General features: G+C 46.3%; 1 protein-coding gene across 1 annotated transcript; it reads left to right on the forward strand.

The window, feature by feature from the left end:
* Nucleotides 1-1880: 1880 nt before the first annotated feature.
* On the forward strand, nucleotides 1881-35684 carry LOC149325443 (calcium-activated chloride channel regulator 1-like). Its single transcript, XM_089563427.1, has 6 exons — nucleotides 1881-1894; nucleotides 6085-6238; nucleotides 8690-9038; nucleotides 18604-18710; nucleotides 29470-29591; nucleotides 35552-35684. The coding sequence occupies exons 1-6, from the start codon at nucleotides 1881-1883 to the stop codon at nucleotides 35682-35684; spliced, it is 879 nt and encodes a 292-aa protein (XP_089419553.1).
* Nucleotides 35685-72089: the final 36405 nt, after the last annotated feature.

The raw sequence follows: 72089 nt of genomic DNA on the forward strand, positions 1-72089 counted from the left end.
CTCAGCAGGCCTTATTTTAGAGCGCAGCTCTTTGGCGTCCGTTCCTGGGTTTCTCGTCGTCGTCGGCGTCGGCCTCGTAACCAGCTCCGCCCCCCTTTCATCCCCAAAGCGCTATCGGCGTCAGCGGCATCAGTCAGTCGCTGCTATCTCTGCCCTCCTCCCTTTATCGTGTTGTCCGCTTGCTGCGCGCGCTTCTGCCCCCATCGTTTGCCGCTGGGTGTACACGCCGCCCCCCTCCCCCCTGTTCCTGCGAGTCTCCGGTTGTCAAAGCGCCGGCTCGAACTTAATTCCTTTCTTCGCTCCTCCTCCAATGCAACCCCTGTGCGGTGGCAATCAGAGAGCCAGATCGGTGGCGGCGGATCTGTATATGTGCACCGCCCGAGCCGAAATTGCGAATACGTTTGAAAAATAAAAAAAAAATTCTGTGATAGCGCATACATGTGTTGCTCGATTTCTTTGCCTCAATCTATCGAAAAGGTGAAACAGCTTATTTGCTGCGCGCAAATTTCGCATTAGGAAGTAACGTAATCGTCGGTAATTTTTTTTATCATCATTGGCCACGATATCAAATGCCACAAATTTCCTTAACGCAGAAACTTTTAACACCGATTGGTGTTGATCTCAGTTCTTTGTAGTGGGTTGAGGACACGCCGGCAGCAGTGGAATTCCATTTTGACCACATCTTCCCATCTCATGCGAAACACATGCCCACAAACATTTTAAACGGCATTCTTTCTGGTCATATAGCGGAATTCCCCCATCATGTGGTGCTTTCTACTGACGCCTCTGTCAGCTGCCAAAAAGCTGCAGTTTTCATCTTTTCGCAGGATTTGGCATGGAGCTATTCTGTCCGCATCCCAGATTATATCCCCATATTCTTTGCGGAATTTTTGGCTCTTGGAATGGCCCTGCACAAAATTCCGTATCATGTATCTCACGTTATCATCCTGGCTGATTGTTTGTCAGTTTTAGTCTCCCTTGAAACTTCCCAAAAAAATTTCTTGTGCCGCTTTCTGCGAATGTTTGTCCCGTGCACTTTAAAGGAGGTCCGTTTTGTCTGGGTTCCTGGTCATGCAGGCATTCATTCCAACGAGGTGGCTGATTATTTAGCAAGGTCAGCTCTTGACGGGCCAGTAACGCATCCCGTCCCGAATTTCAGTCTGCTGGCGATCTCCAGGTTTCAGCGGTTCCAACACATATCAGCCAGGTTACGCGATCGCTTACTAAATACTACTGATTATCAGCACTTAGCGTATAAATGGAACGTCCGTTCGTGTAAAACCAGGCAGTGTGAGGTAGCAATGACGCGACTGCGGTGCAGGATTCCCAGTTTAAATTTATACCTATGCAGATGTGGGTGGTCTCCGACAAACCTATGTGACTCATGCGGGGACGTTGAATCTGTGGACCATTTCCTGCTCTACTGTCGAAAGTTCGCACTTAAGAGAAAAAATTACCTGGAGGTCCCTCTCTCCAGGTTAGGGCTCCCGTTATCTCTGCCATAGTTGTTATCGTTCGGAGCGAGCGCCAAAGGTTTTGCATTGAGTTCAATTTGTGGCAATCTCCATGATTACATAATTGCAACTAGTAGGTTGATTTGCTAACTCCTTTAAAAGTCTCGGAGATTTTTTATTTTTTTTTTAATTATTATTCTCGCCAAAATGTTCTTTGTTATTTCACTTCAAATATTCTTCTGTCGTTTTTCATGAATACATTTTTCAAAATTCACGTTTGGCTCCGATATTTTCTCGTAATCTTATGAAAATTTCCTTATGTATACCACTATATCTTGGCCAATCCTCCGACGTGGGTATGTGCCATTATAAAGAGGTGAAGAAGAAGAAGAAGAAGACTGCCGCACACGAAGGCCCACTGCTGGAATGACGACGCTAAGGTATGTGCGCTGAAATTGTTCCCTACAATCTCATTCTTCCCACTGCTACAGAGGAGGTTTTTGTTCGTCTTTTGGTCGAAAGCAATGTCTAAGTTCAAGCAGATTTTCCGACCAGCTCTAAAGTGACCAAACACATGCACTCGCGAGTTAGAGAGAAAAAATTGGCGGGGGCTTCGGTTTGGTTAAGCCTGGTAGGTTGCAAAAGCGAGCGTAGCGCCTCTAACGGAAGGAACGCGGCGCGCCGCGTCTAAAGAAGGAACGCAGTGCGCCTCGTCTACAGGTCACGCGTGGCAACCAGCCCCTGCTGCTCGGCGACTCGACTTGGTAGCCCATCTCTCACCCTGGTATGACGTCACGCTATGACGTCGCTAAGCATGGAATGACGTCAGAGATCATTCTAAATGTCACGCGTGGCTACCGGCCGCCTCTGCGCTACGATTCGACTTGGTAGCCCATCTCTCACCCTGGTGTGACTTAAGAGGTCATTCTAAAGGTCAAACGTGGCTACCGGCCGTCGCTACGCGAAAGGCCGTTCATGAGCTTAGTATTGCTTTCGCAATAAAAAAACTTATATATTATGAAACGTAAGGAGGGAGGCCTTCCGAGTGCGTACTCTTAGTCCAGGCCCCATATGCAGTAGCTATTTGGGTGGACCGGGCGATCGGACCACGGTGGTCGTCCCGGGCTGTGTTAGGTTGGATTCTTACTGGGACGGGAAGGCGTTTAGTACGGGAGGTACTGACGGAAAATTTTGGGCTGCCTATGTTGAATGTGTAGGGGGTTTCATGTCCGCCACACAAAATGGAATTTGCAGGGTAGTGTGTGGGCTAAAATATGCGCGCCTAAGTCAAGATGGGGTACAGCGCACGTGAAAGATCCCCAGGTGTACGAAATTATTCCGGAGACCTCCACTGGGGCACCTCTTTCTCTTCCTTCTTTCACTCCCACCTGCCTCCCTTACGGCGCAGTTTTGAAGTGTCGACCAAGATACGTGAGACAGACACTCCGCCATTTCCTTTCCTCAAAAACCAATTTGCCAATTTTTAAAGTCTACATTAGTCTTGATTTGGCGCCAAGAGGCCGCCTACTCTCGACAGAGTGATCAAGCATGAAAATGTTTCCTCAGATGAATACTGCGCTATTGCCAACAACATCGTTCCCGGTACAGTTTAGAGAAGGTTTGATTTGTAATCACTGCTGCGCAGTAATTTCTCATGACGAAGATCCACATGCAACATGGGTCCAATAACGCAGTATTCAACAGCGTCCTCTGGCGTTCCTGTGTCCTCAAACGCTGCCTTACTAAAGCAGTTCCTGATCGTCTTCGCAGTCTGTCAGTCTGTTCCATCTACGGGGCATTTTCATTCCACGGTGGGGAGTAGAGAAATTCGCCTTGGAAGTCTTCGCGATAAAAAATGGTGCCCACCTGTCGCTGCCGGTCATGCTTGCGAACACAGAACCGCTAACGCAAAGCTTACTGCACTTTCCACCGCATTTAGTATTTGCATTTTATTTTTATTCTTTTTGCTCTTCTGAGTCGCCCTGTTATTTCTGTAGGAAGGTAAGGGGGGGGGGGGACGGAGGCCGGAAGACGGCCTTCGCTCTCCGCTCAGTTAGCAGCGCCTCCTGGTTCGCTATAACCGAGTTGTGCAGCCACAGGTGTTTACTGTATGCCTGTATCTGAGGCGTAGTGACAATTCTCTATTACATATACGCCGCCGCGGCGGCTCAGTGGCTATGGTGCTCGGCTGCTGGCCCGAAAGACGCGGGTTCGATCCCGGCCGCGGCGGCTGAATTCCTTTGGAGGAGAAATTCGAGGCCCGTGTACTGTGCAATGTCAGTGCACGTTAAAGAACCCCAGGTGGTCGAAATTTCCGGAGCCCTCCACTACGGCGTCTCTCATAGCCTTAGTCGCTTTGGGACGTTAAACCCCATAAACCAAACCAACCATTTCTATTACATATCATGACGGTAGCACCACCCTGCTGACTGTTCAGTTTACAGTTCAGTACCTATAAGGCATTTACTAAGGTAATCGCTGATAGTCAGGACAAGCTTAGAACCTTAGAAAGTCTTTCGTAAAGAAAGGACTCTTAACAGTTGACAATATTCAAATCACTCAGGTGATAGAGAAATGTGCAGAAATGTAACCAACTCCTACACACACCCTTCATTGATTACGAGAAAGCATCGTACATTGTCGAAGATTCAGCACTGATGGGGGTATTGAGGAATAAGGGTGTAGAACAGCTTTATTTAAAAATGCGGGAAGGTATGTATAACCACTGCACAGCTACCACAGTCCTCCATGAAGTCACCATTAAAATCCTAATCAGGAAGGACATGAGGCAGGGTGACGCTATCTCGCCAATGCTATTCACCGCCTGTTTACATGAGCTAATCAGGAGCCTGTATTTGGAACAGTTGGGGATACGAGTCAATGGAGGATGCCTTAGTAATGCGCGAATAACTTATGGCATTGCCTGGCTAAGTCACTCAGGACATGAACTGCAAAGCATGATCAATGAGTTAGACAGGCAGAGCAGTACGGTGGGTCTAAATATTAGTATTGAGAAAACCAAAGTAATTCTCAACAGTCTCGAAAGGGAACAGCTATTTACGATCGGTAGCGAAGTGCTGGAAGTGATGAGAAGATTCGTCTATTTAAAGCAGGTAGTGACCGCAGATCCAGGTCACGAGCGTGAAATAACTAGAAGAATAAGAATTGAATAAAACGCATTTAGCAGGTTCTTTCAGGTAATGAATAGCAATTTGCCAGTGTCCTTCAAGAGAACAGTCTATAACAGCTGTATCTTACCGTTATTCACCAATGGGCAGAAACGCGGAGGATAACGAAAGGGTTGAACTTAAGTCATCGACGACGCAGTGACCTATGGAACGCAGAATGATAGGTGTAACATTGCGAGATAGGAAAGCACGAGAGTGGGTGCGTGAATGAACGCTGGTTAGTGTCATCCTAGTCGAAATCAGGAGAAATAAATGTGCTTGGGGCGCGGCATGTAATGCAAAACCAAGATAACTGATGATCATTAAGGGTAACGGAGTGTATTCCAAGAGAACGAAAGCGTAGCTTGGGGTGGCAGAAAGTTGCGTGGGAGGACGAGATGGAGACGTCTACGGGGACAGGGTGGCCGCAATTGGCGCACGATAGGGTCAATCGGAGCCTTGTCGGAAATGCTTTGCTCTGCAATGGGCGCAGTCAGGCTGATGATGATGACCACTCTCGCTCGTAACAACTAGTGTTCGTTTTAGCGGCGGCCGTTATAATTTGGGTCGACTGTCTGCGTGGAGATCACATGCTTGTGACAGTTGCAATCGGAGAGAAAAGAGGGCAGCTATCGACACTTTTCTTTTTGTCAGCAGTCTCTCAGTGCTGATGGAACGTTCCCAATGTTGACCGGTAAAGGTTCCTAATGTTGACCGGTTGGGCCCGTTAATCCTAACTTCCTTAGGGTTACATGGGAGAATGCCAGTGCAAGATAAAGAGAAAAAGAAACAAAAGAGAAGATAGTGTTCCAAGCTGAACAAATCTATTTAAAGAAATGAACGAATTGGTCATGCACACTAGGAACATTACCAAACTCTAAACACTCATTTGCCCTCCGGCAGTGACAGCGGAGCACTTAAGATTTTTGTCACCAATTGGAAGACAAATACAAGCATGGCAAGCTCGATCACCGTCCTGAGCGAAGCGCGCTTGCTCGGCAGGCATGAGCTTCCATATGTCGTTTGAACTTTCAGACAACACCGTATAGTTGTTCGCTCGGTGGTAAACCGGCGCGTCCGCACTTGTCGAGTCACGAAGCAAGATCATTGGCTGAGCACATCGCACTAAGCTCAAGTTTTCTATGTTGCACTCGTGACTGTACCCATAACTAAGAGAGCGCCCGTAATTAACGACATCCAATCTTTCTGTTCTGTCTGTTTTAAACATGGTAAGCACTTAACCTCACAAGCTATGATCGACTTTATTACGTAAGAATTTCAGTATCCCTGTTAGCTGTGCTCACGTACACAAACATACGCACTGAACAGTTGCTTCATGTGGATTAGAGCCGAATAGAGAACAAACGACGTGTGTATTGTGTACCTTGTTTGTCTTAAGCTGACTTGCTGCAAGCATTGCTCCATATCTGCGCTGACACGACTTGGCTGTCTGCGTCTTCCAGGTTTCTACTGCCACTGTATGCTCTGCAGACAGCTGTGACACCTGCAGCCGTTCTCTCACTGACAATCGACAAACCAGATGGCGGGTACAGGGAAGTGGTAGTCGACATAGACGACTCTGTCGATCCTGACAATGCTGTTGTCGAGGCCATCAAGGTAAATTGTTTTAAGCGGGTGCGAAGCCTTCGGGAAGGCGATCGCTTTAGTTCATTTTATTCTTTTTTTCTTTTAGCTAAGTGAGTCCAGAACGGCAAAAAGAAAAGCTGAAGTCCAGCAACTATACTCACATTCTTCAACTGCGGAAACTCTGCCCCTCCTGTCAGTGCTCAGCAAATTTAGATTTCTTGCTTTTTTAAGCCCAACGTTATTGCTTGTCTAGTGAGCAATTGATAAATATTAGGTTTGGTTTAGGGTGTTTAATGTTCCAAAGCGACTCAGGCTGTGAGAGAGGCCGTAGGTTAGGGATCCAGGTAATTTGTACCACCTGGGGCGCTAAAGTTTTGAGCTGCCCTGCTTCACGGTGCAACACAGCACCAAGACAACAAAACAGATGGAGAAGAAAGCAATACGTATACGATAAACGGAGCTTGGCAGCCGCATCGGCGTTCCCTCCTTATCGTACTTTTTCTCTTGGTGAAGTACTTGAATTATCTAAGAAAGTCAGTGATTTTTGTTTTTTGACGGCAGCGTGTGCGGTGTGTTTTGTTTGCCTCACAAAAATTTAGTGTTTTTACCGACGTCAGTCGAAGTCGGCTTACATCATGATATACTTCAAAGACCGATAACAATGCACGACGTTTTTCTAGAACTGCGGGCACAAGCGTTCTCTACTCTCTTTGTATCTCGTGTTGCTCACAACGTTGTGCAGTGAATGAGAGCTGGAGCTTACCGGTACACGTCCAATATATGCTTGCATTAATGCTATGGTGTCCATATTGTCACGTGGTAGTGACGGCAGTCCAGCAGCAACTGACAGCACCAATAAAACTTGCAAACGAGGCTGTCTGAATAACCACCATTGAAAATGTTGAGGCCCATCCAGACGCGCTGCTGCCACACGGCGAACTTAAATGATGATCGAGAAATCTGCATGTAGTGCGACCAATAGCTGCAGGCAATTCACAGTAGCTAAATTATATTAGACAAAAATAAACTTGCTAATTCACGCAGAGCGAAATAAATGATACGGAACATTCAATAACGTAAATGTGGTGAACGTAAATAACTCCTTAATCAGTTGCAAATAAGTTTCATATGAATAGCTATTGAATAACCTAGTGCAAGTTCGCATGCAGGAATGTCAAGAAGACGAAGGGCACCACTGCTCACTTCGTTTGGGCAACGTTCATTTCTCGCCACCGAAGCTGCCACAGATCAGTCAGCGTCTCTGACATGTTAACAGCTACTATCATTGGAACTGTTGTGGGGCATTTCTCGTACTCGGTTGGAGCAAATCCCATGACTAGTCTAAAATTAGCAGAGGTCAGATGTATTTTTTCTATATCACCTCTGTACTTCGAAGCGGTTGATATCTAAACCAAATAAAAAATTACCGACGATTACGTTACTTCCTAATGCGAAATTTGAGCGCAGCAAATAAGCTGTTTCACCTTTTCGATAGATTGAGGCAAAGAAATCGAGCAACACATGTATGCGCTATCACAGAATTTTTTTTTTTATTTTTCACACGTATTCGCAATTTCGGCTCGGGCGGTGCACATATACAGATCCGCCGCCACCGATCTGGCTCTCTGATTGCCACCGCACAGGGGTTGCATTGGAGGAGGAGCGAAGAAAGGAATTAAGTTCGAGCCGGCGCTTTGACAAACGGAGACTCGCAGGAAAAGGGGGGAGGGGGGCGGCGTGTACACCCAGCGGCAAACGATGGGGGCAGAAGCGCGCACAGCAAGCGTACAACACGATAAAGGGAGGAGGGAAGAGATAGCAGCGACCAACGTTTATAGATACTTTTTTTCTATAAACGTTGGCAGCGACTGACTGATGCCGCTGACGCCGATAGCGCTGGGGGGATGAAAGGGGGGCGGAGCTGGTTACGAGGCTGACGCCGACGACGACGCGAAACCCAGGAACGGACGCCAAAGAGCTGCGCTCTAAAATAATTTAGTATGTTATGTGGGGCTTAACGTCTTGAAGCGGTGCGTGGGCTTTCGAGAAACGCCGTAGTCGAGGGCTCTGTCTGTATCGGTTTACACCACCCGAGGTTCTTAAATGTTCTCTGACATCCCATGGCACGCGGGTGCTTTCGCATTTCGCCTCCATCAAAATACGGCCCCCGGAATACGAAATACATACCTGAAAAAATACGAAATTCGTGCCTTCAAATCCGGCTCCCCCGAGTCTCTCGCAATGACAGCGGTAAAACGTATGCAAACGACCCCACCGACTGGCGGGTCTGCTTTACTTAGCCTCGGTAATTATATATTCCTAGACACTTGATGCTCTCTGTTTCGAACAAATACGCTCTCTTTTTCGAACAAATACGTTTCGGACATCACACTCTCATTATGTAGAGAGTCTTGCGGGTGTTTCTGTGGCCTCTTGAGGCGGCGGCACTGCGGTGACGACGGGCAACGACCTCTCTCGCAGGAATTGTTTCGGAAAGCCTCTGTGCTGCTCAACAAAGCGTCGCGGGGACGTGTTCACTTCAAGAACGTCGTCCTGGCGCTGCCAGGGAGCTGGTCACGAGACAACGCGTCACAGCCGGCAGAGGAGGCACACACCGCTTACCACGAATATGGCCGCTCTTCCGTTGACGTCCGCGTGTTGGGAGCAGCAGCAGAGGAACGAAGCGGGCTGAGACCCTTGCCGGACGGTGCTCCACCCGGACCTCGGGCTCTGCATTCCGGTCACTGCGGAAGTCCCGGACACGGCGTCCTTGTGTCCGCCAGGTGGCTTCTCAAGGCGGCCGCTGGCGAAGATGAGATGCGACTCGCGGGTGAGCACCTGGCTGGAGGATGAACGATTAGAGCATTTAGCGAGATCGGTAAACGCATAGCGCCCTCTATATAAAAATTACCGCTGATAGAGAACTACACAATCTCTTGTGGGTGCCGCTTCTGGGTTCGCGACATCGAATTCTCCATGAGATTTTTTTTTTTTGGCCTCCGCTGAGCAGCGTCGGAAGGCATCAGTCACGGACTCTACCGCTCTGGGTAGGGGAAGCGGACTGCGGTGGCTTTCGAGAATACGGAAAAGGTCAAACCTCTTCAAGAGCGTATATGTCAGGTCGCATCTAATTGTGCCGTTCTTGCCGAGAGGTGGGCGCACGCGGGCAGTGACGAGCCATCATAATCCGCGTCGCGTCGCCTGGCTTTTGTGCCATGTCTGTGGCGCCAGTGCTGTGCTTTTGTAATTGAAATGAAATTGAAAAGATTTATTTGAGCAGAGCAGTTACAGCATCTGCTGCAGGGGCAGAGGCTAAAGGCTGTGGCGTCTGACGAGGCCTCTGTCCCTCTGCAGTCGACGGAAGCGCAATACAAATTTCAGCATAACAAGAAAGTAAGTCACATAATTAAAACAAATATGGGTAAAATATGCCATTATAATCACAACATTAACACAGTATGATAAGTCCAAAAATATGCAAGGATATTATACAGAGATTTTGTTCAGTATACAATACATTGAAGGACACTTATAACAAAAATAAAGTGAAAAACCATGGTACAAGAGAAGGATACATCCTGTGTATCCATGTCATAGGCACTCGTCACTCCCCGTACAAAACACCTGATATTATTAGGACATTTTTAATGTGCTTTTTGAATGTGCTAATATTAGATGCGAAATTCAAGTTACCTTCAAGTTTATTAAGAATTGAAGCGATTTGATAAGGAACTGTTTGTTTACCGTAATTGGTTCTAGTTTTTGGCATGCGTCTTTTATTGTGTCGGAAAGGATATGTAGAGTTTTCTTCCCTGTCGCAAATGTGCAGCTTCCGGAGTTGTACGAACTGAAGTAGTTTATAGTAGTATAGCTGGTCGGCCCTCAGCATTTTATATTTTAAGAACAAAGGAGATGTTTGTAGGAGCTGGTAACGTCCATAATAATTTTCATAACAACGTAATATCTTTTTCTGCAGTATTATGAACTTATTGTAATTACCTTTTGTTGTGGTTCCCCACACCATCATCCCATATATTAGTTTTGAATAGAACAGGGAGTTGTACAACAGTTGTTTTAGCCATAGAGGAATTATGTGCCCTACTTTGTATAAACATCCTACGGTTCGTGCTAGTTCAATTGTTAGATGATTCACATGTGGCGTCCATGACAATTCTTCCTGGAACCATACGCCAAGGAATTTTTGTTCTTTAACCGAGGAAAGACATTGGTCATCAAACTGAAGTGTTATTGTATTGTGCAGTGGTTTGTTAACTGGGCGAAATACGATAAATGTTGTCTTTTTTGAATTCAGTTCTAGCATATTTTCCTTCAGCCAGCTGGACAGGTGCACTAGGTAGTTATTTACTTTGGTTTCGAGCGCTGTTATCTCATGCGATGTGAAAAAAATATTAGTGTCATCTGCATACATAATGATCTCTGGTGATTCAGGTATCTTCACAATATCATTAATATACGCGAGGAAGAGCAACGGTCCTAATATCGATCCCTGTGGGACACCCTGAGTTAGTTTTAACTGTGATGAACTTGAGCCATTAATGAGTACTATTTGATAGCGATCATAAAGATAAGACGATAGAAGTTGCAGGGCAACACCACGTACACCGTACATAGATAATTTGTATAGTAAGATGTTGTATTGGATAGAATCGAACGCCTTTTTAATATCGAGAAAAAGTCCTACTGTGTATTTTCGATCCTCTATGTTATAAATTATTTTATCCTTAATGTATAACAAAGCCTGCTCCGTTGATTTCCCTTTTCGAAAACCATATTGACTTTCTGTAATGATGTTATGTTTATCAAAAAATGACACTAATCGGTTATGAATGACACCTTCAAAAATTTTTGAAAGCGTTGGCAGGACGGATATAGGGCGGTAATTTGCTAGGTTTTCAGGGCCCGCGCCTTTATATATTCGGGTGACTCTTGCTACCTTTAACTTCTGTGGAAAGACTCCTGTGGACAACGTAAGATTTATAATAAAGGCCAAACTAACGGATATCACAGCGGATATACACTTCAACTCAATCGGGCCGATGACATCGATTCCAGCAGCAGCATTATTTTTAAGCTTGTTTATTAACATTTCTACTTCGTGAGGAGTTGTTGGGCGCATATAAATTGACTCGCATAACGGTGCTATGGTCGATACTGACTGATCAGTGCAGTTCTTTGTTGTACAGGCATTCGAGCCTACTTTAATAAAATGCATGTTCATAGCACTGGCGAGAGCTTCACCGCGCACAATCTTGCCATCAATGGTGATTTCAGTAATGTTTAAACACTTTTTAGTTCTTCCAGTGAGCGTATTTACTGCATCCCACACCTTTCTAGGATTTTCTCTTATGCTATCGAATTTACTATGGAAGTATTCTGCCTTAGCTTTCTTCAGATCGGATGTTAGTGCGTTCCGGTACTTTTTAAATTTCAAAAATAAACCTGGGTCTCTTTTGTGTAAAAATTCGTGGTACATTTTGTCCTTTGTTTTTATGCGGCTGTAAAAAAGTGAATTCATCCATGGTTTTCGGAATTTTTTGTTTCCACGAGAAATGACCTTTTCTTCTGGAAATGCCACATCATACGAGGAACGTAACAAGGTGAAGAATATATCGAAGGCTTTGTTAGCGTCTTTTTGTTTATAGATTTCACTCCAATCAACTCTTTCTATCAGACGAGCAAAGTACTGCAGAGTTTCATCTGTAATTTTTCGATGCGTATGAAGCAGCGCATCCGGGTCTTTCCTGGTTTTCTTTTGGGATACCACAATAAAAAATAATGGCAAGTGGTCGCTCAAGTCAGATGAGAGCACTCCAGAATAAAATTGATGAGGTTCTACATTTGTTACGCATACGTCTAACAGTGTTGCACTCTGTGTGGTTATTCTTGTTGGCATGCGTATGCTGTTTTCGGAATCGTATGTAGAAAGCAGAGTCTTTAGTTTGCTGGCGTGCCAGTCATTGAAAGAAAGGTCTATGTTTATATCTCCCAGAATAACGCATGCATATTGTTCTGTACCAACGAAGGAAAAAAACGTGTCAAGAAATTGCAAGAAGCTTCTTTTGTGCCCCATTGGAGGACGATACACAACTAAGATCACAAAGTTCCCGACTCGTGCTCCTAGGCATTCAATATCTGGTGATATAAATGAGAAATCTTGTAATATTTCATACGTGAGTGTTTCCTTAAAATATACATATATTCCTCCGCCTCTCTTGTGTTCGCGATATACATGCCGAGGAACGTAGCCGGAGAAAAGTGGTGCATCATCAGGAGTTGTAATCCATGGCTCGGAAAAGGCCAGGATGTCATAATTTATTTTGAACGGTTCGAGAAACGTATTTATATCGTCACTCTTTCTTTTAATACTTCGAATGTTCACATGCATTGCGGAAAAAGTACTATCTCTGTTGCTGTGCTGGTTATTGAATTCCTGGGTGCTATAGTAGCTACACATGCTTAACCTGTAGTGTGCTGGTGTGTTTGCTGGTGTTTCGCTTGCTACTCTTATGCAGTAATCAGGGCCAGGTCAGCGTGACTAGCGATTTGAATAGCCGACCCATGTTCTTCTTCACGGGCAAGTATTTTTCCGCCTGCAGTCCAAACGAACTTCCAACCGTTTTCTTTCTTTTTCTTGATTGCAGCAGAAAGCAGTACCTTGTTTGCCTGAGTTAGGTGTTCATTGACAAAAATTGGTTTTCCGGTTTCATCACCCAACACAGTGGTATCAACTCTTTTTTTTCTGCATTTGTTCAGAATGTCATTTCGCTTGCTTCTGCGCACAAACCGCACGATGATGTTTTGCACATCTGAATTCTGCGTACGGACCCAGTGGCATGCATCAATATCAGCAGTATCAACTTTTTCACCAACATGGTCACCTATCTTTTGAACCACAGTGAGGGGATCAGTTCCGGAGGAAACACCTTTGATTTCTACGTTGTTCAATCGTTGATATTGCTCAAGGTCTTCACATTTGCGCGCTAAGCGTTCGTTTTCTGCCTTCAGTTCCTGGTTCTGTCTGAACATTTCTTGCATTTCTTGCCTGAGCTGCTTTATTTCATCGGCTGTATTCTTCACATCGGTGCAAACATCAGTGCAGAATGAAACACTGTCTTTAAGCTCGCGCATTTCAGCCCTGAAATCACGCTTAAAATTTTCAAATGCGGTTACCAACTCTTGCAGCTCCTTCATATCTGGGGTTTCTTTTTCAGACTCTTTTCCTGCGTTTTTCACGTTCCCCTTCCCCATTCTCACACATCATGCAGCAAGGGCAGTATTCAGCAGCAGTGCACCACAATAACAGACAAAATACACAGGGTAGAAACAGTTGCAGTCTGGAATTCTCACCTGCAAAAGCAGAGAGCAGAGAACGTTCCTTAGACAGGTGTGGTTAGCGCGCTGCCGCCGAACTGCGTGGTGGGCTCGTTGAGGATGCCTTTTTAAGTCGTGAATGGCCCCGGAAGCGCTGATAGCCTCTTCGCCTGTAGATTTCCGTGACGTAGGTATGGCGTTGCAAACGATGATCTTGCTTCCAGAATGCTATCTGTCTGGAGCACGGCGAACGGGTTTTCGTTGTGAGGTAGCGCAGGATGCGCCGTGCAGAAAATCTGCAAAAGCAGAGAGCAGAGAACGTTCCGTAGACAGGTGTGGTTAGCGCACTGCCGCCGAACTGCAACTTCACGACCAAGGCTGCAAAAGCCGGGCCATCGCTAAAGCGTGGGGTATGGCGGCGCTCCTTGATGGCGTTGAGGCGCGGTCAACAATACATTGCCCCGCTAGCTGCAGACATGAAGAATGACTTGCAACAGGGCAGAAAACTAAACTAGTTGGTATACGTTCATTATGAAAAATGCAGGCGCTAACAAACAGCGACACAGAGGGGACACAGAGCTTACTCGCAACTACAAGAATTTTTATTCAGAACCTTTTCTATATACAACAAAACCCAAAACAAACCCAGAGTAATCGCACGCCACATGTCACCGATGTGCAGGCAAAGTATAACACAAGGTTTTCACTCGCTCTTTCAAAAAACTTATCTCCCTACTATACAATCCAACTCAAGGAACACTAACATACCTATGCCCCGTTTCTGCGATATGATAGGCTTCAACTATCTCCCGCGTTACACGATCTCGGTGACGAAAAAGAGCAGACGTTTTGGAAAACAGGTTAGAACATTTCTTCTTGCGCTTGCTGCAGTTACGACAATGAAGAACAATATTGTTTGAAGTGTAGACTTTTTCCATATCTCCGGCATTTTACATCAACCGCACATTCAAACATCGGCCACTGAGGCCTAAGTACACTTCTGAGCACGACAGGGGGATCTTGTACACTCTTCCCAGTTTGCACGCGACGTACCGTGACATATGTCTGACAGCACATCCTCCTTTTCTTTTCTTTGTGCCCTGCTCCGCCTTAGCTTGAATCGCATGGCATAATGTTTACAGTTTTTTGGGAGCCGAAAACATGACACAAATGCCATACCTGCCAGCAACTTTCTTAATCCCATGTGAAAGTCGATGCACAGACGGTACTATCACGGGTTTGCTTTGTTGTCCTTTCTTGTCGTTTTTTCACTGGCCCTTTACCAAGCGAATAATCTTCTCGCTGGTTCTACCGATCACGAGACCTGGATATCCGCTGTTAACCAGGATTTCCACCTGATAAGCAACACTTTCCTTGATGCGATGGTGGCAAGACTTCGATGCAGCTCACTTTAAACGCGAGGCGGTGATTCCATCCTTGATGAGCTTCGAGTGTGCTGACGCAAAATTTGGTTTGGTTTATGGTGGTTTAACGTCGCAAAGCGACTCAGGCTATGAGAGACGCCGTAGTCCTGTGCTCCGGAAATTTTGTCCACCTGGGGTTTTATTTAACGTGCATTGACATCGCACAGTAAACGGGCCTCTAGAATTTCGCCTCCATAGAAATTCCACCGCCGCGGCTGATATCGAACCCGCGTCTTTCGGGTCAGCAGTCGAGCGCCATAACAACTGATCCACCGCGGCGGCTGACGCAAACTTTAACAAGCCTATCACGGAACGCGAACGGTAACTCCAACAAAGATGGTCCGTGTTCTCAGTCATCGAAAGTCGAGAAACTGCAACCCTCCCCCATTTGGAACCTCGTACGTGAACTTGAGGCCCATACCGCTATCCTTAAACAAATTAACTATGTATATTACCCTGTGTACGAAGCTGTCAAAGTTGTAGGCGATAATTAAGTATCATCAACGTAACGAAAGGCCTTCCGAAACAGGTCAACTGAATGCAGATCTACCTTCTTGTTAACAAAGCTTAAGAACATGTCACTAAGAGCAGGAGCTACCCTTGACCAAATGCGCACCCCAGCTCGCTGCACGAAGAAACTGTCACCATAACCAATTACTGTAGATATCAAATAGAACGACAGAAATTTTAAGAAGGATTCAAGGAACACAGCGTACCTTTCAATAAACCATTTTTCATCGTTGCCACCAGTGATGCATTAATGGACGCACCTGATTAACAAGTTGTCCGGCATCGTATAGCATCCTGCGGTATCCTACCACGAGTTGTTCTCCGAAATGATGCAACGGAAGGGCATACCTTATGCGTCTTCACGCCGAAAAAGGCATCCAGATGAGTTGCCGAGGCTGCCTTCATTGAAGACGCTAGACGTAGAAGGTTGTGGCTCTGAAGAAGTGTCACTGCCTGCTTCTTCAGTTCTTCAAGAAAGAAGAACACAACCAACCCGTGATAGTACCGTCTGTGCATCGACTTTCACAAGGGATTAAAAAAGTTGCTGGCAGGTATAGCATTCGTGTCATGTTTCCGGCTTCCAAAAAACTGCAAACTTTATGCCCTGCAATTCAAGCTAAGGCGCAGCAGGGCGCGAAGAAAAGAAAAGGAGGATGTATACTCGAAAAATCCCGAGTATGGCTCTGTCAGGTAGTCCCCACAGAGCAACCTAGGAGGCACGTGGTCCACCTAGGTGACGTTTCTTGCGGCGTCATCACAATCTGCCTCTCGGATGATGATCAATGCTGCCCTCCGTGGTATGTGGCAGCTACATAGTTACATTAAAGATTTTGCAGTCGGGAAGAGCAACTAGGATCGCACAACGCCCACCGGTAACGGCACCTGCCATGGCAGGGCAGTGGCGCATCCCTAAATCGCCGCACCGCTGCGCAAGAGGGGTTTTATGACTGCCGGGAATATATGAGTGCGAAATAGAAATCGACCTCCTGCATATACGGAAATTAAATCAATACGCTATCACGTCATAGAGATTAACTGTTCCCTGCAATTTTATTGCATGTTGCGGGTATATCCTCTTGAATTTCAAATAACAGATATTACTTCTGAATTTCTGAACCGGATGACATTTCGTTCGGGTACTCTTTCATAGCATTTTTATGTTTCTAGTTGGTTGGTTATTGGGGTTTAACGTCCCAAAGCAACTCAGGCTATGAGGGACGCCGTATTGCGGAAATTTCGACCACCTGGGGTTCTTTAACGTGCAGTGACATCGCACAGCACACGGGCCTGTAGTATTTCGCCTGCATCGAAATTCGGGCGCCGCGGCCGCGATCGAACCCGCGTCTTTCGGGTCAGAAGCCAAGCGCCGTAACCGCTGAGCCACTGCGGTGGGGCATTTTTTATGTTTCTGTAACCAAGTATAGAATTTGAAATACAAAAGCTTGTCCCTTTTCATTAGTTTAAATGAAACCGACAGCGCATATTACCGAAATTCGCATGTCCACACTCTTCTTTACGAGGTAGAAGTCGAACAAGCAAAATAGTCCTATATTTGCAGGAGCTGTGAAATTCATTTTGAGAAGCGCACATCAACTCGCTAGTCGCTACTGTTTGTTGTCGTGAGCAGCCGAGCGAAATAATACACTTCTAAACGATGCAGAGAACCCACATTTGCGCGCGAAAGTTGGCGAGCCCTCTACATCGAATTTGCACCCTTCTCTATCGCACGCTGCTGCGTATATTGGTCAAGATGTGGCTGTTGGTAAGATTCTTTCGAGCATTAGGCAGCTACCATAGCCGCGGCTAGTCACTGTCGTCGCTCTGGAGGGTCAGGAAAGCTCCGCCCGCTGAGGAATTCCCGCGTGCGTCGGTGATGGGCCCGACGGCAGCGTCGACCTTTCAGCGTGCCAGAAGCGACGAGTGAAGTGCGAAAGGCACACAATGAGAAATTCAAATTTTGAGTACAGGCAAATCAGCTTCAACAAGCACATTAAAAAATTCTTACTGCAGGATATTCATGTAGCGCCGTCTTTTGACATCTCAAGCATACCACAACATTACTGAGAGCCCGTTTAAAAGCCCCTTTCTGGGCCTCTTTAAGATTGGTTTCTCAAAGACGGCTGCTCCACGCCATTTCCGTCTTTTAGTACGTCTAGTATAATCTCTTATACAACAGTACAATAGAAATATGCAAAGAATATGAAAACTAGACGGAAATTGAGCGCCCACTACATCAATATGGTGCCCTTTTGTTCTGAAAATTGCACTGTTTCCGAACAAAGCAGTGGTTCAGGAACCTAGTGTGAGGTACACAGTACCTTTTGTCCCTGATCCTTTAGCTTTCTGTACAGGGAAAACTAAGTACAATAAAAATGAAAATCAAATGAAATGAAAGTGCTCAAGAATTTTTTCATCTCAGCAGGACCTTCTCCCTAGACTGTGGTTGAAAACATCAAATGGCAATCCAAGACGTATCGAATAAACGTTGCAGCTGATGTTCTCAACGCTCGTCTTCTATATGTGGGCGATGGTTTCGTATGCCTGCAGACACGTCCTAATGGTAGTGCGCTTCTCGGCCATAGTCGCTCGAAGCTGTAGCAAGGATGACCTACTAGAAACGTGCTCCGTGTGTTTTTTTTTTTTCGTGAAACAATGCTCCTTCTCTCTAGAAAAATCTAAAGATGGGAAAAGAAAATCTTGGTTTCTGACCGCTTAATCGTTCTTGCTTTGTGGACGTATTAGTTCCCCGTAAAGCCCGAATATCAAAGTGTGAACCGCGATAACTCTTGCATTTTATATCAACTAGCTCAACTTTAACAAGTATTATTTTCGCGAAGCATAACTCTATACTGCGCATTATGTTGACAGGCTCATAAAAATATCGCAACAGAGAAGGAACGAGGTGCACACATTGAAATGAATGCTTTATCATGTTAGATCCTGTTCAGGATTATAGAAATAAAATCATCGGAAGTTGTGCGCTAAGTGATCTTCTTTCTCCTAAAATATAATGAACAGGAACTCTGAAATCTCTTTAAGTATGATGGAAACAGCAGGCATCATTTTTAACTCCATCGTTTTTGTTAAGCAAACTAAATGCGTTATTTTTCTTGGTACTGTCCATTGCAGCGCACCAATTTCTCTACGAGTGGGCCCGCTATCGTTACGGCGTCTTCGATCAGTTCGGCGTATCTGGCAACGGTCGCCACTCCTCCCTATACTGCGGCGATGGCTTGGTAAGCATGCAAACGTCAATTACTTTTTTCTTCAGCCTGTAGCCGCCTTGTAACCATGCGCTGCTTACCTGCTGCCTCCATACGTGCGCGAAAAGTGGGCACCAGATGTCGCCGCCAAGTTCTAAGACTTGAAGCAGTCGGGCGTATAGGACCCCACAGGCTGTTCATATGTTAAAACTGCGCGAACAAAAACAAGGACCGAGCAAGAACACAGTAACAAAACACAAGCGCAGACTTCCAACTTTTATTCGAAAAGATTGTCGCAGTCTTTTATACCCTTTGTGGATACCATCAACACACCCCAACCCATCCGTAACATTTCAAACACGTGCGCTTCTCTCCTCTGAATGTCCCAAACATTCCACGATAATGGAGAGGCGCCTTAGCAGCACACAAGTGACTCAGAAACACGCGGAAATTTTTTTCTGAATAAAGCGAAAATCGCGAGCCACGGGGCTTGTCCACGCCATGTCGAACACGCCACGAAACATAGATAATAAGAACGAAAGGAAGACATATGATAAGCATGACACCCAACATGAACATGGTAAAAGGCAATAAAGAGATCACTAAGACCTGAGCAAAAAATGCGAAATGAACAGAAACGCGGAAAAACAACTATGAGGCCACTAAATTGGAGTTAAAAAATAAATAATAATCTCATTCCTCAGTGAACAAAAGCCATCTAAAACATGAACCAAGTGTAAAGTGAGAACCTAAACATAGAAAGCTAAAAGAGTGACGCATGAACCCTACAGGACTAAGAGGAAGGCGAAAATCTAACAATGACGGTATGCATTGCTCCCTTCTAGAAACTCGATTTCTTTGTCTGAAAGGTGAATTGACGGCGTGCTCACACATCGATCTGCGTTCTTAGCAATTAGAAAGGCCTCAATAATTTCTCTTTCTTTCTTTCCTCCCGCTTTTGCAAGGAATTCAGCATCTTCTAAAAACGCTGCACAGGCTGCGAAAGCAAAATCATTTTGGGACGGACTTGTGCCTCTGGAGGGATGACGATGATGATAGTGTTAACGACAAGAATCGCGACGAGCTAGAGAAGCCAGCACAGCGAAGGTGCCGACTGTGCTTCAGTTAAGCACGCTTAAAAAATTTTCACATGACCTGTGTTCATAATCGGAATAAATCTTAAATATCGGAGAAGAGAAGGCAGCTTAATACCGCAGAATCACCCTCCTGGCGACCGTTGGTGGTCTTTCCATGGTTCAAATAAGAGTGACTAGGGAAGTTTTGTGCGGATGATATGCGCCGTACGTGTCTAGAGAACGCTTAATGCATCGAGCTTACTCAACATTATTGGACGGGGTGGGCCGACTCAGCCAGACACGCTTAACAAAATAAATTACGCAGACGAACACTTATCAGGTTACCGGCATGGAAGAGCCGTAGGCAGCAACCAATAAAACAGTTTCAGCTTGTGCGCTTTGTGTTTTGACATGGACACTTGGTAGCGTTCGGCCTCTTAAACATCACTGCAAGCACAACCTGAATGGGTCGTCTTCTGTCAGCTCGCTTTGTGTTTCGAACCACTGACTTCAAGCTTATGTAAACTGTCTTACGCAAGTCTCAACTCGCTGCCAGGTTACACAGGTAGGAAAAGTTTCATTTGTCACACAGAAAAAAAAAAAACGCGAGCCTGTGCAGATAGCACCAGTGTTTCCAAAGTAAACGAAACCTGAAAACTCAGTATTTTATCTGTGTTGAGAACTATCGACCTAGTTCTCAGATAACAAAGGGAAGCTTTCTACTAATAAAAAAAATACTGCGTGAAATTGATGGAAAGAAAACATAAGTTTGGTGAAGTAGCCCACGTATTTCGCTTTAAAACAACCAAGCAAGGCTTCCTTCCTAATCGCACGTAGTAGGACGGTGTCGTTTCAGCTTGAGGCACGAATTTGCACAGTTTGCACAGGTTTCATAATGATTAACGGCGAATATTTCCCGTTAGCGTCTTGCAGTAGTTGTGGTGTCCTAGCTCACGTCAAACGTGACACAGTTCGAGCAGTCTATAATCTCTCCTTTTCGCCCCCATGAAAGCGGCGACACCCAGCTTCGCATCATCAATATTTTTCGGCGATTATGAATCGTGCCTCTTTCGACTGTCATGAGTTTGTTGCTGCAGCTAGCGTGATGTTGCCGAGCTTGAACTTATTTATGTGTAAAGGCTATTTCCACGATGTTTCTTTTGAAGCTCTCCATCACAAAACTTTATCACACAGTTCTCGACTAATAATTTTGCATTGATAAGATGCTTATGCTGGCAATATGCTCTGAAGGACCTTTCCACTTGGCCTTAAAGGGCGTCCTATTGCTACAGGGCAGTTTAAATGTGCTCCTAGCCTTTTCACGTGTCGGTGTCTTGCGTCGTTCAAACTCCATGCAGTTTCTCAATTGGCGTGCCTCGTAGACATAATTTTGGCCAGCAATAGTCTTCAAGTGTTTGTCGTTTCTTCTTGTGTTGTCCGTGTTTCTTAGCGCTGTTTCTTCCTTTTAAATGCATTACCAACTAGCCCGCAACCGTGCTCTTCTGAACCTCTTAAGAGCTAAAATGAATCCGAGTTACCGCGTGGTCGGCTCGTCTTTAAAACCAATAATGCTTATTCGGGGTTTATTTAAGGTGTTGCAGAAAGGTACGGAGTTGTGTGGCTTCGTTTCTCACTGCTACGACTCCAATTTTAAGACGGGAGCTCCCCTAGTCTGCGTCCAGCTTAATAATCGCCGGCAGCATTTCATTTGAGCTCCAGGCAATGTGCCCTGGTTTTTCTCCCGTACAAGAGCTGCTGCTTGCACCATAAGCTCTATAGCGGCCTATTACGACGGACCTTATGAGGTTCTTGCCAGAATAAGTTACGCAATTTATTAGATTGCACGCCTCACCGCCACTGCTCGCCGTTGCACGGACGCTGAAATGTCGAACGTCACTCGTTTGAATCACGGCGACTTTTCCCAGCCAGCAATGTTCGCCCAGCAGATTTGTCAGCGCGGGAGAAAATTGTAACGGCGCAAAGACGAACTAGGATTCGCGGACAGAACAAAAAGAATACCGCCGGGCTCGCTCGCCCTAAGCCCTCAGTCTGCCGGCAGCTGTCGTCGTACGCCTGGCGTAACCCTGTCTTTAAGAAAAACTTTGAGACGTAACAATATTTCAGACATTAGAGCCTTACCACGTACACTTTGATTAGGTGATTTCTTCATAATGAACGCAAATATTTCCTATGTATTTTTTTATCCATTCAATGCAACATAACTAATTATTATTCAGTCATATTGCAGGTGCTAGAAATTGAAGAGAGTTCACCATGCGACATGTTTTGACGTAGAAACTAGAAAGCGGTCATCGTAACGTCACACCCAACTTCACCACACAGGCGTTCTAAACATCTTTGTGACAGCTATCGGCACCCAGTTACAACGGCATACAAGTACCAAAGTAACTCTATTATCCTACGTTCGCACTGTGATGCCAGTGAAGCAGTTCTCGCGCTTGCGCGTTCCTACCGAGCACTTCTTAACGTGCTCTGCACTCTTTTAGAACAACGTGGAGACTTTTCGAGGGCAGTAGTGTCAAATCTAGGACTGGAATTGCAGCCAATATAGCAAAAAAAATAAGCGCGCGAGCCGACGAGAACGCAGTACATGGACAAAAATAACCAAACCTTAGTCACTTGCGGTGACAAAAGCTGAGGACCCCAACGCAACAAAGTGACGAGGTAACGAGCCAACGTATCTCTATGAGACCGACACTGGAAGGCCAGGGCCGGCAGCTCGTGGCATAGCCGCCGCTTGTGGCTGTAAGATTGCCTAAAGAAACAAAGCATTTTTATGACAAGAAAAGCGGTGTTCTTTCCAACGAAGTGTACTATTGTGTACAAACGTCACTGATCCGCCTCTGAGAACCGACCCGCGCCTCAGTGCGCCGATCTCTACACCAGAAGTGCGTCGTCAGGTGGCGCCCGTATGCAGTGCGGTAAACTTCAGGGACTTACAGAGGGAGTGACTTACTTTTGCCCCCGATAATACTTCACTAAAAGGTGTGTAAATGGGTGTGGTGGCGCCGAAACATCGGCGGCAAAACAAAAAAAGACGCCAAGGTTCGTGGCCGGCGGCGTGCCACCAAATGACCCCTGTTTATTCCGGTGACGATGTTTATGTACACATGAAAGTGGGTGGTGCTCGCGATGCATGATAAGAACAGCGCATTCATTTATTTATTTATTTGGAATACTGCCAGTCTCTAGTCGAGACCATTGCAGGTGGGCATTGCATGTATCAGATTTAACAAAGTGAATCTAATTACTCAAAGCAGCTTTTTGAAATTCAAAACAACAAGGAACGAGGAACAAGGAGCAAGTCATGCAGTGCAGAAAACAAGAACGAAGTTAACAAATTTATACAAGCACTTTCACGAAAGTCATGATAAGACTAACGCCCTCTATACACAACATCTCCCCCCCCCCCCCCCCAAGAACAACAAATAGAAAAACGCATGCTAAAACTCCAAAAATGCTTGAGGCAGGAGAAAGGAAATCAGAACACTAACTAGCGTATTCCGGTTATACCGTGTCGGCACTGTACGTTTTCGCTGCGGTCTTCGCGGCACTTCTTCAGCCGCATTTTCCGTCCGCAGAGTGGTTGCTTGCTGTTGACAGTGCTCTGTGTGTTGCCCGCCAGGCACTCCACAATCTGCACCAGCAATCGGCCTAACTTCTTGATGCTTTGTATACGCCTCTGCTGCATCCTGTACCGGCTCATGACGATCACCAGCGGTTGTTGCAGTGTCTGCTGCTACCGTAGTATTGCGACCTGCAGAAGTCCTGAAGAAGGGCAAACAGTCTCGAAATCAACCTCTGCACCACGATGCCCCTTCACCTTTTCAGCCAACAGCCGCGCATCTTGTTGGCCCCATCAGGCAACTACTGTCAACTTCGACGCATTCCACTTCTTTCCGTCTTTCAGTAAAAATGAATTCATTCCTATACACTTCTTCACCTCCAGTGGCAAGGAAAACTTCTGCTCGCTTTTCGTGCCAATATCTTCCCGTATTTTCACAAAGTCTCCTCTGTTGATGGTGGAATCTCTGGCACCCCGTTTTTCATCCGTGTAACTTTTCACTCGTTGTCGGTTTCTGACACGCGGTCGCAAGTCTGCCATGTGCACCACTGGTTCATCGAAGAATCCGTCCCCTGGAAGGCCAACAACATCTAACTTAGTTCGAGGTCTCCTTCCGTGTAGCAAGAATGCTGGAGACACCCCTGTTGTGGCATGTGGTGTAGCCCTTTAGACACTCAAGTACTCCAGGATGGCTTTCCTCAATGCCCTGCGCTCCAGTGCTGCAGTCTGCATGGCATGCACTCCTACAGAACGCGATTGAACCGTTCGACCTGGCCATTGCACTGAGGGTCATACAAAGACGTCACTCAATGTTCAATGCCCCTTGCCTGTAAAAGTTCCTGAAAATATGTAGACATGAATTGACGGTCATTGTCTGTGACCACACTGCCTGGGTACCCTTCCCGTGCAAAAGGCTGTAGCAAGAATTTGACTCCTGATTGTGCAGTTATAGACTTCAAAATTTCACCAGCGCTGCGACTAGGAACAAGAACAGAGAAGGAAGACAAGGACAAGCGCTGCTAACAACTGAAAGTTTATTTGAAAAAACACAGATTATATGCACACAACTGACAACCCAAAGCGCCTGCACTTCCCGCAAAAATCACGCAAAAGAAAGTTAAGAATCTAGATACAAAATTTCACTCTCATGTAAGTTTACAGATGGTGTGCTAACGCACGTGTCGCTGTTCTTGTGAATGCGATAGGCTTCACACAACTCCCTAGTCAGCTGATCTGGATGTCTGAATTTAATCTTAGCCCTGTTAAGCAGTGGAAAGCATTTTTTTATTAGACACACCGGGTTTGTTCAGATGACGATCTCTGTAATGAAGGGACAGATTTGATAAAGGAGCACCATTCAAACATCCATTCAAAATTCAGACATCCAGATCAGCTGACTAGGGACTGGTGTGAAGCCTATCACATTCACAAGAACAGCGTCACGTGCGTTAGCACACCATCTGTAAACATACATGAGAGTGAAATTTTGTATCTAGATTCTTAACTTTCTTTTGCGTGCTTTTTGCGGGAAGCGCAGGCGCTTTGGGTTGTCAGTTGTGTGCATATAATCTGTGTTTTTTCAAATAAACTTTCAGTTGTTAGTAGCGCTTGCCCTTGTCTTCCTTCTCTGTTCTTGTTCTTAGTCGCAGCGCTGGTGAAATTTTGAAGATGTACCAACTAGCTCAAACCACCATCTTGCAGCAGTTATAGACGCAACAAAAAAAAAACTTCAGGCCACTTGCTGTGATAATCCACGACTGTTACTGCAAACCTGCAGTCGGGCGGTGCTCGTTCCATTGGCCCCACAATATCTACTCCCAACTTAAGCCATGGCTCCTCTGGCCATTTCACTGGCTGCAGGGGGCCGGTCACAGCTTTTTCAGACTTGTCTGCTGCTTTGCAAACTGAACAGCTCCTGATGCTATTTTCCACGTCATCATCCATTCTGGGCCACCAATATAACTTTCTCAGTCGTTGTTTCGTCCTGACAATGCCCGGATGAGATTCGTGAGCGATTGCAACAAATTTAGATATCAGGTCTGCTGGAGGCACTATTCGCTCTGCACGAAACAACAACCCCTCCACAACAGAAAGAAAGTTCATCTCGTACGCGTGTGAACAGCAACAGTTTTTCTGCGAGCTGCTTTTTTTCTGGCCACCCAGATAAGACATACTGCATCACCTCTTGCAGCACTGGGTCATTCTCTGTTGCTTCCTGGAGTTGAATTTTTATAATAACACTTGACACTGTAGCAATTACTTCTTCCAAAGGCTCATCTTACACTGATGGCATGGGCAACCGGGACACTGCATCAGCCACCACATTGATTTCTCCCTTTCTGTATTGTACAGTGAAATTATACCGCATGAGCCTTACACACCACCTTTCTATTCGAAGGGGGCGTCGACCTGTGTCATTGCTGGATAGTAAAGTCACCAGTGCCTGATGGTCAGTCCTTAGAATGAACTTTCGGCCCCACAAATACACATGCTAATACTCGCAAGCACATAGTCATGCTAATGCTTCCTTTTCTCGTATAGAATATCTGCGTTCTTGTGGTGTCAAGGCCCTGGATGCAAATGCCACGGTGCGTGACTCACCATCAACAACTTGTTGCAGCACAGCCCCTAACCCATAGGCTGAGGCATCAGCAGTCACTTGTACAGCTAGCGTTTTGTCGAACATGGCCACAGCCCCGCACGATGCCAGCAGTGCCTTGGCCTTGCAGAAACGGTCCTCTGCGCTCTGGTCCCAGCAGAACTCTTGGCCCTTGCGAAGAAGCCGCCGCAGTGGCTCCACTTCCTTTGCATAATGTGGAATAAAACGAGCATAATACCCCAGAAGTCCCAAAAAAGAACGCAGACCAACCATGTCCGTCGGTGGCTGCGCGCAAAGAACTGCGTCCATTTTTGACTTGAGGGGCCTCTGCCCTTTAGCACTGACATGGTGGACAGTTCCTGCGCTTCAAACACACATTTCTTGTTTTGTTGCAGGCCGGCTTTAGCAATCCGTCACAAAACCTCACGTAAGTGGCCGATGTGTTCCCCCTTCGTCCTGCCGAAGACAATGATATCGTCAATATAGAACAGAACGACGTTGCAACCCTTCAGTATCTCCTGCATCATCCGCTGAAATGCAGCAGGGGCTGAGGCGAGGCCGAAACATACTCTGCGGAAACGGAACAGTCCTTCATGCGTCACGAACGTTGTTATTTCTCGACTGCCTTCTACCAGCTCCACTTGGTAGTATGCGGATGCCAGGTCCAATTTTGAAAACCATGCGGCTCCATTAAGCTCGTTCAAGAGATCTTCAGTGTTAGGCAGTGGGGATCCATCCGCCACAACTGCTTTATTTGCTTCGCGCAAATCGACGCACAGGCGGATGCTTCCATCTTTTTTTTTCACTACAACTATCGGCGACACCCATTCCGATGCGTTCACACGCTCAATTATGCCTTCCTGTTCAAACCTTAATTCATTAGAGACTTGCTCTCGTAGCCTCAAGGGTAGGCGACGAACCTTCGCTGCCACGGGCTTCACATCGGCTCGCAGCTTCACTTCATGTACTACGTCTTTCGCCACGCCCAATTTGTCAGCAAAAAGGAAAGCAAACTCACATAATTCTGAGGGCAACGACTCGGTGATCGCCGTCGTCTGCAAGCAAGCCAAGGATGCTCCATCAATGCGTAACCGTATCTGTTGCACTGCATCCAAGCCCAATAACGCAATGCCCTGTGGAACCACGTGGAAACGAACGTTGGCCGACACACTCCCGTGCACAGTCTTTGCCACAAAACTACCGAAGACCGGAATCCTTTGGCCAGAGAAGTCGCGCAGCGTCGCCACGGCAGGATCCAAGTCAAACCGACAAGCGAACTTTTCTTGGTATAAACGGTGAGGTAACATGGACGCAGCTGAGCTTGTGTCTACCAGCAGCGGAACTGATTCGTCCTCGATGCACACATCGAGCACCAAAGTTCCCCGTTCCGCCTGCGGCACCGTCAGCACGACCAACACCTCTATGCAGTCTTCATCTCGAACAGTCCGCGCTTCTGCTTCTCCGCGGCCTTCACACACTACTTGAAAATGCCCAACCCTGTGGCACCTTGCACAACGCTTCCAACGAGCCTTACATTCCCGCGAGTTGGCTTGGCGTCCATCTGAGCCGCGCCGGTAGCACTTGCGCCCCGGACCTGACGAGGAAATGCCCCTGAGCAGCGGACCTCTTGCCTCCATCACTCGCTGAACTCGGTAAGCATCGTAATCGTCCTCAAACAGTCGGGCGCCGTCTACTGCTTCTTCGTACGTCCGCAGGATGTCGACTGTCTCATTCAACGTAAGCGTCGATCCTTTAAATAACAGCTTCTGTCGCAGTTCCACACTTCAAACGCCATCGACAACCTTGTCACGCAAAGCTGCCTCAAGAAAGCCGCCGAAATCACAGGTATTTGCCAGTTGTGGGAGGGCTGTGATGTAGTCGCGTATCGGTTCATCCGGAAGCTGCCGTCGCAGCGTGAATCGGCGACGCTCAACAAGAACATTCACAGTGCTTGCGAAATGGCGTTCCAGCAAAGCGGGCGCTTCATTGTAAACGTTAACAGGGGTACCTGTTTGTCCAGTCTTTTGGTCGAGCGAATCCGTTGCAGCGCCCGCGGTCTTCGGTCCTGGATCAAGCGTGCGGTAAACCCGACGACCTTCAACGCCTAGACATTGCAGTAGGATGGCCCTCTTCTTAATCTCGGACTTCTCGTCGAATCCTGTTGCTTATAGAAAAATTTCGAAGTCCTCCTTCCACTGGTGCCACGGTACAGGCGGTTGCCCAGGTACTTCCAGAAAAAGGGCCACTGGCGGTAGCGTAAACGAATCCATCGCCTGACACGCCTCCCGCGTGACGAGCCGCGATCCTGTAGTCAAAACTGCCAAGCGTCAAGCCACCGGACCGTCGACTGCGCCAGTATGTGGTGGCGCCGAAACATCGGCGCCAAAACAAACAAGGACGCCAAGGTTCGTGGCCGGCGGCGTGCCACCAAATGACCCCTGTTTATTCCGGTGACGATGTTAATTAGACATGAAAGTGGGTGGTGCTCGCGATGTATGATAAGAACAGCGCATGCATGATAAGACTAACGCCCTCTATACACAACAATAGGCATAACTTGTATTGTGTTTTAGGTTTTGAGTCGCAAGTATGTGCTCAAGCGATATCTTTCGTTATAATGTTTGTACGCTGACTTTGTTTCGGCACTGCAGTTTCACTGGCGCTAGTACATGTCGCTGGAATTCGTTTCTAGACCGCATTCGAAGTTCATGCGGATGACACACGTCAATTGATGTTGTCCGCCAGTTCACAGGCACAAGTAGCTGTCGTACTTGAAGAGGTTCACAGAGCAACGTCATACAGCGCTGTCAGTGCGCCATAATGCACCACTGTCTACCGCCGCCTGGCATCCGTTCAATCACTGGTTGCGAACCGGTCACAGCATTGGTGACAGCTGGCAGTGAGAACGCGATCCCCGCATTTTGTTTTTCTCCACCCTGGCTAGGTGGCGCTGGAATGCACTTCATCCGTTTCGCTATTATTTCGGGTGTTTCTGCAGTGCTTCCTGCATGTATTGTCTACATGTATTGCACGCTTAGTCCGCATTATTAGCAAAAGTAGAGCATTCTTAATTTTGTCAGCTTCTTGAGCGCACGAGAATAGTACAGACGATCGATGTGCGCAAAAAATTACACAATCTATGTACACGAGAGAAAAGCAAGGACAGGCGCAACGGCCTATGTGTTTTGCGCCTGTCCGTGTGTTGCTCTCATCAACGTTGATTGTCTAATGTTTTGCGCACATCGATTGCCTGTAGTATTACCATGCGCCAACTAGGTCCAACAGCAGTGTCCTTGAGTGCAGTTTGGCTACGGAGCGGGTGGGTACAGTTCGATTCCAAACTGAATGCCTTATTTTGTGTTCTCTGATGCATAAGAACGAGTTGCACTGATCGTTAAGTCGTAATCTTCTTCTTTTATACTGACATATCTTAGAGGGCGATTCATCGACGTCGTATGTCGCGGATAGCACTGCGTGGATCATCAATATACTTAGTTTTTTAGAAGTCACACCTGGCGATCATATGCGCAGGTGGCGCCGTTCTGCGACAACACCACTCATAAGGACAACGCAGGGCCGCCAGGCAAACACAACTCGACCTGCGGCGGGAAATCTACGTGGGTAGTTATCACACAAAGCGAGGATTTCAAAGGGTACGTTGGATGTAGCTCAAAATGATTTTCAAATCACGAGCCAAAGGTTCGGTATTCGCTGCATGGGATATGGCATATTACAGGCAATGGTCTGGAGTTTACTCTCACGATGCCGAAACCTTTCAATGTAGGAATGCATTTAATGGCAACATTTTAACCTCTTTGCCAGTAGATGTTCTGCCCGTCCGTCCACGCCATGCGAAAACTCGTGAAAGTGAAACAAGCGAAAAGGTTTAGGCTATCTCTCGAGTCTCTCGAGGACTCGAACCCACGCCTTTGGAGTGCCACTGTAAGAACTGGTGGCGAGGTTAATAAACTGCGCTACTAGTAGATTTCCCTGTCATGTAGTTCGTAGAAGCTTATGCAAAAGGAACGTGATCATGTAATAGTTGCAGTTAGTGCGCCATAAACAGCAGGGTTAGTTCGGTACGCAGTGAAGCACAAGGAGGAAAGCAAAAAGATTTATAAAATACCGCGAACAAGAGTTGCATTTTATATGATTATGAATCCGCAATACCCTCAATGAATGGCATGGCTGCTACAAGTCACGTAACGAAGAGTTCATAAAGGTTTCTTTAGTGATACCATGAAGTTTGATTTAATTTATTGGGGTGTAACGTCCCAAGCAACTCAGGCTATGAGGAAAGCCGTAGTGAAGGGCACCGAAAATTCGACACCTGTGGTTCTTTAACGTGTACTCACATTGCATAGTACACTGGCCTCTAGAAATTTACCTCCATCGAAAATAGACCGCCGCGGCCGGGATCGCACCCGCGTCTTTAGGGTCAGCAGCCGAGCGCCATAACCACTGAGCCACCGATATCTTGAAATCAACAACGCATTCTTACACACACACATAGCAGGACGAAGAGTGAGACGATCATAGGGCTATGCCCTCGAAGTATACCCTCGAAGGCAAATCTCTCAGAGCGTCATTTGCCCGGATCCCTTCACGTCCAGCAAGGTGGGGCGAAGACAGTGCAGAACTAGAAGTCACACCGTCCATGACGGCATGATCAAGCTTTTCCGCATTGCCCAGCGTTCAGATTAGAAGCCTCCATATCTTCGTGGATTTAATCGGTAATTTATTACCATTTTAAATGTTGGCAAAAAAAATAAAATCAGGCATTCGGAACTTACCAGCTTCACACTTGCCAATATATGTGTCTCATTGACTGCTATGAAAGCCGATCCCCTTGCGTTTGAGATATATTTGCCGAATATAAATCGTTTCTACCGATGCTATGGCTGCTTAAAGTTTTGATCGTTCTGCCATCCGATTTATGGGTTCGTGATATATAATAATGGTTGACAGAATCGTTTTACTTCGTTTAGATACCTAGAAAAGCCGGAGTGGGGCTTTACAAAAGAAACCGACACAGGAGGAAGCCACAGTCACGTAAACACACCATTGTGCAATGTCATAGCGAAGAACACACTGCGAAGCAATATTCCCCTGAAATGTTTGTAAGAAAATTGTTAACTGTAAATATTCTTGTGCCTAATATCCAACACATTTCATTTACCACAATTAGTAGCCAATACGAGCGGCAACGAGAGCGCGGTGAAGGGTAAGAAGGGCTGGGGAGGCAAAACGAACCAAGCTGAAACAGAACTTTTCCATTGGCTTTGCTGTGGCCTACTGTGGAGTGAGTTCCAAAATAAGGCAAGCCTAGCAGGGGGCGGTAGAAAGTTAGATGGGCGGATGAGATGAAGAAGTTTGCGGGGTACGGTGGCCGTAGCTGGTGCAGGGCAGGGTTAATTTGAGAGACATGGAAGATGCCTTTGCTTTGCAATAGGCAGAGTCATGCTGATGATCATGATGATGGCTGTATTTTGCATGTGTCTTCAGTCTTTGGAGCTTTGCGTGCGACGTTACGTCATCCACAAAGCTCATGACTTTACCAGACTGGCTTTGCCGCAGTTCTTCCTCTAAGATACCATCTTGTTGCTTTTTGAATTAACATTGTGTGCGCTATTAACACTTTCCATCACAGGTGCCAAAAACGTATGTTCTGAGGAAACCCCATGCTTCTAGCTGACATGCATGTGGCAGTAGGGGCTTGTATACGCCGTCAATAGATGCCGCCACGGGCACCATCATCATCATCACCTTGACTGCGTCCACTGTGGGAACGAGATCTCTTCCATATCTCTCGAATTAACCCTTTCCTGTTCCAGCGGCAGCCACCCTGTCACTGCGAACTTCTTAATTTCATCCGCCCACCTAACTCTCTGCCTACCCCTGCTATGCTTGCCTTCTCTTGGAAACCAGTCCGTTACTCTGAGGAACCATCAGTTATAGGGGCGCCACAGGACAACATTTTCAGTGTCGAGATCATGGACCCCGGGGGCTGCCACGGCGGCCAAGGCGGTTACTGGCCCTCGTTTTTCTAACTTGCTCAAATCACCATACGTAACACATTGTTGAGAAGACTAAGTGCCGTTTTTCTGAAGTTAGCGAATATGCCCATACAGTTTATTTCTTCTAGGACTGCTTCTTGCCAACAATTCCAGCGCGGTCGGCTTGCATACACGTTTGTTGCACCCAAGAATCTGAGTCTGACCTTACAGAGAAATGCGTGAAAAAGTACGATTTTTCGTAGCGCTTGTGTCAGTGTAAGAGACGCATTTAATTTCTTTGCCTCCAGTGAACCTTCATAGACATTGTCCAGATGCGACTTCCGTACATATATTGATATCAAAAAGCGTTTCATAGATATGCTCATACGCCTGACAAAAAAACAAAGCCGTGCGCCGATTCCAAAAAGTCGAGTGAGGATAAAATCATTGACTAGCGACGCAACTTCGAGAGTACGATACCACATAGTAACCTCACGACGGCGTTCAGAAGACCAGAATATAACGCATAATGATGCCCTCAGTTGGTTTCCAGACTAAGCTTGTAATTCGAATTCGGTATCGACAGAACTGATGTTCACATGCCTGTAAAAGGTGCGTACAACAGTATGCTATCTGACAAGCTTGCTACTTGGGTCACTACACTTCTATGCCATGTTGTCGTAAAGCATGGATTAGCCTGCAATTATCAAAACCGTCATTACCATTTCCAATAACAGGTTAAGGCTGGCAGCCCCAGAACATAGTCTCCTTGCAAAGCTTTCCAAAATTTTTCAGCCACCTTCTCAGCATGTCGCAGGGGTTCCGGCCTCTTAGAATTTAGTCTTCTTACCAGTGCATTCTGATAGACCTCGCCATCAGAATGTGCGGTTCTGTTCCAGGAAACTATGAAGAATATTGACATGTTTCAGTAAAGAGCAAGTATTGACTTATTTGCATCCACCCTAGTGCAGCCGAACAGCTAGAAAAGAAAACTGCACAGCTTTCGAAGAATCTTTATAGATGAAGAAAAATTCGACCTGGTCAGGGAATCGAACCCAGTGCAACCGCTTGTCCAGGGCAGTCGTTCTAGCATCGAAGCTAGCGAGAGCGGCTAGCAGACGGTAATATAAGATCGAATTGGTCGAGTGGAAACGTTATTAGCGCACTGTTCACAGGGATACCCCAAGCTAGAGAACATTTGTAATAAGGGGATAATATTGCTCTTTAGCATCAATCCCTGTGCAGCCATAGCTATAGGTGGTGGTCTCGGGCACGGTCCCTGAACAAGGAGGAATTTCTCTGCAACTACAAACTTTCAAAGCTGCAACGGTTTCCCCTGTCGCCGTATCTCTTTGCTTGTGTAGTTGCTAAGGAACAACTACTCTCTTATTAGTGCGAAAGCTCTCATTATTGCTCACTTGTCGGAATGCTCGGCGTTCCGCCTTCTAGAAACTGACAGCACTCCTTACTTCATCAGCAGAGAAATGATAATGAAGTTACTTAAATCAAACTTCCTCAGAAGCGGGTTTAGATGCTAGGCCGGCGCGAAGAGTTCCGCTTCACAGGCCGCTTCATTAGAGCACTAAGCCTTTACCGCAGGAGAAAACCCCGAACGCTAAATTGTTAGTTTCTCACGCTGGGTTTGAGTATCGTCATCTTCATCAACTACCATTCGGGCGGCACGAACAGATCAGCTTTGCTTCCCACTTAATTTGAGCGCTACACTGTCGCCGCAACACAACACCCCTTGCGCTAAACTGCCAGTCTGTCGCTCCGAATTTAGGTATCGTCGTCTTCATCAACTTCCATTCGGGCGGCGCGAACAGACTAGTTTCGCTCGCCGCTTCTTCAGAGTAGTACGCCATAGCTGCGGGCGAACACTCCGCGTGCATGCTTTCGCTTTCACACCACGCCGTTAGCCTTAAGTGACATCCGGCATTTTGCGCTGTGGAGTAGTAATGCGGGATAGCACTAATTTCTTTAAGGCGGCAGAAGACCTGATGAAGAAAAGCGGAAGCGTAAATACTTCGAACCACCTAGATAGAATAGAATTGGCCGTGTTGTGAGCTCACAAATAAGCTTAATTTAGTCGGCATGAGAAAGTGTTATACGAAGAGAAGGGAGCGTTCTCTAAAAAAAAGGTCCCCTATAGGCTGTAAAGAGGAAGAAAGTCATAAGCAGAAATCAGTTGTACGCGCTAAGAACCAGAGAGATCAGTGTCATCAGCAGTGTCCTTTTATAAATTGGTTGAGGTAGCGGAGAAATTGCACATAGATCTCTGAAGTAGCCGATACATTGGGCACTATAATGACCGAAGCATCGGTTCCGAAGGAAGGCAGAGCCATCGAGCCGTTCACAGGGAAAATGATAGACCAAAACTGAAATCAGGAAGGGCGTCACGCAAGCAGCCACAACATGAACTATCTCTGATAGTGTTCGCCACGTGTTCATATAATGCATTCGGAGACATGGATTGAGAAGAGTAGGGGATAAACATTAACATAAAATCCGTTTGATATATAGATTTGAGGATAACATTGCATTGCTCTATAACTGAGTTGTCGAATTGGAAAGCAATATGAGAACCTATAGTCACGCAAAGCGGTACGGTGGATCTAAATTTGGGCATGCAAAGAAGTACGGCAATATTCATCAGGCTCAAAAGGAAACAGCGGAAAGCTTATCGGTGTGACACGCTCGAAGTGCTAAGGTATACCACCTACTACGGAATCGTAGTGATCGCAAATCCACACCATGACTCTAAAGTCTGCAAGAAAATATAAATTAGGCGGCGCGCATTAGGCAAACACTCTACAATCATGCATGACAATTTACCAGTATCCATGAGGAGAAAAGTATAAAACAGCTGTATCTCACCAGTGCTCACCTACGGGGCAGAAACGTGGAGGCTAACGAATTGAGTTTAACTAAAGGACATCGCAGCGAGCTATGGAAAAGAAAATGATAGATGTAATGTTAAGAGGGCACAAGAGATCAGACTAGGTGATGGTACAAGCTGGAATTAATCACATCCTAGTCGAAAATTGGGCTTGAACAGGGCATGTAACGTGGAGGCAAGGTAATCGATAATCGATAATTATAACGAACAGTATACCAAGAGACGGCATGCGTAGCAGGATGCGGGTGCAAGTCAGATGTTAGATGAGACCAGGAAGTTTGAAGCGATATAGTGGTCGCAGCTTGCACAGGAGAGGGTTCTTTGGGGAGATATGAGAAACCTTTTTCCTACAATGGGTGTAGTGAGCCCGATGAAAACCAATCCACTCTAGCCTCGGGGATTTCACTAAGCATCTTACTAAAAGTTTCAGGGCGAGAAAGGGCGAAAGAAAAGTGTTACTTATTCGATACTTCTCCTCATTGTGGCGCCGCCCAATCCACTTCAGGAGCAGTCTTGCTCACAATGGCGCTAGCTTACAAAAAGTTTTCCATCCCCAATTATTATCGTTGTTGTTCAAATCATACCAAAATACATTTGCAGGCTCAGCAACAAACTTAAGAACCCTCTCTGTTTTGGTATTCAGTCTTCATGTTCCGCGATATTTTTCTCTTTATTTAAGTATTGATTATTCTTATAGGGCGATATTTTTCTCTTTCAGGCTGAAGACCTCGCTCTTAACGAAGTCACTGACTACCACCTTCACAGTGACGCAGCGCCCCACAGCCACCAGCATGGTTTTCATCTTCGATATTGGCGACATGACAAAGGTTTATAGCGTTCATACGCAGTGATTTCTAATTTTTTTTTTACCAGCTGCCTTTCGGAGTAATAAACTGCAAAACTGTTGTATCTATAGCGTATGCGTGCTGCGCGTTTATATCGGCATTTACATCCAGGGCCTTGAGCAATGTCAACCATTTCTTCTTCGGGTGTCGTTTACCTAATTAAGCCAAAGTACTTCTTTCTCTAGCATGGTCGAATCCGGCTGTGGGGAAATTATCGAGAAATTTATTATCATTAAAGTGAGGTCATAATGTTTTAAGATGTGCGCGTGTGGAGGGGCGGGTGCGACTTGTACAGTAACTCCACATAAATCTTAGCCCTTCACAGGAGGAGAGTGACAACTTCAAGAATTCCGCCTTGGAGACACGATTTTTTGCCATTAATGAATGCATAATTAATAAATATTAACAGGGTTTTGATTTTAGACCACCAGCTACACAAATTACGGTAAATAGTTTGATTTGGTTTTTTGGGGTTTACGCCCGAAAGCGACGCCGTTTATGCGGGACGCCGTAGTGGATGGCTCTGGATAATTTTTCTACCTTCGATCCTTAACGCGCACTGACATCGCACAGTACACGGGCCTCTAGTATTGCGCCTCCATACAGATGCTACCGTCGCGACCGTGATCGAACCTGCTTCCTTAGGGTCAGCAGCCGAGCGCCATAACCACTGAGCCACCACTGCGGCTCGCTTGCAGTCATTAGTGAGCCAATCAGATTAACAACCTTTCTTCCAAACCAAACCTTTCTTAAGGTATTGACTGGTATGCTTATAACATCGGATTTGTGGGTCAAGGTAACCTTTTATATAATTAAGGCGGACGTGAATGTGCGACTGAGTAGCCCGGAGCAATATCCTTTTAATACAGGCTTAGAGACAAAAAATATACTCAACAGTGCAAAGAAAGACATTCGTGAGAGTGAATCAAACGAATAGCAATGTAATATTCAAGTACTCAGAAGGAAGGTGCAGCTTACGAAAGGTAGTATATCATTGTAACATGTAAAGGAATTACGTCTGTCAATGGAAGCAGTGCCTGCTGATAAATGACTTGATAAAGAAATTTTCAGCAGAATAAAAATGGGTTGAAGCGCATTTGTAAGGCACTCTCACCTCGTGTACTTTATACGAACTGCAAAGAGAAAGTTAGCGGTATATAGTGCTGCCACCAGACATATTACAATTGTTTATTTATAAAGCTTCTCCAAAAAGCTTGGAATTAGATGACAGAGACCATTAGTATAGATGAGAGAGAGGAACTAGATGAGAGAGAGGAATTCGATGAGTGAGAGGAGTTCCTGTACTCTGCACAAGTGACTGCGCGTCAGAGCCTTTAGAGAACTCCATCTATTAAGCGCTCGACCTACAAGACTTTAACTTGCCGGCTTAGAAGTGCTTATACGTGTACCCGCTCCTATAGAGGTAGCGATCACCAACTTATGCAGCGAGACCGCCGGTTGCAGTCCCTGAGTAGGGCCTTCGAAACGCTGCTCTGGCGTGGAATACCGAGTGACGCAAAGGTGGCTCTTATCATGTTCACGGGCGACCGGTCCATTCGCTCTCCACTCGCCACGCTGGACAACGCCACGCGGTTCAGCCTTTCCAAGCAGCTGAGCAAGACGGCGCTGTTCTCGAGCACGTGCACGGGATGCTCCCTCATAGCCGCTCTCGAGGTGAGTGCTACAGATGCGTCTACTTTTGCGAAACACTGCGCTCTCCTACATATTTATATTCTACGTGAACTTTGACTGCACTGACTGCGAACGCCTCTGGGTGTACTCTGACGCAAAGTGATTCACATTGGCGAGGCTCCATCTTGCTGTGGGAAAGGAAAGAAACACTGGATTGAATAGAAAAGATGCCAGAAAAGCGCTGCACTCTCACAGCATGTCTTTGTGAAAGACGCCCCTGAAACATTTATTTTTTTTAAGGTCTCGCTCATGATGCCACTTTCCAATTTGAAAACGCTTGTTGTGCTCAACAAAAAACTTAGAAGAGCATCTGTACCCCCCTGGAGTCATAAAGATCCTTCCTGAGCTACATTTTTCCAAACTCATTATATGTTATCCACAATACCTGTAGCGACCTTATTTATTTCACTTGTTTGGCTACATTGAGGGGTAAATCCTTGTGTGCACTTTCTTAAAATATGTCGTACTGCTTTCTAGCGATAAGCTCTGCTTCCATATGATACGCTGGAGTAAAATAGGCAGTAACAGAGATACAGGACGGTTGCCTCTGGTTAATGCAATATTAAGGGCTGTAAATTGATTTATACTTTACTATGTTGTGGTAGAGAATATGCAATTGACCTCACACCTGTGCAATCCTAGGGCACTTTTTTAATTTTCCTCACATGGTCATTTGTTGTGTAGGTCTCTTTCCAGTCCGCCGCTGTAGGAGCACAGCGACTGCAATGATCCTCCCCTCGGGCGGCGCGTCTCACAGCAGCTGCCACAGATGAACCATACTATACTCCTCCACTCTCGTCCTCCCCCCTCCTTTCTCCTTGTAACTACCTTCCGGTTGCTTCCCACAACAACTACGCACCGCCTTCGCCATATCATGCTCTTTCTATACCTTTCTCCTTCCACTCTAACTAACCTTAACCAACCGTAATCTTTCGAAAGAGGAAGAGCTACCAGTGCTCCATCTTTCGAAGGTTTGGATTGCTAGATGCATTAGGGGCCCCACTAAAAAGCATAGAAGCAAACACCTTGGGGTATATACTTTTGACGGGGGCTGTATATCCTGAGTTCGATTAAAGTGCTTGGTCAGCCCGTTAGTTTGATGGGGCTAGGCTGTAGTGGTCATGTAGATGTTTGCTAAAAGTAGACCACGTGTATTGTTAAAAAATGCTGCGTTTCTTGCAAGGAAACGGGATGGCGGTTAAAAAAAAAAGCACCGCACTCAAACCAGTGCCTCAGGCCAAAAGCAATACGTACGGCCAAGATGCGAACAAATCAAGGAAAACATTCATTTATAACTAATTGAAATGCTGGATAATGTTAAGGAATTAGTAGAGTTTAGCTGCTCTAAGTATATATTCAGAAAGCAGCTGTTAAATCGGCAAAACTTGGTTTTTCAAACCGAATAACTACTCGGAGTGTATTATTTCTTGCGTCATGCAACATATGTACGCTATCAGTGAATCCGGAACGTGTCTTTCAGTCCATCTATCATTAGATTATCAGCATGTCCTGCTGTTTTCATTATTTGTTGCCTCTGTCGTGTGCAGCTTTTCTAAACGTACTTTTAATAATTCACAGCAATTGCTTAGGTGCATTCTATCAATTTCCTTCAAATGGTTGTAAAACGATGGGAACGTTTGGTGTCCAAATATCCGAGCAGTTCAGTTGAAATTTTCTTCTGCCGTTAGTATATAGTAGAAGTGACTGTAACCGTACATCACTGTCTGTATATTATGTATTCTTTTATCCTGATACTGTTTGTAATTGCCAGCACTAACTGATACATGTTTATATTTTGGGATTATACGATGCCGAATCCGTGCAGGCGGGCAGGGGCCTTTTTCAGGCTTTCACATAGCACACAGTCCCTGCGTCCTCTCGCTTGTACGAGGAATAAATAAATCATTTTCAATTTAATTTCAATGTCGTCCAAACAAGAGTGTCGTTTCTATTTGGAACCCAAAAATGAAAATAATGAATCATGATGATCTGTTCGCTACGCTGCTTCTCTTGCAGAAAACTACCCAAGTGCAAACGCAAGCCTCCTAAGCGCGTACAGGACAACCCTGCTTTCTTAGAAAATGTGCTCCGCGGAAAAAAAAAAGTTTGAGCAGATTGTTTAGCCCGGCCTTAAGTGAGTGCCGCGATAGCGGTAATAGGTTATTTCAGCAGGCTGTGGTCCCCTTTCCGTATCAGTTCATTGACACGGAAGCTGATTTTCGTTCAGCATCACATAGCGCTCAAACTAACAATAAAAGTACACTGTGATAGCGTTAGATAACGGTCCCACGTAAGCACTCTTTCTCTCTTGTCGGTGTTATGCTTTCACGCACTAATATGCTGATTTGGTAATTTTCTACTTTAACTTCATATATCCACATGCCACTCCTAGTTTAGTGGTGCATCGCTTAACCGAACCGCCACTGCCCCTACAGGTGGCTATTTCAAACACGACCACCGGTGAGGCTTGTGAGAACGAGGCTGCTCTTTCCGAGCAACCTATCTAGATCAATCATTAATTTGGCTGCTGCTTGGCATGGTGGGCAGTTTTCTCGAACTCCAGTGCGCAGATTGTGATGACGACCGAAGGTACGTGACCAAGATGTCAAGTGGGCCACCTGCTTTTGTCGACACGCCCACGCCGTCGAAGAGTGGGTTGCCATGCAAAGGGGTGCTTAACGCTGCCGCTTCGATATTTGCACTTGCGTGCTCGGGAAGCAGAAAGTGCGGGCAGAAAACACAATCCGCGTGTATCTTATTTTCCCTCTTTGTGCACCGATCAGCGGACTACAAGTTGTGTGGCGATCATATTGTTACATTAGGCGGTGCATGCTCTGATATGCGCATCAGGAAAGACGAAGACGAAGCTCGGGAGTTTTCGAAGAAGACGACGGTCGAGCAGTGTGAAGAAGAAGAACAAGAAGACGTCGGCTGGTGCATGCATTAAACGGCTGTCGTTTGAAAGCCCTGTCTTCCGTGTACGCCCTGTCTGCAATCCCAAGCGGAACTACCCCGTAACATCTTGGTGGAGGTGCGGGGTACGATTCAGTTGACGATTGAGCGCGAGTAGCCAGGACGTTTTTGGCTGCTAGAGCTCGCCCAGTTGGCTTGCCGAACAAGTCCTGAAGTTTTTGTTTGCAGATGTCCCAAGTAGGCATCTCTTGTTCGTGGTTGGTAAACCAGGTCTTCGCCGTTCCCGCTAGATAGATGATGATGTTTGCTAGCATTATGCTAGCATCACACCGGTTAATCTTGCTGCACCTTTCGTATTCATCGACCCAATCTTCAAAATCCGTCTTGTCTTCGCCGTTAAAAATAGGAGGATGGCGGATTTTGGTTAAGACCATGTGGGAAGCTGGAGTGTCCGGAGCGGGTGATGCATCCTGGGATGCCATGCTTACTGTGGCAGTCGGTGGGGTGAGCTCGGGGAGATGGCGTCCACTGCGCAAATCCAGTTTTTTGGCGCGGAATACGAGGAGCTGTGGCCAGGGGATCGAAAGCACCTCCACCAAGATATTACGGGGTAGTTCCGCTTCCATTATAACCCGACTGCTCGCAGGTTCTGGCGTACCAGCCTGACCCAGCCAGGCGCAAGGTGATCATCCTTATCAGCGACGACAGCGATGGCCGCCGCTCGTGGCAGGCTCCGGACCTCCTGCCGCTTCTTCGCAGTGAGCTCGTCACCGTGAACACCGTCACGTTAGGGCGCAAGGCGTCGCCATACCTGCAGCAGCTCGCCGTAGGTACGGGTGGTCGAGCCTTCCACACGGAACTGCAGCCTCTGGGGAGCACCGCCGAGGGCAGCTCAAAGATCACCCAGGTCCTTTTCGATGCTGTCGCCCACCCGGGCAAGGGCGACTCATTTTCCGTCGGTAAGGTGAGGTGTCTTTCGGTATTGGTCACGGCCCTTATTAATATTTTCGGGCAGAACAGGCGCTAGTATGATCGCCGCCAGGAACGAGTCCACATGTTAGGTCAATCTAAATGAAAATTGTTTATCTGTCGCACTTTCAAAAACGAATATAAATCCTAACTCGGTAAAACAGAAATCTAGTGATGTGCTTGGAACGCGTAGTTAGGGTCATCCTTTTTCCTTTCATTTTAACTTTGTTTTCCTTGTACCTTTCTTACATTCTGGTTTGGTTTCATTTATGGGATTTAACGGCCATTTCTTTTACCTCCCGTTGTTTTGTCCATCCTCCTTCCTTCCTTCCTTCCTTCCTTCCTTCCTTCCTTCCTTCCTTCCTTCCTTCCTTCCTTCCTTCCTTCCTTCCTTCCTTCCTTCCTTCCTTCCTTCCTTCCTTCCTTTCTTTACTTCTTTCTTTCCTTCTTTCTTTCTCTCTTTCTCTCTTTCTTTCTTCCTTCCTTTCTTTCTTTCTTTCCTTCTTTCTTTCTTTCCTTCTTCAGTGGCTCGGATGGCTCGGATAAAACAGGAAGCACATCCAAAAGTTCGTCATGTCTAGAAACTGCTTCACATCGTCCATGACTTTGTCTTGTTTGCATCCACTAGCAATCCCGCATGCTGTACTGGCTCGGAGGTTGAGAGCTATGCACGATTACTTTATTTCTGTACATTGCGCATGTTCGGCTTTACTTCATCAATAAACGTAAGCGCCTGCCGTAGCCGCGTGCTGTGACCAGTTGACAACCGGGATCCTACGCAGCGCTCCGCCTGGTAATTCCGTCTGGCTAATAGGTGGGAAAGCATTGTAGGCATTACGAGTTCTTGCCTACACCTCGCATCGCTGCTAACCGCAGCACCAACTTTTTTAGATCGCCCAGCACTTATTTTATCAGCAGTGTGTGAGCGCGCACGGCTTCCTACGCACCAGGGTTCCAAGCGCACATTCAGTGCCAGAGCTTTCTACCGAATTTATAGGTCCGGCTACGGAGCGGGCACATAGGTCCTGATCTGCGATTGGTTGTTACGATAACTGGGAATATACCAACCGATGAAACCGATAACATGACAATGTTTTAAGGCGGAAACCTTCAATGCCTCATCGTTGTAAGCAGGAGTTGACAGAACTGCAACGCTTTTCAATTGGTCGAAACAGTCGTGACGTCACAGTGCGCGAATTTCAAAACGGGCCAATTTTACTTTGGCTAGCAACCATGCAACCATTTAAAGGGATGGTATAGTAATGCTCCAAGTAACGAAATTGGTCGAGTACGGGAATCGAACCTCGGTCTCCGGAGTGCGAGACGAGCATGCTAACCACTCCACCATGCCAGCTGGATGGTTTGGAATGAACAAAGGCGCATCTAGTGAATACGCTGTCTTAGTTCACTCCCATCTTCCTCCCTTCCCGTTTCGGCGAGGTTTAGGTGTCCATCCAGATACGCGAGACAGATACATTTCCTTTACTCAAAAACCAATTTACCGACAAGCAAGGCGTAGAACCGAATGGGCGATGGCGTTCTGTGGACTCCCTGGCAGCGTTTCAAGACGCTGTCCCGTTTCACTCTTAGAGGCGAAGCCTATCATCTTTACAACGCTTCAGTGACACAAGCACCAACAACGCGCTTAAGGCTTTAGCCTCACCGCACTTTAGCTAAACAAAGTGCCCCCCTGAATTTTTCTGGAATATGACCAGTTTGATCGTGAAATCTTTCGAGGTTTTGTTCCGCTCCGCCATGACATGGTAGGCGTCTGCGCCTAATCGGCGTGCCTGATGCGCATGATAGGCGATATATATACAGATCTCTGGAAGAAAGTCTGGATATCTATTCACGCAGGACTCAGCGGCTGCCAGTGGCTCTAACGCGTCCGGGGCCGACGAAGGCGTTCTGCAGCAAAGTCCCGCGGCCGACCGCAACGTAGTCGACGTTGCCAATCTCCAGCAAGGGACGTTCCCGTGTCACGGAACGTTAGAGGTTGTGGCCAGCGCTCCGTCGCAGGTCAGCGCGATTGGCGGAGTGCAGATAGTGGGCCTTGTGCGGAAGGCTCCGTGCATAGTTGTGGGCGCGTCTGTAAAAGCCACAGTGAAACAGCCTGGGACTGGGACGACGGTCGACGTCCAGCTCTACGACAATGGTGTCGGTGAGACTTTACGACCTACCCAAGTCCACTTAACTCTGCTTACATATATAACTGTTGCACTTGGAGGAATGTATATAAAAAAGTGAAATTCGAACACAATACACATCCTAGCGATTGGTTCAAACTACGGCACATTAACGGAAATAAAAAAACCATACTGATATCCGAACTAATGATTCTCTTAGAAGTGTGCATTCATAAATAGAGTATTTAAGTCTCTCTTTAATGCTGCAAATATGCAATGAAGCTTGAATGCATTGGGCTGCAGATGAATACAAAGGAGCCTAGTACAGAAACGAGGAAATGTTCTTTTGTTTGCACTGCATGTGAAGTTTCAATCCAGATGCTTTAAGAGTTGGGGATTGAGGGTTTCGTAATGTTCTGCTTTTTTCTGTTACTAGGAATATGTGCCGAGTTTATCTAATTCGTTCATGAGCAACATTTTGATTCGTTTAGCAGGTAGCCTCAGTAACACCTAGGAAAAAGACTTCAATGGTGCGAAGGGAGGTCCTATAAAATTTCCCCTCACCACAGGTGCCCGCGCGATGAACTTTGGTGTCGAGTTTAACGTTGTTCAGCAGACCAGGGATTGTTCGCCTTTTGTGTACAGTTATTACAGCAGTTTTACAAGGCGATCTCGAATCAGCGTTTAAAATATTTGTATTGGAGAGAGTCAGAAAAGAATTTCATGTCCTCCCCTCCTCGCTAACTCGTGAAACCTGTTTTTTTTTTGTGAACCAGGTGGTGACCAGACTGCAAATGACGGTTCCTACTCAGTTACCTTTTCAAAACTGATAGGAATAGGGCAATACGATGTGGTCGTTACTGCCAATAATACCGACAAGAGCGTCTTCTACATTCGGTCAACCGAGCTGAAGCAAGTTGTCGCCGATCCAGTCGGTACGTCTAGTTGAACAATTTTGCGAGTTAGGTGGTTCATTTGAAGAAAATGTAACACTGCGTGAATAGGATGATAGCATTAGCCCGAAGAAAGCGATTTTTATACTGTTCCTCTGGTGCTCTATTCGTTTTTTGCGTGATGTTCTCTTCCTATTCGCACGGTCTTAAGTGTCCTCGGTATTTCAATCTTCGTTCTATCATTTTTGTTCCCGCGGAAAGCTCTCAGCGAAAGTCGATTGAACATGGCGCAACATAGCAGGTGTTGATTTATTGTAAAACATATTATTCGCCGGAAAGAGCTTGGTAAGAGGTCGCGTTAAGTGGTCGAGAGTACGCAGCCCGCGACGACTTTGTCATCCCACTCCACCGCCAAAACTTGCGTTCTGGGGTTAGAGCTAGCCAGCACGGTCTCCCACCGCTCGAGAGAAGGAGCAGTAACTAGATCACCCGGAGGTGGCTCTATTTTGCAGTCCTACTGGATGCCATGATAGGTAGCTCTTTGGGCACAGTGTTTACAATTTGGTATGTAAAGATCTGGATAAATGTGCGCGAGGAGTGTGGGGTGCGTATCGATCTCGTCTGTAGACGGCGCAACGTTACCTCTTGTTCTTTAGTGAGGCTTTTGTCCGGAGGGGGGAAAATTCTCCGCTCTAGTTTAAAATGATTGGTGAGATCATGATATGTGATCATGGAGTCATTCGTGAAATTCAGGGAGCCAGACTGATCCACTGCCCGGTCGACGAAACCTCGGGCTTTATTGTGGGCTGCCTCGTTCCCCGGATTCCCCGATTGGGCTGGGACCTATATCAATTCGGAATAATTTGGTGAGAATTTGGTTACATTCAGGATTCTAAGGGAGGTGTTTGTAATTCGCCCTTTTGCGAAATTATTGATACCCATTTTGGAATCGCTCAGGATGATGCTCGCTTGGGTAAGCGCTAGGGCGAGGGCTATAGCCGCCTCTTCTGCCGTTTCAGAGGATTTCGTTTTGATTTTTGCCGAGGCGATGTGGTCGCCATTCTCGTTAACAGCCACAATCGCAAAGTCATTGGTATGTTTGTATTCTGCCGCATCTACATAAAGTGTTCCAGCGCACTGTCTGTATTTATTATGTAAGGCTTTGGCTCGTGCTTGTCCTCTATCCTCATGGTGTAAGGGGTGCATGTTTTTGGGGAGTGGTTTGATTATTAGGGCCGTCCCATAGTCTCGGGGTAAGTCTACTTTAGCATCTTTATTCGTGGGTTGAAAGTTAATTCCGTGCCTGGCAACAATACTCCTACCAGTTCTGGAATTGGCTAATCTCGCTGTTTGAGCCATTAAATGGGCTTCTTTCAGTTCATTGTAGGTGTTGTGTATTCCTAACCTCATACGCCTTTCGGTTGAGGCATTTAGTGAGAGTCCTAACGCAGCCTTATAGGCCTGCCGTATCATGCTGTCCAATTTGTCCATTCACGCTATTGAACCTCGAGTTCAAATTTGCGCGCTATAGAAGCTGATATGAATCACCCACAATTCCTCCCCCTCATGCTTCTAACTGATTTGAACATTACATCTGGAAACATGTGTGATAAAACGGGTGAAAAGATTTCTCGTTTACAAGTCGTTCATACTGGTTTATGCATTTAATAAAATTTTAAGAATTTGATGTACAGAAGACGCAAGTGGTACAAGACATATCCGTGTATCCTCTCCTGAGGTTTGCTGATCATTTCAATCCTATAAGCAGGGTGCTGTGCGGCAAGTTGACAATAACGAGAGCTATACCAGTATCATTACCTCTAATTCACTTTCGTAGGCTGCGTTTTACTGCGTTCACAGTATAGTGCTCTTAGGACAAAATTCCATTTTCTCTATGTGTGTATGAAGCCGTCAGCCTCCAATGGAAACACCCTGCGGTGGAAGCAGCTAAGGGCAGACGCCAGTAAAAATGCGTTTCCCTCCTACACACCTCACCCAGCGTAACCACCAGCTCCCATCCTACAGAAGCCGCCACCCACCACGAGCTCAAGTAGCACCTGAACGAAAAATCGGTGACGAAATCAAATTCAAAGGTGCATTGGGAAGGCGATCGATACAAAAGCGAAATGTGATACTGCCAACGCTCATTTAGCCCACAACATCCCGTTACCGCATATTTACGATTATATCATTGTTCTTCGACTTGTCTTTGAGCCCATTTAACATTGGTGAACCCTTCGCTAAGACTGAAGCCGCGATGCATTTAACTTGCTAACCATGGGGTACAGATTTCATTCGAGGCACCTACCAGTAATAACGCGGCAAATTGAATAAACAGAAGATAATAAGTGCAAGAGGTGGCACTCAGTTTTTTTATATTAATTTAAAGAAAAATAATGCTTCAGGGACATTCCCAATTCGGTCTTCTTGTGACAAAAGAAATATATGTTGGACTTTCCAGAACAACAACACGTTTTGAAAGGCGTGTTTATCCCGGCCTTGAGTTTCGTTTCAACTGAAAAAAAAAATCAGCTCCAAAGCGGCCTTTGGACCTCCCGATCACTGCATCTAACCAAAGGCTCGCTATCACGAGGGTAGTGAATTCCTTTCAGGAGCTCGAAGAGGTCCATTTAATTAATCAATACACGCGGTTCGCACAGACTGCCCCTGGGCACCGCCTGCTGAACCACTGGCACATACAGCATGAGTGACCCCCCACGGTAACAGCGAGGATCACGAATCTAGCGCAGCAAGCTCTAGGTTCCTCCGCTCCACCGAAGCATGTTTAAAGACATACACGAAGGAACACGATCGGCGCGCGCGCTCGGGTGTTCGATAAGCAACACGGCTTAAAACGACAAGCCTGCCACGTTTTTGTCGCTGGCCCTTCGCCCAGGGGGTTCTGTACAGCAGTAGTCATACACCAGGAAAAGCAGGTTGACAGACTTTCCTTTCGAGCTCCTAATGTTACACAGACAGAGGAGGTAGCCATTGTTCTTGCCGTAGCTGACCCGAACTCAAAATTTATCCTTTCATAATCTGGACAGGGCCGTGATGGTTACCTAGCGGGTTACCCTTGCCAGTCGACTGTTGAGACACTGTGTCCATGAATTGTATCCCACCTCAAAACGCATAGTTTTCACTCCTGGCCATCAGGGACTCCGAGGTAATGAAGCTGCCGTGGCAGCAGCCCCGAGCGCCTACTTTCCTGTAACCTCCACCTTTGAGGAAAGAACCTTTGGGCGAACGCAGTAAACCTCTTCTGAGGTTCCGAAAAATTCAGGATTACTACCGCGACAGTCATTGCTGGCATCCCCCCTCCAGGACGGGAAGAACGGTAGATTGGGCGAGTTTCCCAGGACGGGGTCTGGGAAAGGCAGGTGAGCAAACTCAGAGGCGTCTGCAGAATAGCACGTTGTTAGGCCGACGAATTAAAAAATATTTTGATCAAAAATAGAGCGAGCGATGAAAACACTCAGTGAAAGTTGCTGTCAGCTTTCACATGATGTGGGCATGTCAAATAAGCCCTAACCTGCCCCCTGCCCCCAATCTCATCCGAGAGGACTGGGCGGCGACCCTGATCAACTGCTCTGGGCTGAGGACCAAAAAGCCTTTGGCGATCGAGTGAGATTGGCAGTTTCGACCAATGATGTCCCGTACCAGGAATGTTACCTGGCGTAGCAGGGCAGAACGTTCCGCCCTCTCAAACTGGTATGAACTGAAGTATGAAAAAACAACTCGTTTAAAAAAGAAACGCCGGTCAAAACTCGAAACCATCTTGTCAACGCACGCTGAAAAACCGAAAGCAAGTCTGTAGAGGCCGCCAGTTGCGCAGCAGTCCCGTAAGTAATCTTGTTTTAGACAGCGCCATTATGCATAGCTGAGCCTGGTTTGGCTGTGGGCAGTGTTACAGAACTCTCACTGGTGTGGACTCCTTTTTGTCGTGTTTCCTGCGTGTTTCGCATCGTCGGTGCACAATAGCCGATCTCTCCCTTAGCAATACATAATTCACTGCGCGGTTGATCTATGACAACATTCCACAGTCACAGAAACCGAGGAAAACATAGTGCAACACAAGCCTTCAGCTCCGGAACAGTCAGTGGCGGGCGCTCAAAGAAGACGACGACGACAAGCGTTGAAGGCTCCGTCGCTCGTGCGTGCTCTGGGATGATCACAGGACATTCTGCCCGTTGTTCGCGACGCCACGCCCTCTAGGACATCCTTTATTAGAAGTGGTACAGGTGCCATCGATCCTCTTCCCCTCGACCACCGGAGCCCAGAATTTCCTACCCCTTCCGCGATGCCTGAGACCGTAGCCCATCCTGAATTACCGCTTCCCTCGCTGTCATTTCACAGTCGCAGCATGACAGAGCGACTCTGTCAAATTCACCTGCACAGATAACACGCATGTGGAGGACTGGTTGGCCTCATATGAATATCAACGGTTAAGTTCGTATGAGGTAGAGCACAGCCTAAGGCGCACAAATGTTATATTTTATTTGAGCGAAGTTGCCGATCTGTCGTCTCTGGTCATCTCTTGAGGCTGACATCTCAAGCTGGGCGGCTCTCAAAACCAGCCTGAACGAAATCTTTGGCCCTCCCGCTCTGCGTAAGTTTCGCGCCGAGCAACGTGTGCAAAGTCGGGCGCAACGCACCGGCGAAAGCTGCGCCAGCTACATCAAGGATGTCGGCGGTCTCTGCAAGCGTACAAACCCTTACATAAGCGAGGCTGACAAGATCAACAATATTGTAGCGGATGAAATGGGTTTTATACAGGTGAAGGCTGGACGGAACGCAGCTAGCTGCAAACGGCTCAGAGCCCAGATCAATCTGCGCGCGCCTCCCTACGAATCTTCGAACTCCTCACTAAGCCGCTACGCGGCGTAACAATTTCCCCGGGGCAGACGATTCTCGTCCTCGGGTATTCAGCCCTTGCCTCTCTGGGAGCACCCCAAGAAACGACAGTATACGTGGACGCAGCCACATACACCGGAACAGCGGGGCAGCACAGCAGCAATACGGTAACAACAGTGATTGACTCGACCCTACGCGAGACCACCAGCGCATCACTAGAAGACAGTAGGATAGTCGAGGCTGAAGAAGCGGCCGTCGCTATAGCGGCAGCGGAGGGCTATTGATCTAAACGGTCTCTAAAAATCCTTACAGACTCACAAACAGCATGCCGCAACTACCTACGCGGCAGAATAGGGCACAGAGCGCTCCGCATACTCCGCTCTGGGGGCCACACAACACAACGACAGCCAAACGAAGAACCAATCAGGCATACGATAGTATGGACGCCGGGACACGCGGGAGTAACAAGGAACCAAGAGGCGGACAGGATGGCTCGAAGGTACACTTATTACCGAGCACCCAAAGTAGGCGACCTCGAGGGGAGCGAACCTGTACCCCAAGATTATTCGGCGATACTAAACTATTACAAGGGCTGCAGAAAGTGGTATCAACCACCACACAACTCCCTTAGCAGAGAAGACTGCCGCGTAGAGGCAGCTACAAACGGGCTCGTACCCGAACCTACAGGTACTCAACAAACTCTATCCCGCACAATACACTGACAAATGCCCTTAGTGCCAAGAACCACCCACGCTGTACCACATAACGTGGGCATGCCAGAGGATAAGCGTGGTACCCGTTATAACAAACCGGAGTGCGGAGACATGGGAGGGAGTGGTCTCCAGCGATCGCCGACTCGACCAAGAAGGTCTGATTCGGCGAGCACAACTGGCAGCAGCTTCCAGCGGAGCCCTGGACTAAGGGCAGCCGACTTTTGTACAAGCAGATGGACGAAGCCATCTGACAGCCGCAGAAGAAAAGCAAATCTTGAGCTTAATAACATTTTTCACTCACTCGCTCACTCGTCCTCGGGAAAGTCACGCAGAAGGACGCTGGCAGCCCTTCAAGCGGGCCACATGAACGACTTCTGTTTTGCGGGAACGGCGTTTATCTGTCGTCACCTTGGCGATGACATAATTCCCGTCATTCAATCGGTTCAACACGACGAAAGGACCATCGTACTTACACAGAAACTTCTGATTTAATCCTCGCCTGCGGGTTGGCATCCAAAGGCAGACAAAGTCTCCAGGAGAGTAAGTGACTGCACGATGATGTAGGTCGTAGTACTCTTTTGAGCGGCGTTGAGAGGCCAGTGTACGTAAACCGGCTATACAACGGGCTTCTTCGGCACGGCAGAGTATCTGGGCAACGCAGGCGTTGTCGATTAGGGAAAACGGGAAGATGGTATTGAGTAAAACGCGGGAAGTTCCGGCATACAGCAAATAGAAGGGAGAATGCCCGGTGACCTCATGATTTGCCGTGCTAAAAGCGTACGTCACATATGGCAACACGGCGTCCCAGTTGCGATGGTCAGACGAGACGTACATAGTTGTCAGGGTGCGGTTGGTGCGTTCGGTAAGAGCGGTGGTCTGCGGGTGGTACGGTGTAGAGTGCCGGTAGTCTGATCCACAAAGCCGGAGCATTTCTTCCATGACATCAGCAGTAAGTTGCCGTCCATGATCACTTATTATAACACGGGGTGCACCGTGGCGAAGAATAGCAGAGTGGAGAAGAAACGACGAAACATCATCAGCCTTAGTGGTAGCGAGAGCAGCGGTTTCGGCGTATCGGGTGAGATAGTCCACGCATACAATCACCCAACGGCGTCCCTCTAAACACTATGGGAAAGGACCAAGCAGGTAAATTCCAATCTTTTCGAAAGAGGAAGTGGGTGTTTTGACGAGATGCAAAGGGCCGGCTGTCGTGGTGGTTCGTGCATTAAGGCATTGGCATTATTCACTTGTCGCAACGTACTGCTTGGTGGTCTTATAAACTTGCGGCCAATAAAAACGCTGGCCAATTCGATGGAGGGTACGAGAGAAGCGTAGATGACCAGATGTTATGTCGTCATGCATAGCGTGCAAAACTCGCGCGCGGAGACTTTTCGGGACGACCAAAAGCAGGGCAGCACCGTCGACGGAGTAGTAGTTCTTGAACAAAATACCTTCTTTGATAATAAATGGAGTCGAATATAGTCGTCCTTCTGCCGCTCCTATGAAGGGCTGCAGTGAGTGGTCGCTACGTTGCTATCGGCTAAAGGTCGCCATACTGGGGAAAGTCGGCTCGCACGAGGCTAAACATGCTTCGAAACCGTCATCATTGGCCCAGGTTGGCAATGGGTGCCGTGACAAGCAGACTGCATCACTGTGACAGCGCCCACTTTTGTAGGAAAGAGCAAAGTTATATTCTTGTAGGCGCAATGCCCAGCGCGCCAGACGACCAGATGGGTAACGACGTCCGATGAGCCAGCATAGAGAATGATGGTCCGTGACAATAGTGAAGTGGCGTCCATATAGATGCGGTCGGAACTTGTGCACAGCGAACACAACGGCGAGGTGCTCCAATTCGGGGACAGTGTAGTTGAGCTCAGATTTCGTTAACGTGCGGCTGGCATAGACAATAACGTACTCAGCCCCACCGGACAGCTGGACAAGCATCGCCCGAAGACCGACGCCACTGGCGTCACTGTGGATCTCCGTCCGAGCAGAAGGGTCGAAGTGCCGCAGAAGGGGTGCTGACGTGAGAGAAGATTTCAGCTGATGAAAGGAGGAATCGCAGTCGGGGATCCACACAAACTCCGAATCCTTAAGCAGAAGAGAACTGAGGGGGTGGGCAATCTGCGCAAAGCCAGCAATGAAGCGAAAACAATATGAAGAGAGTCCGAGGAAGCTCCGAAGGCTTTTCAGGGTGCGTGGAGGTTCGAAATCTCGTACTGCAGCGATCTTCTGCGGATCCGGCCTGATACCATCCTGGTTGACGAGGAAGCCAAGAACTAGAGTTTGCCGGTCCCCAAAATGGCACTTTGATTTCAAATTGAGTCCCGCCTATCCGAAGCATTCGAGAACAATATGGAGCCTTTCATTGTGCTCTTGGAAGGTCTTGCCGAAAATGATGGCATCATCCAGGTAACACATGCAGATTTCCCATTTTAAGCCATGAAGGATCGTGTCCATAAATGGCTCGAACGTTGCGGAGGCGTTGCATAATAAAATGGCATCACAATAAATTCGTGCAAACCATCTGGGGTTGCGAAGGCTGTCTTCTCACGGTCTTCAAGCTGTCTTCTGCGATCGCAGCCTCTGATCGCAGCTCGTCTAACGTGCGCTGATGCTGTGGCGCGATCGCGGCCCTCACCTGCTGCCCATGTCTACAAGCCGCTTCAACTCCTGTTGAAAGGCCAGCGATCTGCGACCCGAAATAATTGTCCGCTTGCCAGCCCCCGATCACGGCTGCAGCCTGTCATCCCCCTGAGCACGCGAGACAGCCGATCCATTTGCAACGCCACCTGAGTCGCGGGCAACTTGGCTCTGCGTCGCAGTGGTGGCTACCGTCCCGTCCCGATCCGATGCATTCGAGAACAATATTGAGTATTTCATTGTGCTCTTGGAAGGTCTTGCCGAAAATGATGACATCATCCAGGTAACACATGCAGATTGGCATTTTAATGATAATAGGCGTGAGCTGAAGTGTGACCTTCCGCCGTCCTCCTCGCCTCGCTGTCCTTCCGCCTCGCCTTCGTCACATGGGCCGCCTCCGGATTCCTCTTCTCCTCGTTGTCAAATCCGCTCCCACTGCTCGATGTCTCCAGGTCGTCGTTCACGTTCTCCAATTCTCTCCCGCCAGCCCGCAGTCCGCGCGGAAAACTAACGGCCGCAGTTCCGGAGAACAACTGCGCCGCTAGGGACTTACTCAAGACCCGGCTGCTTCCCTGCTCGACAATATTATTGCCGTGTTAGTTAGGGAGGCGCCGTCAAAGCACTTGTTGACACTGGCGCAGCCGTTTCCTTTCTCAGTCACACGCTTTGTCGCAGACTGAAAAAGGCGACAATGCCTCTTCCTGCCGTTTCTCTCCGCACCGTCAGCGGTGAGAACACTCCAGCCTCCACCGCCCGCCTTCTTGGCGAGAACGTTGCATACACAAAAATTTCGAGGAGGCACTTTGGTGATCAAAGTGCCATGAGGCCAAAGCCTTTCGCGCAACGATCTCCAGCGTCCTTACATCAGACAAGGAGAACTGCATATATGTTGGCAGGGAGTCGGCGTAGCACAGTGGTTAGCACGCTCGGCTATGGGATGGAAGGATGGTGGTTCGATTCTCGCCGTGCACAAGATTTTAGGTTTTTTTCTGGGTAATGACAAGTTAGCCAGGACTTGTGACTAGTAATGACTCTCACTTCAGATGCGACAGACGGACAGAGCCATGGCCATGAGTATGAGCCATTAAAGGCTTTCCCCTTTATAGAGTTCATCGTCCTCATCCGCTCTTATCACGACGTCATCCTTGGCTGGGACCTCTCCTCTCATCACGCCTTTGTTAACTGCGTCCGTGCTAGCTTGAGTTATCGCCCTTCAGTGGCGCTCCCTTTTACATACTCGGTGCTGTTACCGCTACTGTGGTCGTCTCAGAAGCACATATGTGTTCTGCCTTTCTCATCACTGCTGGTGCCTCTTTATTTTGCTGCTTTTTCCGACGCAGATGTAATTTATATGCCCTCTTTACGATGCACTCACCAGAAATCCGTTTTGATGCCCCATTCCATGCTGGCAATTTTTCTTAGCTTAAACGCTAATGACGGGTCTAACTTGTTCTCTGCCCTACCATTTTACTCCGAGACCAATCGCTAGACAGTGGCACCTTGCTCGATACAGCCGCATCATACCCCCCCCCCCCCCTCTCCCCCCGTCGATAGCACCGCCGGCCTTAATGTAAGCGCTTTTGCGCCTGTTCCCGTCGCCAATGCGTTTTCTCTCGATATTTTTCACCGATCCGTAGTCGCTGCCCTAACGTCTACACAACGAGCCCAACTAGTCGCCATCCTACAGCGTTTTGAAGCTTAGTTTAAATACCAGCAACCTTGTTTGGGCAGCGCAACCACGGTCACCCACTGTATTGACACTGCCACCCATGGCTCTTTGCGCCAACGTCCGTACCGTGTGTCAGCCGCTGAGCGTCGCATCATTGAGAAACAGGTGACCGACATTTTTCAGCGCCACGTGACCCAGCCGTCACACAGCCCGTTGGCATCTCCGCTGGTCCTGTTCAAGACACCAGGCGGTTCCATACGGTACTGCGTAGACTGCTGCCGTCTGAACGAGATTTCGCGCAAGGAAATTTACCCTCTGCCTCCTATCGACGGCGTCCTCGACTGCCAGCAGGGAGCCGAGTTCTTTTCTTCCTTGGACTCCGGTTACTGGCAGGCGCCGATGGCAGAGGCCGATCACATCGCTTTCGTCACACCCGACGGGCTCTATAAATTTACTGTTATGCCCTTCGGCCTCTGAAATACAATCGTAACATTCGAGCGCATGACGAATAATCTACTCAGAGAGCTCAGTTGGCACACATGCCTTTGTTACCTGGACGACGTTGTCATCTTTTAGGGCGAAAGCCTTCAAGCGCTCACACTCGCGGCCATGGCTCTTTCCGTCGGCCCGTTACATCGGTAGTGAAAGTGCCTTTGTTTCCGCCGCTTTTTTCACAATTTTGGCACTGTCATCGACTCATTGACCAAGCTTGTCTCCAGCCACGATTTTTCGGCCTTGTGGGCTGCCTGTTGTGAAGCCTTCACGACCATTCGCCGCCTTCTCACGACCCCGCCAATTTGTCGTCATTTCGGCTCTCGTTCTCCCACGTGAATCCACACCCATGCCAGCGGTGTCGCCCCGGTGCACTACTCTCCCAGCGCAGTCTGGCTTTGACGAGTAAGCCGACAGTAAGAAAGGCTGAAGCCAACTATACCGTCACCGAGAAGGAGTGTTTAGCCATCATTTGGGCAAACGTGAAATTTCGCCCGTACGGCCTCCCTTTTGAAGTTGTCACCGGTCACTACGCTCACTTTTCGGTCAACTAGCGCGTTGAGCTCTGTGACTCCAAGAGTACATTATTGTTGTCTATCGTCCGGCCTTTAACAAGCAGATGCTGATGCCATCTCATATATCCTTCTGCCGTGTGAGGCAGCCCCTTGTATATCCGGTCTGCATTCTTCCTCGTTTGAGCCCATTAATATGGCTTCCGAGCAACGCAGACCCTTGGCTCTCTTCCCTCTAAAATATCTTATCTGGCCGATCGTCCCGACCTCCTTCATGAGCTCTCCGTTCCCAGTCTAACCATTTCGTATCGAAGCCGAGCTTCTTTACAGTCAGAACAACCTCCTGGATGGTCACAAATGGCTGCTTCAGACTCTATACCATGCGCTCTCCGTAATTTCCTCCTACTACCCAGATGTTCCCTTGCGCCCACACCGGCCATTTGAAGACCTTCATCCGCATACGACATCGGTATTACTGGCGCGGGATATACCGTTATACTCGTAATTTCGTCCGGTTCTGTCCCGAATATCAGCGCTTATAAAACCCGCCTCGCCGACCTGCTGCTCCTCTGCGCCGCCTGCCCTGCCCAGTCCTTCGAGCGTGTTGGCGTTCAGCTGTACTGCTTTCTTCCAAGCACATCAATCGGCAATCGCTGTATCATCGCTGCCATCGATCATCTTACGCGTTACGCCGAGACGTCACCTTTCCCGTCTGCTAGAGCCCACGACATTCCTTCCTTCATCCTCCGTCGTATCATTCTTCGCCATGGTGCTCCCAAAGAGTTGAAGAGTTATAGAGGTCCCGCCTTCCTCTCTGAAGTTGTAGAAGCTGTCTTTCAGGAATGCAACATCGCTATCCGCACCACATCCGCCGACCTTCCGCAGAGAAATGACATAGTTGACCGTTTTTGCTGCACCCTCAGCGACATGCTGGCTATGTGTGCTGCTTCCAATCACTGGAACTGGGACCACGTTCTAGATTTCGTCACCTATGCATATAGCTCTGTTACTCAAGCCACCACCGAATTGTCTCCATACTTTCTCCTGTACGGCGGTGAGCCTTCATGGACTATGGGCATGCCATGCCGACCTGATGATTCTGAATTCACGACTCTTTCCCAAGCCGCACCTTATTGCGACGAATGCTTCCAGCTTGCCCGGTCCTTCACTTCTCACGCCCATCACCGGCAGAAAAGCACCCATGTTCACTCTGCACTTCTCCCAATTTCCCTTACTGACTCTTTGGCATGGCTGTGGGCACCTTTCTCAAGTTCCGGCCTCTCATCCAAACATCTTTGAAAGTGCCATTCTCCCTGCCGCATTCTTAACCAGACATCCCCGGTCAATTTCCTCATCGAAACCCTTACGCTGTCCACTCATCACCGTGGCCGAGGCCATGAATTTCTACACACGGAGCGCCTCAAATCATACTACGACCCCGTCGTCATCCGATCACCCTAGGTCGCCAGGATGGCGCCTTTTCGCCCGGGGGAAGATGTGAGACAAGCCTTCGGCTCCGGAACCTTCAGCGACTGGCGATGAAGAAAGAAGCGCTGAATGGTCCAACGCTCGTGTTTGCTCTGTGCTGACCGCAGGACGTTTCGCTAGTTGTTCGCGACGCAGCGTCCTGTAGGACGTCATTTTTTAGAACAGGAGGGTGTTTGTTTTTCTTTTCTTTTACGTCATTTGTATGGTTCACCAATGAGAAATTTTCTGTGTAACCTATGTTACCTAAAAAATTCATTCATTAGAAAGCAGGACAAAAAGCAACTCCGAGGAGCTGGTGCAGTCCTAACCACGTCCTGCTCATGTCGTGCGCGACGAGTCATGCGGAACTCGTCGGTTCAGATCACACCCTATAGAACGGCATGCCAAATGCGGTTGTTTCTTTTTTTTACTTTAACGCCAGTCACCTTCCAGATAAACAGTGGTTGCACCACTAATTGCCCATTGATAAACGCCACCAATTATGTTACCAAAATGAAAACATTTCCCATTTCCTTTTTCTCAGTAACTGTATTTGGAACTGTCAAAGACTGCATATCGCTGTCGTAACGAGCCGCTGAATTATTTAACATTTTGGTAAATATTTCAAACCTTTGCGGACTTCTGCCGTAATATTTTGACCGATCGTTCGCACGACGTGTGTAAATTAATTCGAGAAAATTGCATATAAAGCCTGATGTCAGTACGTTTTCAGTAGAGCACATTGTCCAAGAGAAAACTGTTTCAACGCTTTGAGGTAGTTGTGCCAATCCGAATGAGGCGTGAATGCGTAACTTCTAGCCACATTCCACAACTCATGAGCGCTTATTTCTAGACATTTTTTTACAATACAGATTCGAAAACATTTCTTTGATTAAAAATTGTCTGTTCCTGGTATTTGGGACTGGTTGGAGGCCCTCAAGGTATTGTTTCACATATCTAGGGCATGCTCATTTTTAAATTCTCCATTAAGAAACTACCCAAGTTTTAAAGGCAGTAACGAATATTTCATATCAGCATTTTAGTGTGGGTATATTTGGAGCTATATGTGGACGTAATATTTTCTGTTACTTTTGAATTGTACCGTTTAGCGGTTAATATGTCATGCGGGTACACTGCATCCTTTTTGATAATCAATAAGCGCTATTAAATTATGTTTCTTGCAGGTGCTCTAGAATCACGGACACAGGAGACATCGATGGGCATACTACTGCCAGTCCATGGAACGAATGGAAGAGGAGCCCGTCGAGGCCTAGCCACTTGGAACGAGCAGAATTTCGGAAACGATCTCACTGGACCCTTTTATCGCATACACAACATCTCTTTCACCGTAATAGTCGATCTCACGGAAGACAAGGTCCGATTCTCATCTTAATTTCTTTTTTACAATTTATCACGTACAGTGGGTTCCGCTTGAAAGAAAATGACGGGTACGAGGCAATTTCTAACGTTAGGTTCTGGTTGCCTTTATTTGGGGTTTAGGATCTCCTGAATCAAAATTCCGCACTAAAACAGACGGTTTGACATAATCTGGGACAGCAATAGCCAACTGTTGGAACTCTTTCGTAAAATATTTCGGAGCTGCGAAAAAAGGCCTCAGCCTCCCACCGGGACTTTCTATTTTCTGGCCGCGTGGAAAAAGCAGAAACTAAAGCTTTATCCTTTCCCGTCCATCACTGATATTTGACGTCATAGTTTTGCATGTGCGCAATTTCTCAGTTCTATGCTTTGTTCTCATTTTAACAATGCCATTTTGGGGTGCCTAGGTGTTGTACAGCGAACGACATAGCAATTCTCAAAGCAGGGCTAAAATTTGTACCAGAAGACTAATATAATGTTCAAAAACTTTGACAATGAGTGCAGTGTAATAGCATGAGAAATCTCTCCCGCGCAAGCACTCGTTTCTTTCATTCATAGATCACACAAACCCGCACACCACCACTGGCGTAGTGGTGCAGAGGATCAACGAAGCCCCACTACACGAGTAGGCGGCTGTTTCAAATGCAACAACCAGTGGGGCTTGTGGTTGTTTCGCCGGAGCTACCACAAGGGTGATTTCTGCGAAGATAATTCTTCGGGAAGCTGTCAACTTCTTGATCTATTAGCTCATGCGCAGTGCCATGCCGGGCCGCTTGCGACTGCACTGAATTTATTTGAATAAATTTATTGCCACCTGCCATGGTGGGCAGAGGCAGCTGTGTGCAGGTATGCCACATGCTTTTTCTTGACAGTGACGGATGGACGCCGGCTTTTCTCCTGAGCAGGAGCCCTAATGCTATCTGAATAATCCCCTTTGAAAGGAACAATAGTTTCCGATAGACAGTGAAAAAGTGTAGATGCTACGGGAATAGAGCGTCTTAGGGTAGAAACGTAATGCAGATCCAGACCACGAGACTAAAGGTGCAGTGAAGAGGAATCTGAACTCGTCTTTTGCTGCGGGAAATCAATACATGTTCTAAGCACTCTTAGAAACTTCAATTTACTGCCCTGTGTGGCCGATTTCCCTATTTAAATCGAATTATCATCCGGCTCCCGCTTTTTATTTTAATTGTACCGGTACGGTACTCGGAACTGGTCAACGCGTGGAGTGCCTTTCAGCCAGCTCCGTGGAGGCTTGCCGCTCTGCCATCGACGCAGTAATACGTACTAATCCGTAGTAGCGAATAGTCCGCGCTTATCTTTATTCCTGCAGCCTTATTTTGCGGCTCTATTATCTTCAAATGAAACTATTTATTCATGGAAACCAAAAAAACAACATAAAGCAAAAATAAAGCCTCCACGGAGCTGGCTGAAAGGCACTCTATGCGCTGGTCGACTCCGCACACCGTACGGGGAGAATTAAAAAAAAAGCGGGAGCCGGACGTTAATCCGATTTAATTAGGGAAATCGGCCACACACGGCAATAAGTCGAAGTTTCTAAGAATGCTGAGAGCGTGTAGATCGAGTTCCCGCGGCAAAAAGACGAGTTCAGATTCCTCTTCACTGCACCTTCAAGAGCTAGTATAGAATGGGGTGGAGTGCATTTCACAGGCATTCTCAGGGGATGAACGGCAGCTTGCCATAATCTCTTAAAAGTGAAGTGTAGTAGTTTTGTTCCGTGAAGACTCATTTAGGTGGCACAACCTTAAAAGCTAACGAAGAGGTGTGAAATTATACTGCGGAAGACAGGGTGAGCTGTGAGGAAAAAATGATAGTGGAAGCGCACAGAGAAAGGAAGAGCAAAGAGTAGGTTAATGCTATTTAATCTGGAATCAAGATATGGTAAAGAAGATAAGCAGGTGATACAAGGCGGTCAAGAGAGGGCCGATAGTCCTTCAGGGCAGCAGATCGGATTTTATCAAAAGTTAAGCTTAGCCAAGGGCTGGCACTTTGATGTGGGAGGGGAGAATAGAAACTTGGCTGGCATAGTCTGACCGCGGATGGTGACGAACCAGGTTAATTTGAGAAACGAGTGAACGGGCCTTATTTTGCAGAGGATTTGCACATTTGGTTTGGTTTATAAGGAACTCATTTCCCAAAGTGACTTAGACTATGAGGGACGTCTTAGTGAAGGTCTACGGAAATTTCGACTACCTGGGGTTCTTTACCGTGCACTGACATCTCGCAGTAGACGGGCCTCTAGAATTTCGCCTCCAACGAAATTCGACGGCGGAGCGATGACACCGGCGACATCTATTGGCGGACATTCCAAAATCTCGAATGTTTCCTCCGAGCTCCGTCGATTGGAATGTCATCTTCACCGAATGCCGCTGAAAAATTTTGTGTAGCAGCGTATGTTCGGCCGTCGAGTCGAATTATATTCGTCCGGAAGGCATTCGAAACTCCCGTCTAACAGGGGTATTAGCTAGTTTTTTAAAATTAATCCAGGAAAAAATGTTCCCGACGCTGTAGCTGATGTCATTTCTCTATACATCCATTCTATCTCTTCGGGAACGAATTATCTGGTTAAATCTTTCCTAACCTGTAATTTATATCGTTTCCTGCCGCACAGATTTGCATTAATTTCGAAAATGTTATTTCTCTGGTGCCATTATTAACAGCAAGTGACATTAAGAGACAGAAAGGGTAGCTTTTTTAGACATTATACTTTATTAGCTATATATTGTGCGAAGAAACAGCATATTTTTGAACATGGTTGCTCTATGCACGATGTCATCGGTGTCTACCGAAATGTTCGCGGGTTGTGGAGTGGCAATCAAAAATAGTCTGTCAGCAAGCACCACTGGCAATATTTTGAGTTCAAGGTATGGGGCCACTTTTTAAAACAGGCCTAAAAACAATATTCTCCATAAAATATATTCAAATTTTGTTTCGTCAACACGGCGATAACACGTTTGAATGAGTTGCAAGAAAGTTGTCTCTAGTTAGCATCTTTAAAACGATACAGACAAATTTGTACACCCTGCGCATCTCGCGAAACCAAACTTCAATCAATTCGAGTGAATTAAACATTAAATTTTTATGATTAAGTGTTTTCTTCGTTCATTTTACATTTTAGACTGATAACTGTTTCTTACCATCCATGTCGATTTTTGTTTTTTATTGATATATAAACGCTCGCAAAAGCCTTGCCATATATTTGGAAGCCAATTTCCGGAGCCCTTCACTACGGCGTTCCTCATAGCATGGGTTGCTTTGGGACGTTAAGCCTCTATAAACCAAGCTATTGGATATGTCAGGGTACCAGCAAGAAAATTTTGGTTTGTAGGTTTGTATCGTTGCACGTGTCACTACAACAATAATCTTAGAGGTACGGAGACGTTCTCAAACACACGGAGGTTAAACCGCCTACGGATACACAGAAATCTTGCCTAGCAGATGACCAACAGTATGTCGGGAAATCTTCCTTTTGGTCTACTGATGCCGCAAAAAACGCAAGAAAAATTAGTGCAGTGTCACATGAGCAAACATAAACCATATGACTGAGGTGGTGCTGAGCTAAAATTTGTTTCATTTTACACGTCCCTCAGATTGGCTTTTGACGTTTGTAGTTATTTTTAACCATCTTTCTAGGTTTTCTCGAAACTCCTTTTTTTTCGTTGTTCTTTCTTACCCGAGGAATTATAGCCTTATTCATCGACATTTTGCATTTAAACATTGTATAATGATTTTTATACTATAACTGGCTATCCAATGACGAACTGGACATCAAATGATGCAAATTGTTTTTACACCTGCATTATCTCTCAGCAGATGTCTATGGGTGTGTTAGATAAGAGGGTAATCGAGGTCCCCTGACCATATTTTTCCTCAATTAAATTTTCGGATTTGTTCGGAAAATGTGTTCCTACTTAGCAGTGATATTTAGTTTTGCAAGAAATGTCAGTTTTTTTTTTTGCTGAAAAAATACCGGATATCACGCTTGGTGAAAAACGCCTATTTTGCGATTTCGCAAAATCGCTGGTGTGGATCTCTGCAGAAAGCAATATAAAACTTTTTAGAACTTGATTACTTTTCTTTAACTGTATGTAAACTTTTCTGTTGGAAGAGGGGCAAAAATATTTTTGGAGTTTTATAATTTTGCACCAAAAATATCGTTTGCATTGCTGAAAAACTAAGGCAATTCAATAAGGGTAGTTTTAGGGTATTATTGGAACAACGAAAAAGAATCTGAGGCTGACATTTTTTGTTGTTTTTATCTGTCATCTTTACTACCACCAGACAAAATATGTGCTTCTATAACAAGCGCATGATTACTGATTAAGCGCTGAAATCATCTCGAACTCGAAAATTAGAAAACGTGAACTGTGACGGACATTTAAAAACACATATTCTTTCTTTTACAATTCTTTTACAATTTTCCTGTAACACCTTCAGTGTCTGGCAGTTCTAAGTCAGGTATAAGTGTTGCATTTTATTATTTTACACTGTAAAATTTAATAAACTGTACTTCCTTCATTTTACATCACTGAATTTTGTGGGATTAAAAGGCCAGCGATCGTAAATTCGATATCGAACTGAGAAAATGTGGCTGCTTTTTAGTTAACAAAATTGGAGAGTCTGAGAAGGTACCTTGAAAACATCGTTTTGCTTGTCAGCCCAGTTTTATTCACCTAATCTCAGCAGGTCTCGCTAATTCCAGCGAAGACAAATATTCCGGCCTTCCTAACTTTAATGTTATTTTATTCTCTAGCTCTCGTGAATATTGGAAAGTTATTATATTTATTTATTGTTTTTATTGATATTTATACAACTGCCAATTTCACATAGAAATTATTATTCGCGTGTTTTAGACTAACCGCTTTTCCAAATGTAAATATTAGCATCTTCATTAGAAAAGGATCTTTTAACTGGCCGGTTAATTCTGGCTGGGGTACAAGTCTGAACGAGTTAAATTACTTCATGGACTTTCTTTACACAGTACAATGGCAGCATGCATTGGCTCAATAAAGCTATTGTCTCTTGTGTATATAGCGTTTCAGAGTTGTCGCGGTCCTGCAAGCCAGTCTGTTGACAGAACGTATACAGCACTAAATCCTTTCGATGTCAATGTCTCAGACGAAGCGCAAATTTCTGCAAATAAAAAGCTTTTTCAGGCGCATGAATGCGTTTGCGTAAACTGTACTGTACTACCATATAAAGAGGATCCGTTCATATCTCTATCACCACAAGGAGTGGCCCCGCACGAGACTCTGAAACAGTATTGTAGGGTACATAAACATTGCCGAAATTAGGTTCAACGTCTTTACATTCGATATATGTGTTTATACTTCCTGAGCTATTTCCTTTCCTTTCCAAAGTCAGTAAGCTGAATATGCGATGGGTCCTGAATACTAATATATTTTAGCTTTCCTCTGAGAGCGCCTATGAAGCCACTGGGTCTTTCTTAGCTTTTATTTCCAGTTGGTGCCGCATGCTGGCGCTCAGACTGCGCGCAAAACATGGAGGAAATTTCCCGGAAAGGAGTAAACTACGCACTCGCTTGGTTTCGGCAGCTGTAATTAACAGGCTCATAATTACTTATGCAGGCTTCAGTGCATACCTCGAAGGTACATTTTTTTTTTTAAGAACTGTGTATTCACTAGGCGCGCCTTTATTAAGTTTAAACGTCGAAGTATCATGGCAGAGTTGCAGCATGTCCGCTTTGCACGCAAGTTGCCTTGGTTCCTTTTCCACCTCGACCCCAATTTTGTTCTCTTGTTTCTATTTTATAATCAGTACCATTTGCGGTGGACACATTTTCCGGATAGAATTTGCAGACAAACGACTTTAAACTGAGCCATCTAATGTCCTCACATTAGTAAAGACGGCGCCTAGCTGTGACACCTGTAGCCACGGTCAGGAGTTGTGTTCCAGCCAAGATCCGAGTCAGCTGTCATGTTCCTTCGCTCCTGAGGTATAAGCCTGCTTTATATTCCTTTTGTGTGAGTTCATGAAATTAATATTTGCTCTGACAGCAACTGGGGGTCCACTCATTGGCGAAAGTTGTCTTAGGGTATAGATACATGTGCTTTGTTGTTGCATGTTGCGTCTTGGTTACGACGGAGTCAGCCATGCATGGGCAGGCTCGTCAGACAGTTCGTCGGAAATAATGAAGAATATCCACGTACAAATTTTTGATGTGAAAACGTGTGGGATGAACGGTAACGAATTTGTTTTGCCACCAGTACCCCTTGACTGTAGTTCAATCCGAACTTTTTAGTGCTAGACAAAGCTGGAGTGCAAAACTATATTTTCTACTTATAGCTCTCTCTTCACTCATTCGTACATCCTGTTGGGGTAGATTTTGTACAGTTACGGGGAGTAATTCGGTGATCTTCCTTAAAAGTAATTCTAATCGAAGTAAAGAAATCTGAGCTGATATTCAACCACCTAATTCAACTCATTCCCGTTTGGTTTTAGTGCTCGCTACAAAATTCATTTTTTTTTTTGGGGGGGGGGGGGGTGGCTAAAGTTACCTCATTTAACCAACGCTTGTCCTTACCGAAGGCACAGGCGGCACTAGTTTCCCGACATATATACAGAATCTTCTTGTCTCTTTTATTAAGAGGCTTTCCCGGCTGATTTTGGAGTACCAGAAGCCCGAAGTACAAATATACCGTTTTGCGCACCTTTAATTTAGTTTATGTAAACGAACTATCGTAGATCTAAATGCTATGAAAGTTTGAGGTAAGTGTTTTGTAAATCTGATTCCTAGGGAAATTGCCGTGAAATAGCTTTCAAATACCACAAAATTCTCAATCGCATTATAAGTAAAAACATGCTTTAAAGGTATTTTTGTGCATTTGTCATTGTGCTAACTACAAAGCAACCACATGCACGGAGTTTGGAGTCGAATTTATGAACGTTGCCCTTTTTAACAGACAACATGCATTAGTGATAACGGAACGAAGCATGGTCTGTGTTAGTCCTTTAATTTCATAGTATAAATCAATTTTATACCCCTATTTCTCTGTCTATAATTACCAGGTATTAAAGGTGCTCTATGAAAATTTTAAACAAAATCAGAGACGTTGTTTGCTTTTAAATGTCTGTCAAAGTTTTTAAGAATTTTTTTTTAAATTGTAGATTATTTTAGCGCTTAGTTAAAATCATGTGTCAGTTCTAGAAGTAGAAAACTTGTCTGACAATAGCTAAAAGATCGGATTAGTGCTCACAGAAAGTTTCGGTCTCCTGGTCTTAGGAGAGTGGAGGTATACGCGGGTCGGTTGTTTTCGGTAGCCAGGTCACAGCGCGAGAACATCACAAAAGAGAGAACAGGATACACACACCACTATAAACTCATGTTGACCATTATGTTGTCATTGCCACGTATCATTGTAGTGTCCGTTCGTTCGCGCAAGGCAGCAGGAAAGGGGTGTTATCATTTTTGTTCGTGACGCGAGCAGCGACCGGACTAATCTCGATTGATCACAGCCATGCAGAGCTCCATCTATGTGTTTCCAGATTACTCTAGATGATCTCGACCTGTTATCTCGAAGTTTCCTTGCCGGCTTTAAATTCAACGATGCCGCGGGAAGCGGGCATTCGTAGTTCGACGACCGACGAGAACGTTTGTTGCTTAAGCCACCGCCGAGTGATTCAGTTCTTTTGCGGGCGCAAGTCAGCCCAAATAAAGAACTTCGTTTGCAAGCCTTGTTGCTGTATCCCTGACCGCTGGACTGCCGTCACTACAACGTGACATTATTATGCTCACCACTATGCTAACCATTATGACCTAAGACAATTTCCTTGAATAAAACTCATGGTGGATAGTACGCATTAACTATCAAATCATGTTGACCATTATATTGTTATTACGCTCAACATTGTGCTAACCATTATGATCTGTAGGCAGTTTGCTTGAATAAACTCATGATTGACAGTCAGCACTGTGTGTGTACTGCCCTACCTTTCGTGGTGTCCTGATGTCGCTATAAGGTTCTGATTCCTTCTTGACCCAAAATTGTTCTAAACACTGCTGTTATTGGATTGCCTTATTTTTCAGCAATGTTTGCGATTTCTCGGCTACAAAATTATAGGAGCCAAAAATATTTCTGCATTGTTTCCGGCAGAAACATTTGCATACCGATACTTAAAAAATAATCAGCTTCCAAAAAACGATATTTTACTTTCTGCAAGGATCCAGAGTAGCGGTTTTGCGAAATTGCAAAATCGACCATTTTCAACTAGCGATATGAACTATACCTTTCCAAGAGAACTGCAGCGTTTCTCGCAAACCTAGCGGCAATTGCCTTGTGTGGACACATTTGTCCATCACATATAAAAATTTTATTGAAAACAAAAACTCCCGTGGCACTCCGATTACTGTTCTTAAGTTTTATAAGAAGCACTGTTTTTGTTCCTTGCACTCTTACACAGTCAGTTTATGGTAAGACAGTTATCTGGTTTATTGCAAAGCTCTTTCTTTATGTGCATAAGAGCGAAAGCATTTTGATTTCCTTTGAAGCTACTCTAAAATTATGCCTTCTGGCGTCAGCTGTGTCCATTGTGCATTTTGGGAAATAATCTTTTTTTTAATGGGAGAGAGCTATCGGCCTCACAACCAGAAAAATGCCGGTGTGTGGTGAGGCCTGTGAAATTAGTCATGTGATACGGGAAACAGGAAAGCAGACACTGAATCAGGGTTACCTTGGCCAACCTGGAGAAATAAATTCCGCGGCGACTGGATTTCGAACCAGCGGTGCTACCAATAGATAAACTTCGCTGGCCCCTGCAAGAGAGCAGTACTCTATGGCCGCAGACGATCACGCCTAGCGTTAAAATGCAACACACCCTCTCTCTGTGCATTTAACGTCGTCCTCTTCATCAACTTTAATCTCTGTCCAAGTCAAGAAAGGAAAGGAAAATTTTCATTCGCGTTTTCAGGTGCGTGGAATTAGTGTCCACCTGCGAAACCCTGCTTTAGCACAATAAATCGCGGTTAGCTATGGTGAACCACCAATGAGATTTCTTTTATTCTGACATTTTGATTAGTAAAAAGAGTGTCCTTTATAAAATAGAACTCTAATTTTTTTTTTGTATGATCTTAAAAAATCCTCCTGAAATGTGACCTCAAACTTTAAGACGCAAACTGAGTCAGTTATATATAAGGATAAGACTTCTCGTTTGAAAAAAGTGCTCACGTGCGCTTCGCGTTCGCAACAACCGCCCCTTGAGTGCTGAGGTTCTATCAGTACAACGTGTCCCGCACCGTGTGCAGGTGCCGCCGGACGAGATTAAGGACTTGAAAGCTGAGAAGGCTACATCTGGCGACGCCCGACCGGCAGTGAAGGTCCAGTGGACTTGCACCGGAGCACATGGCACCGACGGAAATGGTAACCGGGCATTAAACTAGGCATTAATGCATCTGACCGCAGTTTGGCCGAATAGTTTTATACAGCTATTAAGAAACGATGTGCCGAGAAAAACTTCTCAGCAGCAGCGTCAGCGTCAGAATCAAGTTATTTCGCTGCTGCTGTTGGAGCCGTTCGTTCTATAAGATATTTTCGCTCGATTTGCCGACGCCACTTCTCTCGGCAAGCCAAATTTCGTTCATGGTACATCTGGAGTGAGCTGCTCTTTCGCATCAAAATCATTTCTCATGTGTCCGGTCTGTGCCGTGGCCGACAGCAGAGGCCAAGATGGAGCGCACTACATAACGATCCGCACGTCGGACTGCGCTAAAGCTCCATTTTATCAACGCATATTGACATCGCGTAAACTATCGAGGGGCGATTTAAGAACGCATTGACTACAGCTGCCTAGCGCGAGAATGCGAGATAAATGTCCCAGCAGCAAAAAAAGGTGGTTTGGTTTACGGGTGTTTAACATCCCAAAGCGACTGAGGCTATTGGAGACGCCGTAGTCAAGGGCTCCGAAAATTTCGACCACTTCGGGTTCTTCAACGTGCGCTGACATCGCACAGTACAGGGGCCTCCAGTGTTTCACCTCAATCAAAATTCATCCGCCGCGGCCGGGATCGAACCCGCGTCTTTCGAGTCAGCAGCCGAGCACCATAACTACTGAGCTACCGCGGCGGCCTGCGAAAAATATAGCACATATAAGTTAAATAATGCAGTCGAATGACAACACTGATGCGTGTGACATGCAGCATGGTCGCTGTGGTAGCTAGAAAGAGGCACTAGTTTATAAAGCGGCGCAGCTTACAAAAAATGTAATAACATTCTTTAAAGAAGTCTTCAGAGAAATGTTAATAGAACCTATTAACAATTACAAATTCTGAAATGTCTTTGTACTTTGTTGTAACAACCTATCAACCATCTTCCGACTATCGGCCACCGTTATCAAAGACTCAGGAAGGTAGAAAGTTTTTATACTTTTTATCATCCCCTTATCAACAGTTTCCATATACTTCATATCAACCACTTACTACAATGTCTACCAGCCCCCTATCAATGGTCTTCTGACAACTGGGCGCTGTCATGCGAGAGACTCAAGTACAGCCTTTCTCAAAAGTTTAGAGCCCAGCGGGTTTGCTTCTAAGCACTATTGAGGCGCTCCTGTAGGACTCATGGAAGTCCAGCTCATTGGAGGGAGCTGGACCAAAAATATTCTTGCCTTCAGGAAATTTGGGACGCTGAGGACGCATTACAAGCAAAGCAGTGTGGCCCAGAAGCAAACCCACTGGGCTCTAAACTTTTGACAAAGGCTGTACATAGAAATTCTTTATACTTCCTATCATGCCCTTATCAAGCTTCCTATACTCTATTCTAGAGTGTTCAGAGAATAGAAACAAAATGTAAATTGTTACACATTTATTGAGCAGAATCCCTGAAGTAAATAAGCGGTGCAAGACGTGCATGACCCATTAAAATATTTTTCGGTGAACAATACAGGAAAAGAATATTGCCTTGGGGACAGAAGCTCTTGCCCCTCAGTTTTATTTTGCTAACAGTGATCACAAACAGAAATTCTCTGGTGATTTTATATGCATTATGCAAACCATTCAGGCACCCTTAATAGTAAAAGTTTTTTTTCAGTAGGCATTACAGATATAACTGGTTTTTTCTTATGAATACGAAACCTCACCATATATACGGCGTGTTCCGCAATCCAACGCCCGCTTTAGACTGCACTTTAAAACTAAACCAGTTCCAGCTCAAATTTCGCAGATAAGTGGGATTTGCTCGGCAGAATTGTTTTATACCACATTTTTTGGGGTACTTGCCGCTTTAATAAGAAAAGGCCGGATATTCTCATCGTCTGCGGTGGCAACGAAACGAAACAGGCCGCTTTCATACAGGAGAAACACACGCCGCGAAGCAGAGGAGAACGCAAAAAGGGTGAGCACAGTAATTGCATGAGTGAATAAGTTCATCGCCACTCGTGCACCTTACTCACGCCGTATTTTCTGCTATTACCGTTGCTTCGCATTTTACCCTTCAATCCCTTACGCGCGAGACTTGGGGCTCAGATTTCTCCAGTTCATTTTGTAGTTTTCTTTTTCTTTTTTTCATAACTGTATTTTTCTGAATGATGTCTATAATCGTTTTATAAAGAGAGAGAAGAAATGACTGCATACAATTTTTCTTTCATAATTTAGAACCAGTCCGCTAATGTAGCAATTTAAAAAAAAGGAAACGGCTTGTTTTCCGGAGCATTACAGAAAAATAGATGACTGCGGCGACCCGCATTGGAGGATTACGAAAGCGCCGACACCTCCTCGACACTGTTTTCTTAGCTTTACTGGTTGGTTGGTTTATGGGGTTTAACGTCCCAAAGCGACTAAGGCTATGACAGACGCCGTAGTGGAGGGCTCCGGAAATTTCGACCACCTGGGGTTCTTTAACGTGCACTGACATCGCACAGTACACGGGCCTCGAATTTCTCCTCCAAAGAAATTCAGCCGCCGCGGCCGGGATCGAACCCGCGTCTTTCGGGCCAGCAGCCGAGCACCATAGCCACTGAACGCTACGGTATTGATTTTCGGAATGAAAACTGCGTGACCATGTTGTAGTCTGGTACGGCAAAATACTTCATGCTTACATCTATTCTCAAATTCAAGGAACAGTATATTGTCGAAAGCAATTTTTTGTCAAGTGGGTTCCTGTAAAAAAATTATTCTTTGCGTAACATTTCCCTCTCATTGAGGAGAGGCTGCTTCCTCGGGAGACATTTTTTCCGGGCGCCTTTTTTCCGGGCTTCCGTGGGCGTTCTTTGCCGGGGACATTTTTTCCAACACCTCTGCGCACGGCATCAAGTGAATCGGTATTCGGATGCCGCCAACGCCATCGCCTCAAGTGTCGAGTCGATCGCCATCGCTGAATCCTTCATTCGGCTGTTCGCTGCCCGATATCATCTGCAGCTTACATTTTTAACTCCACTTGGAGTAACTGCAGTAGGATCTGGTTAGTCATGGCCTAGTAAGACTTGCAACACTACCCTATTAGCAGAGCAGTTGTCGAACTCTGCTGAAACTACTAGCTCGGAAATGCTAAATATTTTTAATTTTTACTAAGACTGCCTGAGTGCAGAATTTAAGGCCGAATACGAAGCAGAAAGCATTGTTTTCGTGTAGAGTGAGCCATCACTGAAATGAATCTGCTGTAACGAACTGATCATTCTGTGTGTGTAATACAATGTCACTCTCACTCCCATTTTTGCTTACAATGCTGTCTTAATTTCTTTCAAGAGGGAGGCAGTATTAGTTGAGTATTCTAGGAATTTGCTCTATTCTTATATTGAAATGAATTCAAGCGCACAGGAACACGCACACATGAGGAGGAAGACACAGGACAGGCGCTAACTTCATCTGATTTATTCGCAGGTAAGAGAGTGAAAATATATACATAAAACGAGACATGCGCAGTAAAGAAACAGATCGTCATATCACAATGCGTGCTCAAGGTATCTGTATTCTGCCTGCAAAAGATTAACTGATGTGTCACTCACACAGTCATGCCCCCTGTTCCTGATGTTAAAGGGTTCTAATAATTCACGCGCCGTCTTATCACCACCTCTGCCAAGTTTCTTTATCTCCTTCAGCCGCGGCTCGCACGCTCTGCAGTTCGCACAATGGTCTGCCAAATGTGTTCCCCCACCCCTTAATGCCCGCAAACGTTCCCCCGCCCGGTCATTGACCCACCGCCCAGTCTGGCCTACGTAAGCCCTACCGCAGGTCAAAGGTATCTCGTAAACTACACCGGAACAGCAGTCGACATACTTCTTTGAGTGCTTCTTCCTGCAGCCACTCTTCTTTTCCGCGCACGAAATGCGTGAGCAAAGTTGGGCGAGTTTCTTCGGTGCGGAGAACACCACAGGAACGCCGTGTCGGCTTGCTACTTTCTTCACATGATGGGCAACCTTGTGGATATACGGAACCACTACTGGTTTGAACGAGTTCCTTTCCAGTACGTTCGCTTTGGCGAACATGACCTGCTTGGTTTTCCGAAGTAGGGCCTCGGCCACAGAAACAATGACCGCGCAGGGGAACCCAGGCCATAAGTAGCCGGTGTACTTGCTTATTAAAGCTACACTGCATAGCATGCGGGCACGACGAGAGAGCAGACCCCAGGCATAGGCCGGCAATAGACCTCTTGACAGTTTTTGAGTGAGCACAATGAAAAGGTAAAAGCTCTTTCTGTGCCCTAGGAGCGTACTCCCAACATACATGATCAACTCCTATAGTAAAATCGACGCTTAAGAACTGCAACGAAGCTTGTAAACATCAATCCCCTCCCGTTCTGCTGAAAGCTCTCCAGGATGTTGCCAACTGCACCGGTGTAAGAAATGTTGTTTGGTTTTTTTCAAAACAATAAGAAAATCGTCTACGTACCTATAAACTTTCAGCACTCCCTTCCCATTAAAGCTTTGCTCAAGAGCGCGGTCACTAAAAGCTAAAAACAGGTTACAAAGCACGGGGGCTACGCAGGACCCAATGCAGATTCCTTGTCTCTGACGATAAAATTTATTTTCGAAAGAGATAGAAGTAACACCTAATTAATATTCAAGAACGCGCATAAAATTGTCCACTGTAAGACCACATGAGTTCTGGAAATCCACCTGTCC

This window comes from Amblyomma mixtum, chromosome 10 (assembly GCF_055824585.1).
Source record: "Amblyomma mixtum isolate Tamu chromosome 10, ASM5582458v1, whole genome shotgun sequence".
Classification (NCBI taxonomy): Eukaryota; Metazoa; Arthropoda; class Arachnida; order Ixodida; family Ixodidae; genus Amblyomma; species Amblyomma mixtum.

What these genes read in the sequence shown, in the direction of transcription:
- LOC149325443 (XM_089563427.1), top strand. An exon ending in AGATGAGATGCGACTCGCGG is followed by an intron (nt 9,039 to 18,603) that starts GTGAGCACCTGG and finishes TGTCCATTGCAG; the next exon opens with CGCACCAATTTCTCTACGAG. An exon ending in CAAAGCGAGGATTTCAAAGG is followed by an intron (nt 29,592 to 35,551) that starts GTACGTTGGATG and finishes TTTCTCTTTCAG; the next exon opens with GCTGAAGACCTCGCTCTTAA.